This window comes from Amblyomma maculatum, chromosome 6 (assembly GCF_055883805.1).
Source record: "Amblyomma maculatum isolate TAMU_Amacu chromosome 6, ASM5588380v1, whole genome shotgun sequence".
In the NCBI taxonomy this organism is placed as follows: Eukaryota; Metazoa; Arthropoda; class Arachnida; order Ixodida; family Ixodidae; genus Amblyomma; species Amblyomma maculatum.
In genome coordinates, this window is record NC_139349.1 from 36396402 (window position 1) to 36468490 (window position 72089).

Below are 72089 nucleotides of genomic sequence, written 5' to 3' on the forward strand. Positions count from 1 at the left end.
TCGCCGATATACCCTGCGCATACAAGTGAATTACAAACAAAATTGTTAATAGCAGCAGAAGAGTGTCAAAGAAGCGCCGAGTGAAAGAGCACTAAACAAACATGATAAGAGGGAGAGCCTCCGTTCGCAAGCCGAGCCAACTTTTCGATAAGTGGACTTGTATTCGTCTCGGCCGAGTCGTAGAAACACCGAGTCATTCTCAACCGAGTCGCGTTTACAGATGCTAATGAATTGATATCACTTTGCATACGCGCAAACACATCCTAGCCTTCAAACATTCGACAAAGTATTTTTTTTTTAAGTGGTAAATATCGCACATGCAGTCAAGAACACGTCCCGCGGACTGCGCAGCTCAAGTGCTCTTTAAGGGTATCCTGTCATCTGTACAGCAGTTTGCGATTTAAACTGCTTGAGGTTTTGTGCTTTACGAGCCTTTCCCATTCGCGCTGTCCCGTATGCTCCTCATGAGCTATATATAGGTACGATGTGAAAATTTCAGTGTGGAGCTGTGTGGCTGAAACGAACCGCGGCCAAATTAAAAAAAGCGAGAGTTCTATCTTACTGCGCGAGAGGAAATATTCTGCACCTTTATTTCTCAACCACGGTAAAAACACGTAGATCAATCACGAAATCAAATAAATACCTTTCGTGGGATATGTAGGGACAGCACTGCAACACACTGGCACATGTGGCGAACATACAGGATTTGATAAAAGTAACAAGAAGGGAAAACGGATGTTGGAGTGGGAACTGTTCACTCACCCAGCGGGCATGGACCACAGAAGCGGGAGCCTACGGTGTTGAAGCAGTCTACGCGGGGAGTCTGGGAGCAGCCCCCATTGTTTATGAGGCACTCGTCGATGTCGGCACAGGAGTAGCCGTCTCCCGTGTAACCTGAAAAATGGGAATAGTATAACTGTGCGAGGCGCTATATCTCCACCTTCAAGGATATGACGCGGCTGTCTAAATGGCTCCCGTTTGCCAGTTTTCCTTGGAAATCCTCGTTCACGTATGCGCACTAAACAACTTGCTTATTCGCTAACCCCTAAATTTGCGCCTCCATTATTTCAAGCCAACTCATGTGCACACAGTCGCAAGACATCGCATTAGATAAAGGATCACCCGACATAAAGCCTCTCTTTAAACAAGCCGTACGAACATGGCCGCGTGACCTAGGAGAAGACATTGCGACCGACTCGTAATCCAATGGTCTCCGACGGTTCTCAAGGAAGTAGGCCAGGTTGGTCGTGAGGTCTCATTGTGTCGCACAAAACCCCGACCAAATAGTGCTTAGTCATGCTACCTGCCACCTGTCACAGCTGTTCACCCTGGTTTTGGCCTTCAACGCCGACGCCACATTTTGTGGGGAAGGGGGCCTTTAATGTTCGTGTTAAAATCGCGTTAAAATCCAGGTGCGGCGTCTCGCGCCCATCTCTGAGCAAGATATGACAACATTTCACTGTGCTTTGTCATGAGAGGAATATTGGTGAAGTCACCGGCAATGACTGAGCAACTACCACTGCGGGGAGGTTTCTTAGAAGGGCCTTGATATATGTAATGCAAACAAAGATGTTGGCAGACATAAAATTTACAATTTTCTTCCTAAGGGATCAAGATAACGACAGTGATAAATTATACAATCTGCCTACTTCGTACTTCGTTAGGACTTAGTACTAGGCCAGATATTCTGAAAGCATTAATTCAGGATTCGCTATACTGGAGGGAAAAGGCGCGTGCATACTGTACTGAAACACTCGTTCTTTTAACAAGGTTGACGACTGGGCAAGTTGGTAAGGGTTCATACTTAACCAGCCAAAGTGTCTCGTCCTTTGGCTGGTTAAGTATGAACTCATTCTTTTTTTATTTATGCGCATTAACAACATTTGGGATACAGATGACTGACCACTGGGGCAAGGGCCGCAGCCGAATCCTCCCGGGTAATTGATGCAGGCCACGGGTGGATTCCTGGAGCAGAAGTGGCGACCCGAGGCACACTCGTTGACGTCTTCGGAGCACGAATGCTGGCCTGGGCCCTTGGTCCAGCCTTGGTCGCAGATACACATGTACGGAGGCTGTGCATAAACATGCGCGGAGGCAATCAAGACGAGCCCTGCGTTGTGTTAGCTTACACCGAGCACAATGAAGAGCAGAGTTTGCTTCGAAGTTTGCACGTTTACACAAAAGTTTACACAAAACATACGGGACCACAGGCATAAAAGAGGCTCAAATAAGGGCTGTTGTGTTTCTCCCTCCGTTCCATTTGTTTTTTTTTTTTTTGCTTCTTTATTTGGAACACGTGCCCCCAATCGCACAAGGCTTCAAATGTTTGTAGCGTACCCCTAAAACCTAGCAGGGCAAGGAAGAAGTAGCCGTATTTGTAACAACAGGATTCGTCCAATAACGTACAGCATTCTATTATCGAAAGAGCATCTAATCTTTTTTTATTTAATTTTTTTAGTCTGAACCAAAGTTTGCGGCTGGTGTTGTGCCGGAAAAAATAAAATGCAATCTTTAGATTCTCTTCCGCATGAGAAGAACGTAGCTTCATGACCGGCTTTGAGGAGGAGGAGGGGGAGGATAACTTCATTTGGCTACGATGATGGCTGCTCGTGGACATACAGAGGCCGACATTAGATTAAGAAGCACTCTGCATGGCGTCCGCTTCTTGTCGATCAGCATCAGCTGGTCGGAGGAGTTGGAGGCTAGCATAGTATTCTCCTACCAAAAGCGGGATGTTAAAGAGATGGGGCTTACTGCGCGAGGTTACGGGCAGACCTGCAGGTAACACTACGGTTTAGCAGCTTAAGGGGGGAGGGGGGGGGGGGAGCTGCTTGGCAATTAGGGCAGTAGGATGGGTGTATGGGAGTTTACATTGTGCCACTACAAGCGATTTGCACGAATTTGCCTAGCGCTGCCTCCCGATTTCGCTGTCCCCCTTGTTTACGAAGTGGTAGTGGCGTCTATGTTCCATATAGTGACGTCGCGGTGGTCATGAAATCTATTACCGCTCCTTGTGTTTGGAGGGGACTCCAGAGGCACCAGGTGAGAAATTTCTGGGTTCGTACGCATGAACGTGTCCATCACAGGGGAAACCTCGTGCCCGAACCACAGCGTGATGATTTGTCGGTTGTACGGGTGTGCACGAGTGGCTTGGTGACGAAGCAAAGGAATCACCACTACGTTGGTGGGCGACTGCCAAAGTGTTCCTGGAGTTGACTGCCCTCCAGCGGATGTTTATTTTTTTTTCGGCAAATACCAGCACGCGAGTAACTCTTACAAGATGCCGAAATGCGGCAGTGACAGAGTGGCGCGAAAATGCCTTTCAGAATCCCTAGGAGGACGCTCTTACCTGGTTGGTGTTAGGCAAGCTTACACAGACTCCATGGTCACAGAGGGCCGTAGAACTGGCTGTTGTGCAGCTGTCCTGACGTTCCGTACAGCGAGCGCCGTAGAATCCTTGTGTGCACTCACAGCTGCGGATGAGTGAAAGATGCAAGAAGAAAATTTTTACTTGCGGCGCGCTTAGCCCCCAGGAAACAAGAGGGGAAATGCAGTTCACACACTCGGAAAAGGCGTTATTTGCAGTTATCGTGAAATTTGTTGTCCAAATTTAACTTTCACTGTAAAATGTGCATGTTACTCAATCACCCATAAAATAGCTGAGTGTCTTGATATTGCACCAAGAAACCACAATAAAAAAATGAACTGCGGGAAAGCTTTTTCCATTTCGGCACATGGCTGTTGTAAAGGTTTCCGTTATTTTTTGAGGAAGTCGCGTATTTCTATTTGATTGGAATACATTGGCGAGAATGGAGTTCCTTCCAAATACACGCGATCAAATTACTAATAATTACATTATTTGTCCGAAACTTCTTTGACCTATTACTTAAAAGACGGATTCACCCTTTGTTCCTTCACTGATATGGTATTCAATGGCTCTGTTGCTACAGACACATCATTACTATTTTCAGGGAATTGCCGTGTCCTGATGCCGATCGAAGAATATCTTGTAACTTCATTGCACCACGTTACGCTTTTCTGCCTCTTGGAAATCTGTTTTGTTCTAGCCAGTTGTTATCTCCTCGTTGACACTTTGACAACAATCTGAACTTTCTGAGCAAAATCAGCGCCTGCTCTGTGGTATTGAAATGACAGATGACTACGCCTCAGCTACTAACGTCGACTCTGAGGGTAACGCGAAAGGGCGTAGTTTTTTCGCTTCCAATTGACGTGCCATGCTCTAGAAGAGTTGTGTTTACGAGAATTCAAGGTCATAAACGCATGCTAGGCTTTCACAGGTGAGCATTAGTTCAACTGGTAAGCTTACCGGTAGCTTCCGGGAGTGTTGATGCAGCGGGCGTTGTTCTGACATCCAAGGTCACTTCCTGCCCAGTGAGAGCACTCATCCACATCTTCTTCACAACGTGTTCCCTTTGAACAATACACGCATGGAAGAGTGACAGGTGCAGTTTAATGAGGAAGCACAGCTATCATGTTAGTAATGCACAAAGAAGCTTTATCCGCCTGAGGCGCATATACACACAGGAAAATATAGAACTAATAAAAACAATGAACTCGCGGGTTTTTTAGATATGCATCACTCAAATAAAGTACTTCAGGTTCATGCAGTACACGAGTAAAGTTTGTGGAAATACTTCATATCTTGCTGTTATCCCTCGTCTCACAATCTTCCTTTCTCAGTTTTAGCACGTTCATTTGAAAATATATATCGAAAAGTATGACAAAATCTTAGTCTGTGGGCTGCTATGCTGGTACCAAGTGGCCTTCACAAATAAAGAGACGAGATAAAGAGACTCCATTTCTCTTTCTTGCGATCATTAGGAATTTTTGGCACAAACTACGACTACCTACCATTACTACCGCAAAAGCTACCTTGAAAAACGGTCTTGACTGGCTGATTTTGATATCCTTTTTCCAAATGGAATGAGAGGACCGGGTTGGCAGCTCCTGCCTAACGTACCGTCAGGCAACCTTAGTCAATGCGCGGCCATAAAGATATGCAAAAACTTCGTTATACCTCCCACGGAGCCGGACAGATGCAGGTGTACGCGTTGAAGCGAGGAATGCAGGTTCCACCATGACTACACGGATTTGACACGCACGGGTTCCGGTTAAGGTTCTGCGAAAAAGAGGAGGGTTATCAACTGAGCACACATAAGCCCAAAACTTAGATGTAAAGAGCTCGAGTCGAAGACACGCGACACTATGAACGCATCACCAGCACCCCACGGAATCCTTCTCACCGAAAGGTAGTTGTGCGGCTTTCAAAATGGGCCAAGCGCTCCCTATGTGTATAAAATCGTAGTACAGCTCACACCGTCAACTGCACAGGTGTGAATATCAAAATATACGATGCACTGAAAAGAAGTAACAAGGCCTTGCAGCCGAAATGAGCGTGTATTGTTGCAGTCCACAGTTATTAAGCACGTACTACTGTTCTCGTAGTGCCGTGTAGTACCATGTAGTGCTCAAGCCCGAATTTTGGAGAATGAGACGTCACTATTGCGGAAGCACCGCCTAAGCATGGCCGCGATGCGTATTGCATGAGCTTCTAAGCACTGGTAACAAACTTGTATCATGTGGGACGAAATAACTGCGACTCCTTCCGGGACGGCTCTGCACTACGCACGACCACTCACGGTGCAGCAGTGGCCTGCTGCCATGGTAGCCGCGTCGGCGACTACCGAAGTCAACGCAGGCGGCGAGGAAGTGCGTAGCTTGTGATGCACACACTAAAATTGCATCATTCTAATCTACTACGCCGTGCATGTTTTTTAGCACTGGTGTGTGTTCGCTGAAAAGCGTGAAAAAAAAAATGGCCGTGGTTTAGCTTTGGTTAAACTTATCGTGTAAAAGAAAACTTCATTCGCCTGGCTGCGACCTTTGAACTAACCTTGATCTGACCTTGGCCTTGTATACCACCTTGGTGTTGCACCATAGTAACACACCATGGCTTTACTGTTGTTTGACCTCTAGCTCACTTGAAGGTGAAAAACTTCAAGCTCAAACTTCAAAAAAGCTTATCGGGAATGCTTAAGCTTCGACCTTAAGTGTATGGTGTGATAGCATAGGCTACCAGCCCACCGGTAAAAATGGGTACAAGCGTCCCCCGGCTTGGCGCCCGGCTCTCACAGGGGTGTGCGCTTGGAAGGGGCTCCGCAAACCCCGCTGCGCTCCTTCGAGGGCAAAATAGTTTAGAACACTTCAGCCTACAAAGGTGGTTTGAGTTACCGTGTTTCATGGGGTTCAAAAATGAAAAAAGGGCCACATAATGTGCCCCGCTTCATATGTGGTATAAACGTGCCTGCGTGGCCTAGGGGTAATGAGAATTCAGTGGTCCTGGTAGGCTGATTTTGATATCACCCTCCCATATGGAAGGGGAGGACCAAATTCCCACTTCCTACTAAACGTAACATCAGAGAACCCTACGCCCAGTCAGTGGGCGGCCATATCAGCTACCAGCAACCGTCTGTCAGCTCACAACGCCAATGCCGGATTTTCGGCGAACGGGGCCTTTAACGCTATCGCGTGGAAGTGTTCCGCAAGAAACCAAGGACTACGCTTATGATGAGTCGCTGCCTATCTTGCACATCAGACGCTATCAGCAACATAGCAACATAACTATGTCTGGTAGGCGTTTAGAGCCTACGTACGATCGCTGTAACCACCACCCAATCGCCTTCATCTTTACTAGTGGTCCAATACACAGCATGCACGCAAAGTTCAGCCATCGCTTGGCACGTTCAACAAAGCGTGTAAAAAATTACAGAAGGAATCTCAGAAGAAAGAGCTTACTGCACGAAGTCTTCGCAACGCCGACACAACACGGTTGAGCTAGAACAAAAGAAAAACACAGGACAAGAATGAATAATGAGGCAGTCGTTGTTCTAACGGAAGATAGCTTGCATACAGGGGTAGTCTACTTACAGGACCTCGCAAGTTTCGGGTCACATTGGCCTCTATTCGTCGAACCTGCACGGTAGGGATAAAGAGAATGTCATGCGTTCGCAGTTCTCAAAACCAGTAAAACATGCAAGAAATGTTAGCGTATGATTTCTCCTTGGCTACCTGTTTAATGCCGTGAGTCAAGGTACACGTAATCATTGTTTATGGTTTGGCTTTCTACTCCGCTCCATCCCCTCCTCCGACCCCTCTTCCGATAAAGAATAAAACAAAATGTTTTATTTCCTACAAAATCCGGTGATTGCTTCAGTTCTGGACAGGAAAAAAATTTACAAGGAGAAAATTCAGGCATGTTTGGGAGACTGCTAGAAAATTAAGAAACTTACTAGAAAAGCTATCAAGTGCTAAACACTCACACTGTTCAAATGATTTCGAAGGAGTTCAGAACTTCAGGCTCACGCGCAACATCTTCGTTGTCACGTGGGCTGAAATATTGTTGTCGTAAATTATTACACCAACGCAGGAACGAAGCCGACAGAGAGCGAATCCGATGTAAGTCGATAGGGAATGAATCCAATGAAAGAACAGGTCAAGTTCTTATTGATTTTATTGGTAGGGCTGATTGCAAATTATGCTTAGTATTTTGTTATAAGGTAAGTATTTAGAAAGTAGTAGAAAAAAAACTGATTGCATACCACTTGTGGGAAAGGAACTGGCGACCTCCGAATTTCACGTATACGGTGTTCTGACCATTGAACTACAATGACAGACGACGAATCTTATATTTTGATTTTTATTTATGCTACGTGTAGTCTATGGCTGGGAGCGTTCACCAGTGCCACCCTGCCCCACAGGGGTGGACGTAGTGCATCCTGCATTACTCTGAGTGTCATATGGAATGTGAGGTAACAGGGACGGTAGAAGCTGTGTCTTTACCCTCTCATGCAACCTATGCCACCATGAATGCCAGAATTGAGAACAACCCTAACCAGTGGAGCCTAATTAGAGGCTTTTTATGGCATTATATGCATGAAGTGAACAGCGTTCGAAGCAAGGAAAGAACAGGAATTTTTCATATTGCACTAATTAAAAAACATTCAAATTAATTAAGCAAAATTCACCTATTATAAATGAGTCTCGTACCTTACTCTGCAGCGAGCGGCATTTGTCGTTAAGTTCGTTCATTTCAGTGCGAAGCGTCGATACAGCCTCGACTGTTTCTCCAAGTGCTTGAAGCTGTGAAATGAAAGTGAAAAAAAAAAAAAAAATTCTTATTGATGCTTGGTCAGGGAGCAAGGATACGCCACTAAAAACTCATCAACACAACTAGGAGGAGGAAAGAACGCATCAGCACCTGATTGTTATTTGTAATAGGTTCCAGCGTCCGCGCTGCCTCTGAAACCTGAAATTCGAGAAGAAAAAGGGAAGACCTTTAGGCGCAAGACTGGCAGTCACACATATTGAGGCTCGTGTACGAATCATAGATTGTATATCGGATACCGTCAGGCCGTAGTACAAAAATTTAACATAATATGCTATGTGACTTCTGGTCCTGTAGCACTTACTTTTGCGAGGACCTCAGCAACATCGCGTCCATTGAGAAAAATGCCTCCGCGTCCTGTTGCAGTGCGGAAGCTTATATTCTTACTCCTGGGAACTTGGAATACCATGTTGCCATCGTCCAGCACAACCCTCGGTCTAGAATGCAAAGAAACTAGGCAGATTAGAGATTAGGTAACAAACTTCATAAGTGTTGTGGATTACATGCAGGCGGGCTGTATAGTTAATCGAAAGCTCTGTACTACTGCCAAAGAAAGTATTCCCCCAAAATGGACCATTTTGATAACGTATCCGTCAAGTACTGTTGCTTCAGGAAAAAGTCTTGGAGCCAGAATTCCCTGAATGTCTTAGTATCGTCGAATCTCATTAGTATTTAGTTGCCGCGAAGTGAATAAGGCACTAAAAGACCATAAACGCCTCGTGCAAAAAAGAAAAAAGAAAAAAACGAATTCGAAGACACCATCTATATGCTTTAGCCTTTGTAAACCTCTGGCGTTGCCTGCACCAATTAACTTGCGGAAACCCTCATCTCGCTTTTACAAATGTTTGTTGTATATTTGTTGCAATGATACATCATAACTACTAAAAAAGAACGATGCTGCAATTCTCGCTTAAAAAAAGATCCGTCAACTCTAGCTAGCCACCGTATAATTTCATGAAGTGGCAATAAACCACCCTGAACCTGCCAACCTGCAGCTCTCCATGTCAATTCAGCAGTAGGTGCAAGAATGATGACCGCGGCCCCATGCAGTGTATGACTCCATTGGTTGAATATCGGCCGTAGAGGGGTGTTTATCGCTTCCTGTCCATATCTGAGTCCTGTTCATCGGTATCAGTCACATTATCAAGTAAAAACAAAATAATACACCAGAGCTGCACTTAATTCTGCTTGCGTGAAGTAATGCGAAAGCATTCCGTGTTCTGTCGTGCCGCCTGGTGGATTCACCCGAAACTGTATTAGAGCATCTCGGCCGCACTCGGTCATATTTCTTATGTGCATGGAGTGGTGCATTTACTTATAGTTAAATAAGGGAGCGCGCAAATGGAGCTTCATGAAGACGACGATTGAGGTTTACTGTACAGCGTGAGAGTGTGCTCCAGTTTTACGTGAGGCGTGATCGGCTACGGCGATCCCAGCCGACACCGAGGCGGACTTTCTCTTCCCGAGACTGTCTCTGCTGTGGGCCTTCAAACTCCTGGCTTACTTCCTGAAGAACATTAGCCTGGCCTATCGTCTGCAGCCCCCTATGGGGCTCCTCCCTCTGTGCTCGGATAGTCGTTCGATACCGGGGGTGGCATGATTTATTTATTTAGTGTCAGTTCGTGCGGCACTCTCTTCTGACAGGCTCTGACGACAGACTCTGTCCACGCTACCCATCAGCAAAGAAATGATTTCGAATTAAAGCGCACATATCGGTGATCATTCAGATAGCTCAAGCAGTGACGAAAGTCACTCCACAACGCACGCCACGCTTTTACTTGTAAGCACGGACGCGGCGTGCGCAGCTCTGCGTACACTGAGGAAGAAGATGAAAATTCTGGGTTATCATGGGCATAATACGGTGGTGAGATAACGATGGAATAATTGCGTAATATTTTCTACGTTATGGCGCTTATGACCGCAAACTGATGGAAACCAAACGCATAACGCTGTTGATACCTGCAATGACAAATAGCCAAGTAGTAATAGCCGTGCCGTATTAGAGGAGAAGAAGATGAGAGTGCAAAAGAAAAAACATGTGCCGTAGTGAAGGGGTACAGAAGTGGCTCTCGTGATCTCAAGTGCGATTCATGCCTGAGAAGTGTGTGTGTGGGGGGGGGGGGGGGGGGGGGGAGGGGGCTGTACGAAGTTTTATAATAATCTGCAAATTGGCTCTGAAAGGTACCAAATATGGACAGCAAACCAGAAACTAGAGCTTCTCTCAAGAAGAAAAAAAATGAGGAGAAAACATGAATGCTCGTGGTGACTTGCTAGAGTAGTGGCAATTTTTCGACCATTTTGTTACCAGAAAAATGACTGGATCTGCCCCCTTATTGGATTTTTATAACTAAGAACAGCATTATTATAAGAAAAGAAGCATATTTTTGGGCAGTTGCACTTTTCTATTAGTACGATGCTTGAATAAAACGCCTCATTGCAAATTAAAAAAAAAAAAGGCACAGCAAAAGGGACGGCGTCATGTAGGCACAGTGATGGCATGCGTCCATATTTTTTCATGCCTTGCACCAGGCTGCAAGGGTACGGGAAAAAGTATATTTTATTTTTTATATTAACCGTGAGTTTACAGGCTCAAAGGGGCCTTTTCAACAGTGGAATCCCGGAAATGATTGGAGGGGACCTGACCCTTACCCTGACTCAGGCAAAAGGAATATTCGTCCTCTGAGTTCATAGTCGGTAAAGTCTCGTTCTCGGCGTGACTGTTTATAGAGGCTGAAACGCTGTCTCTTTCATTCTTTAACTCAGCCATTACTTTACACGTCTTCACACTGCTCATTACACTTATTTAATGCCCCCTAAAATACTTGAAAACTATTGCAGTCTTGAGCTAGCATTTGCCTTTCTTTTTGTTTCCCTAAAAGCAAAAAACGCAAAAAGGAAGATCTACGCATTTCACTATCAAGGGGCAGAAGCATGCGGAGAAACAAACATGGCGTATGTTAGCTTAAAATTTGTCTGGGCCAGTCACTCACCGATCTCTAGATGAGTATTCGGCTGCCGTGAGAGTGGAGAGGAGCACGGCCGCCACGACGGCGATGGTCGCGGCCCGCGGCCCAGTGTCCATAGTCGCTGTCCTCGCTGCGAGACTCCCGGAGGCACAGCACACCTATGAACCGAGTCGCACGTTCACTGCTCCTCTGCTCAATGGACGTGGTACGCCCGCTGCGCTCTCCGTACTCGCTCCCGCTCGGCCGCAGCTGGGCCTCGTCTTCGGAGCCGACGGCGGGGAGAGCTCGAGCCAGGCGCTGCTCGGCGAGCATATATCCTAGGCCGCCCCTCCCACCTCTGTCACAACGGTGTCCATTGCGGTGTCCGGTTTCCATTCTCTCGTCTAGAGGTCCGATTTGTACCTCCCTCCGCGTCTCGCACGTTTTGTCATTGCCAAATTCCGTACAATGTGCCATTGAGTCAAAATGTAACAAAAGGATGGAGGCGGTGTTCAGAGACCGGAAAAGAGCGGAGTCGAAGTGAACATATGAGAATTAATGATATTATATCTAGTATTAGGAAGGATAAATTGGCATGTAAAGGGCACGTAATGTAAAGCAATGTAACAGACAGTATCTTGGAGCAACGCATCATATTTCAGGAGAACATAAACATCGCCACGACAGCCGCAGAGCTTTTTTCATTGATTTCAATCAGACATGATGGAAGAGGTAAGACAAAAAGCTGTGGATACCGCTTGACTGGGGCCTCACCCTCTCAATGGCAAACAGCAGTAACAGAGCATACCGATTCGGAGTAAGTAATAAAGAATAACTAGGAATAAAAAATACAAATAATAGTTTGCAAATGTACGTAACTCAAGCACGTGAAGAAAAAATAAAAAGACAGCTTGATTCTAGTAATAAAGAAGGATAAAAGGAGCAAAACTACACTGGGGCGACTTTTTAGAGAAGTAATATACAATAAGGACCATGAAAAAGTATAGCATAACAAAGTGCGCAGCAATAAAATATGCATCAAAATGACAAACACATAATTTATCAAATCAAAATTGTTCAAAATCTTATTCCTTGAGAATCTAAAGTAAACACAAGGACCGGCAAAATAGGCACCGGTATGCCATAATTTTAACTTGCACTTATATTTTTATTGCAAAAATACTTCGTTGTGTATCACTGAGGGAAAAAGATTTAATTGTTTCAGGTGTCTAACGGGATGATTTAGTATGTCAATATTTCGATCAAGAAAACTGTTGAGGAGAGTTGGTATGCGGTATTTCAAGGATTGTGTTACGTAATTGGTGGTGCGATAATAGTGTACTTTCCAGTACAAGGGGTGTAGTGTATTATAACCTGTAGTAGGCTCCTTGATTTGTTGATCGCCAAGGTTAGTAAGAAAATGATTCTATTGCTGCTTTCCCACGAATCAAATTTGTACATAGGTGGTAACTGTATTTACATTTGACAATTTTAGGCTGTGTAGCAAGGGTACTAAACGATGATCATAAGCAGACCGCGTTATAATGTGGACAGCTTTATTTTGGAGCCGAAACAGTTTTAACTTGTTGCTTAGTATGGTAATGCCCCACACAAAAATGCAGTAATTTACATGTGACAAAAAGAAAGAATTTTAGAGGAGCAGTATGATCTTTGAAGAAAGGCAATCTCTATGACGATAAAAATACCTATCATGGTTTCTAATTTAGACTCGCTGTGATCCCAAGACAAGGTTGCGGTAAACAATACGCGTAGTGTTTTAAAATTGGATACTGTTTCAACTTCACAGTTGTTGAAGGTAAATGTTATGTCTTGTGAGACACACACACACACACACACACACACACACACACACACACACACACACACACACACACACACACACACACACACACACACACACACACACACACACACACACACACACACACACACACACACACACACACACACACACACACACACTTATATACTGGGAACAATTACCAGGGTAGGATTTCAACAACTATAAATGGCCATGCATACCATATAGTATTGTAATTTATCTATAAGGAGATTTCGGTTGATAAAGTCAAATGCCATAGTAAGGCCTATAAATTTACCCAGTGTAAATTTTTTAGCTTCCAGGTTTTTAACGAAATATTCTTTCTGCTCAAGAAGAGCCAACTTGGCTGATCGGTATACTTGCGGAAACCGTAGAGAGCACCGCTTAGTATGTTCATTTTTCTCAGTATAACGTCAGCAGTTTTTGGATAAGTTTTTCTATACCTTTCAATTAGACTGGTTGGGTGGAAATGGGACGATAATTATTAAGATTATTTTTATCATGCCTTTTATGAATCACTGCTACTTTCACTAGTTGCATAGATGCAGGAAAGGTACAATCTCTGAAGCACATATTAAATACCTCGGTCAGAACGGGAGCTAAAATGTCTAGTGCAAATTTTATTGGATTAATTTGCATAATATACGCATCATAGGTACAACTATTCTTTACTGCCTAAACGCCGTGAATCCTTCATTCTCAGTTACCAGATGGAGGTACATACGATTTGACAGATTAACAGTAATAAAATAATTTATTTCACCAGTTAATACCGGTGCGCTAAATTAGTAAATTATTCCTTGGATACATTCGCCAAATCAGTTTCGGAAGTTGTTTTACCATTTATGACAAAGTCATCAACGAAAGTTAATAATGCCGACCGATTTAAGTGGTTGTTTAATTTGTTCCATGTAGTTTTAATGTCACTGACAGTATTCCGAAATGAATTTGAAAGATGATTTACTTTAGCAGCTCTCAGTACTTTATCAAGACTGTTACGGTATTTCTTCAAATCGGGCAAATCGTTGGCATCGCGAGTCACTAAGAGCTTGCGGAACAGTTGATTCATCAGGCTAATTTTAGCTAACAATTGTTTAATTATCCAACGTTTCCTAATTAGTCTAGGGGTGCGATATTCGGTTAGAGTAAAATGATGAAAGTAAAGTTGACTTAACTATTCACGGAACAAATCAAAGGCAGCATTTGCGTTTGTAGCATGTATTACACAGGACCAGCTGACGTTATTTAGGTCTTGGTGAAACCTTGCCGAATTCGAAGGCAACGTTTTATGATAAAAGACAGAGCGATCATTATTTGCAGGTTTTGCTCCTAACTTAATACATAAAAAGTTGGAAAGTGATCACTAAAGCCATAAACCCTAACACCTGATACTGCTTGATTGGACTCATAATTAGTTAGAAAGAAGTCAATAAGCATTGTGGAACTAGACGTAATCCTTGTAGGTAGTTTAATGGTATCTTTTATGTAATGGCTATCGAGTAGTAGGCTGAACGCTTTGAGAGTTGGCGAATTGAAAAGAATGTTAGGTTAAAATCACCCCCACAAATGACACTTTATTTTCATTGACGTATGCAAAAAGACTTTTGAAGAACCAAAAGAAAGACGCAAAGTTTCCATCTGGTTGTCGATATGTAGTTACCAGTACGGTTTTGTCGCATGCTACTGACAGCACTGCTTTGCACAAGTGATATATCACTCAGTGCAAAGTGTGAAAGATGATGAGATCTCGTACTTTACACTGCCATATAATAATCGGGATACACCCTCTCCTCGGCTATGTGTTCTGTTCAAATTGCAGGTATCGTAACCAGGAAGTCTGTAAGCGTCCATGCCACTCATATACCAAGTTTCAGAGAACATAGTTGCTTCATATTGAATTCTTGACTCCGACTAAAACGTATCTAGGAAGGTGCCTTTATATCTTGTGGAGTGCGCGTTCACGTAAGGTACCTTAAATGAGGACCGGAAACCTGAACCGACAGAGTTATAAACATTATCTGGATCTATGTAACAATTAGCTAACATATAAAAAGTTTCAATCAGAACCACGCTAGAAACTATAGTTCTGTTTTTGCCGTATCACTCACTTCTTTGTCTAGAAAGGCATTCTCGCCGTCTTTGCGTCTGACAACGATCTTTAAATTCCTGTGCCATGCATACTTAAAGTTCTGGTTTTTGCCCACTGATTCGCGTCCCAAAGAAGAGTGCTACAATACTTAGTCAAGTTTTCCTGAATGAAAACAGAAGTTCCAGGGGACATAGCGCACACCTTTTCTGAAACCAGTCGTCCCGCGGGTGTTGTTGAGCAAAACGTACGATAAGGTGGGCGGATGAGAACAGGAAGTTTGAGAGGACGAAGGAACCACATATATATGCACTTTTGCTAGGACAGGGTTGATTGAAGCAATAATGGAGTTGTATTTGTTCTAGAACCTGATGATGATAACGATGATTTGGGATACTCTTAGCATGCACTTCCAATGTTTCCTCATCTCCACTCTGTTTGTTACGGTTTAACCAGGTGCGGTTCACTAAATTATTAGAGATCGGGGCGGATGATACTTTTTGCGGACCGCCTGCCTCCAGCCATTAGTGTCATGCTGTGTGGCTCATTAGAAGTGCAAAAGCACCAAGTCACTAGGTAAAAAAACTGAGATGCATGGACATCGTTTTGCGCATCCTCGTTCGCGTACATGCACCTTGATACCGGCTAAAGCAAGAATTCGTTTTTAACGCGAAAACATTTAACGCGAAAACATATTTTGCCTTCATGAGTTACGCCATCAGAGAGTGTCACAAGAATGTGGGTTTTTTAACCATTATTAAGAAAAAGAAGTCTGTCAAAGCCAGGAATTAAACCATCAATCTTCCCTGTTTCAGTCAAGCGCACTAACCACTACGTTACGCCGACCTCTGGCGAATGCGGCAATACACAGGGGCAAATGCAATGTTCTGAATTACCATAATGTTCTAGACAATTGTGACATGTCAGGGAGGGTTGTATATGGCACAGAAAGAGTGCGCAGGAAGAGCAGTAAAATTAGGTGTACGTGTTGAAGCACGCGTAGTTTCGCGTTGGTAAGTTGTCCAGTACAGGATGCGCACGAAGAGTTTCTCTAGTGTTGTTATAGTGAAGTTTGATTGCCTTTTTGTAGTGGAGAGTAGAGCCCCGCGTAAGTGGATATGGGCAGGGAACTCCAGGTGCGCTATGCTGAAATTCGCGGGCGAGGTGATGTGCTACCTCATTGCCTGGGATTCCAGCGTGATCAAGAATGCACCTTACTTCTATGGTATTGGGAAGAAGTTTGAGGATGGCTTCGTGCAGATCGTCATTTGCTGTTCAGGAAACCGAGCCGTGCGCATTACACATAAACTTTTATTGAAGCGATGCATGTATAGTATCGCCTGACTACTTAGGTGTATCGTGGAACAGCTTTTGGATACTACCAGTGATCAGGGTCTCCGTGGGAGGGACCACCTTTCACCTTTGTAAAGATCACGCATGTGTGTCACAACCTTGGGACATTCAGTGAAATACGCAGCTGCTCCGCCAATCCTGCCCTCTGTCCTGTCCCCCTACCTTCTGCGAGCGGCTTCCTTGAGCGCTATCCACTATGTCCGAATCCAGCGGCTCCGACCTGAGTTCGAAGTGCGTCTGTGTGCACAATGATCAAATCAATAAGATTAATATTATTGGTGACGTGTGAAAAACGCCTTCATGAGTTGGTACCGGCTGCAAAGTTTTTTTGTTTTTTAGTGGGGTGAGTCGAACGTTTTCTAAGACCTGGGAAGGGGTCGACAGGTCAGACAGCAGCTTAATTATCCAGTGCCAATGCTTTGTGCTTGAAAGACGGGTCATTTCCAAGTCTCGGTGGTTTTGGGAGACATCTACCAGTGGTAAGAGCAGCCGTGTTGAGTATAAGCACTCAGTGGATGTATGTATGTATTGCAATGTTAGGGTAGTAGTCTACAATGTATCACGCGCAACTAACCTAAACCTCAAGTCTTCGGTGACAGGCTAAAGTAAGGTATAGAACTGTATACAGAATTTCCCTGTAGCAAAAGCATCGATTAGCTACCTGACTTGACCCTCGCAAAGCCCAGCGTGCTTATTGACTATGCAGCAGACGGGAGTGGGTGACAGAATAGCGCCCTATGGAGTACCACGCGTGATGGGGAAATAATCAGAAAATTAATCGAGAAGTCAGAAGGTGGCCGGACTGTGACGCAGAAATGCGGTGGGGTAGCGGAACATCTTTGGTCTGCAGCCGCTAGAGTCAAGCAAATTAAAGAGACGAACATGGGCAAATTTATCAAGGACTTTCCGCACATTGTGCACAACTATGGTGTCGATATGAAGAGAGAGAGAGAGAGAGAGAGAGAGAGAGAGAGAGAGAGAGAGAGATACGCGTTTATTGAGGGCAGGCTTAATATGTTGGTAAATTTGAAACCGCGGAAACGACAAGACGGAGCCAAGAAGACAAACAGGGCGGTTGTTGTCCTCCGTTCTGACGTTCCCGCGGTTTTAATTTTACTATGTCCCACCAACTGGCCCACAGCCAGGCTCTCAGTGAAATGTTCGCCCGAAGTGGTGTTGTGCCGTAGGGTATTGGCTCATGACCCGTTCCGGGATAGAGAGTTGCCTACCTTCCTTCGAGGTAACGATGTATCCGAGCCACTGTCGTTTAGATGAACAAAGGCGTCTTTTTTAAAGGTCATTATTTACAGGTCGGCACAGGAGCATAAGGCTACTAGCCATACGCAACTGTACTCGTACATCGAAGGCAGGGGAGGCTACGACGCGTCCTCTCCTTACGAGCAGCAGTGCACTCGGCGAACGCTCGTGAAGGCCTCGGTCTCCAGATAAAAAATTCTGGTTGGTTGGGACTTGTGATGGGGAGAGAGGTAGAAAGGGGGCGGGAGTGTGTGACCCGGTAACTGCCTCCTGTTCTGGACGTAGGGGTCACCTTAACTGGGCCACACGGGAAAAATGGTAAAAGGATGGAGAGGGGAGGCGGGTCAGGACGGGAAAAGGAGGAAGGTCACTTCCTGTGTAGCGGTGGGCGAGTACACCAGTTGTAAGTCCGATATGAGAAAGCCGCCTATTCAACCAGGCGGCTAATCTACAAGTTTGAAAACTTGCCATGTCGTGGTTGTCATATAGTTGCCCAATTGGTTCCCTCTCATGTGGGCATCTTCGGCAACTAGGAGGCTGATCGCCTGGCCAAGGAAGCTCTCAAAACTGATATCCTTAACTGCAGTGACATCTCCATTTACAATGTGGCACGCCACATAATCCGTCGCAATGTCGTCCGGGAACATCCTGATCCCCGAGTAGCCGCCGGAAGGCCGCCCAGGCTCATCCACCATAATGACTTCGGCATCCTGGCTCGGAAGCTTCTGCTCCGTATTCGAATAGAATATGCTTAGACCGCGGAGCGTCGCCTTCGTATAAGGAAAACTGTGCCCACTGTGGAGAGCCTGAAACAGTTGAGCATCTTCTCTGTTTCTGCCAAGTCCATAACGGCCCCCGGTCCTCACTTCTGATAGCCTACCATCATCTAGGCCTCCCTCAAACCACACTAGGAGTTATGTTTCGAAGCCGCTCTCCAAGCTGTCACCCGCCGTGCTCGTCCAGAGGGCGACGGTCTGTTGAGCTGCTGGCCTTCGAAAGGGTTTTCCTCTCACCCGCCGTGCTCGGTTGAGCCGACCGGCGGTCTGTTGAGTTGTACCTGCTAGGCACCTTGCAGTACTACCAGGAGTCGAACCAGGTTTACAGCATGTTGATTGCAACTGGTCTCTTCTTTTTTAAATCACTCCTGACAGCTCGTTAAATAGACTCCATAAACAGAGACCATATCATTACGCTAATAGGGACGCAGTAAACGCTCTGGGCGGGGCCAATAGGCTCCGGCACAGTTCCTCCTCACACCAGTCATCCTGTACGCACAACATCACGCGTGCACATTCCAGAGTTCAAATCCGCCGCCGTGGTCACGTACGTCCCTGCTGGACAGCCCGAGTCCCGTGGGAATCAGCTTCCTGGCCTCTGCGGCTTCTTTACACAAGAGCCCAGCGCTCGCACACACACAACCACACACCTCCACACACTGTGGATGATCTGTGGTTCGGAATAGTGCTGCTCGCCTTGCCGACGCGGAACATCCGGAGTCGTCTTGCGGGCGGGGTTGCGTCGGCGACTTAAAATCCGCGCCAGCCAGGCAATCCGCGATCCAGGGTCACGGCAAATGAACGAAAAGTCACGTACCGCGCTCCGGCTCTCAAGTGCACGCCCCGCAGCTGCGCTCTCGACGAGCAGGCGCCAGTCCAGAAGCCGGCAGTGTGGTATGTCGCGTTGATGAGCGCAACACTAGGGAACCTAGTCTTCCCGCAGGCCCCATTGTATAAGTCCCGCCAGGCCCGGAAGGCACTGGTCTGCTTCCTCGATGAAGCGGATTTGATCAACCGTTTTTAATGGATTGGGGCTCCCGCTTTGTGCAGTGCCTTTTTGTGTTGTGATCATGCGTCACGTCCCGTAATGTGCCGTATATCCACTGGCACTAACTAAACATTGAGTGAGCCATGTACACTTTGTCATTATGTGGCTTCTGTGTGAACACTATGTGCCCTACGCATTGCTATATCTTCTGGCATATGCTACGTTATCTGTTTCGCATTCTACTGTGTTGTGCGGCCTTTACTACCAGATTGAGTCTGTGTTTCACACTGTGCTGCGACATGTTCTGTCAGTCATTTACCGTGTGACTGTGCTGTGCGGTCTTTGTGTCTGCTTAGTGCTCCACCCCTGTACAGTGGCATTCACGGGCAGGTCCGTTCGAGTGAAACTCTGGCTGGCTTGCCCAGGAACAACAGCATCCCCGCCAGCAGACAATGCGCCGCGAAGCAGATCGCTTCCCACGTGGCTCGAATGCCAGGCGCACTTGTTCATCAGGATCTCCCAATCGACGTCCAGTGTCTCGAGGCTCCAGGTAGCTTCAGGCGCCAGGTAGCTCCAGGCGCCTCGGGTTCCACTTGGCAGGCCAGGATCACTGCTCACAGCCGTTTTGCCGAGGTAGCACCTCGACCAGCTTCGCCCAGGTCGCTCCGATGCCTTTGCGCCTCGCCACTGGTCACGATTGGTCGTTCTGCAGCGTGCAAAACCGACCGACAGCAGTCAATACCCAACACGAGCGAGTACCCTTTCTGTCACCCGTCAAACACCAGACAAAGCATAACTCAAAGTAGATTAACTAAATTTATGTCCCCTTTTCGCTCCCGCTGCAACTAGAGACAAGTGTAGGATGCAATACACGAGGTTCAAACACGCTTTACCACTTTAAGGATAGTAGGAACAATTAATAATTAGCAGCAATAATAAAAAGACCCCTTAAAGTTACTAGGCCGTGAAAATACAATTGAGGAAGCAAGGAGGTGATTCAATTTTACCCTGATCTGCCTACAGCATTACCGTTAGCGGCTAAACGCTCGTCGAAGGCGGCTATATCTCAAATGCACGACACAAAGCTTCCGAGTTTGCTTTTAGCTCCCTTCGATCAGACGGCAGAACAGCTGTACTGGGGCGTTTTTTCCCTCTTTTCCTTTCATTGCAACTGGGACTGTACGTTTTTCTGAACAACCTTTTCTCCCACTTTGTGTGTGAAGGAACCTATGAGCAAGAGTTACTTGTTTTGCTGAACGATCTGTCCATTTCCTTATGTTTTGCGCACCAGTTGTGTTTTTTTTTTTTTTTTCTGAGCACGGGCGTATTTCTGCGTTGGGATCGTGGCTTCTTTTCCTTTCGTGATAGTTTTAGTTTTCTCTCCTTTCGATGCCAGCACTCTTTCTCGCGTTCTTTGCGGTAGCGGGTGTCGCTACTCTGCATTAGTCCAAGACCTCAATTCTCTGACTAAATGTACCATTAAGCATGTCTGTGATGCGTTTCCTAGATTGCTCCCTTCTCCCTCAACCTTTCTAAGCGCACTTTCGCGCTGACCTTTCTGAGCCGAAGTTACACCAAAATCGTTACCGCCCCAGACTGACATCAGCATTGTCATGCAGCTCTGTTCGTTTTCTTTTTCTACTGCAGACAGCTCTTGGCCTTGCCAGCCAGCGGTAATGGCGCTGCGCCTCACCAAAATCAGGTCCAGACAAGGCTACCTCACGCCAGTCCCCGAGCTAGGCATTTCCCGTGCCGGCCCGCCACTCAAGTTACCTTTATCCGCCCGTGCGCCGCATCGCTCTGCGCTAGCCGACACAGGATCAAGTTCCTTCGGCAGCTGGGGTGCTTTGGATCACGTGAGAGCCGTGCAAGCCACGACATCGTTTGTACTAGGGCTGTTGCTTTCACGAATGCAACACAGCGCATCAGTGCACGAAAGATCCTGCCTCCTTTCTAGTCGCTCGCTTCTAACTTCACAAATGTGGCTTTCTACAGCATTTGCGGATTAATCATGGGTCTGCCTTCGCTGATAAAAACTCGTGAGCTATGCAATTTCCATTAATTTTTCTGCGTTTCACGATCTATGACGACGCTGATTTCGGAAATTACACTTTTGTCACCTTCTAGCCCAACTCAATCTCCGCCACGCTGTACAACGTCTGCTTCCGAGTCGACAAGTGGTTCAGTAACTGGCAGTTCCCTACCTTCATTGACGAACCGGTTTGTTTTCAGCTACGTTGGTCGGCATGCAATTAACCTCGCCTGACGACGTCACTGCTCTTTCGTCGCCGATGGAGCCAACCATTTCAGCTGCATGTGGATCGAACAAGGTAACTTGAGATGTTTCTATTCGAAGCTAGTTAGGCTCTTTTCTGGGATCGCATTGCTCGGCCGTTTCCCCAAGCTGTGCTTCCCTCTCTTGTGCAACTTCAATTTTCTCCGACACTCCTCGCTGTCTAGCCAATTTGTTACGGCGGCTTTCACCTGATACGCCAAATCTAAATAAGACCTGGATACCGTTTTTTTCCCAATGCTACCTGTTTCGAATATCCTACGGTGACAGCCGATGTCTACTTAGTAATGACTCTTTCAGTTCATTATAGTTTTTCGCAATCGCTCAAGAAGCGCTTGATTCCTTAATGCTTTAGCGGAGAGAAGGGCTACCAATCTCGCTGCCCAGCTGTATACCTCTCTCGTAGCGCTTCTTCCTGCCGACAAGCTCGAAATCCGCTGATACTTTGTAATATCATCAGTGATGACAAATGGTTGCAGACTGTCTAGTGGTTTCGTACCGTGACCTTTAATGGCAGTTAAAGCTTCATGCTTTTCAACGCTCATTTGATGTGATGAAAGCTCCAGCTGCATCAGCTTCTTTAAGCGGGCAAACCGCTTTTCTCTCTCCTCGCGCTCTTGAAGTTCAAGCCTTTCACGGTCCTCGCGCTACAACCTTAACGCTTTTATCGTTCTATCCTTTCGGTTTCCTCCTTCATTTCTCTCTCTAATATATCATCCTAGTCCTAAGTTGCTTCCTTAGGTGACACTTTCTCAGTACGCATGATCTCAAGAATCTGCTTTTTTCGTTCTCTTGAGCCCAAATCAATTTCCAACGCTTCACAAATTTAGAGAAGTTCTCTGACCTTGAAACTCTCCATCTTTCACATCGGCCTCTTGCTGTTTGCCTTTATTAGAATATACTTGACGTTCGCTAACTCACTCCCAGCAAAAAACGCGCAAATATTTCACACCCTGCCTTGTTTAGTCTCCCAGCATTCCTTGGTTTTCAAAACACGCTTCATTAGGCTTGAAACACGCCAGGTTGATACAGTGCTATACCAACCCTTTCTCTAAGACAGTAATTAAAATGTTGCCTCTGTGACAAAAATTTCGAATGAGATTTTAATATTGACTGTCACCTTTTTTGTAGCAGAGCTCTAAGATCGCATCGCTTGTGACACTTCTCACAAGGCCTGTGGTTTAGATCTTTGGTTGCTTGAGAACTCCGAGGCCAGATAACTGTTGCGCCCCTGGCGACACAAACATAAACTGATAAGTGCTACCCAAGTCTTGCTTGAAGTACAACGCACAAAGAAAAGCTTCCCGGCACCAGCAATAACTGGTTTCTCTGCTGGTACATCGCAGCTTCAAATCGTTATCACTTTTCGGGCTTTACTTACCCCAAACGTGAACTGGTTGTGGCTCAATTAAAATACTTATTCTTATTTGAGCTCTGCTTGTGATTCCTCCATCTGCGAAATCGGTTTGAAACCAGCATCATCTTTGCTACCTCAGTCGGCAATCGAGCACCCTTGCACTCTGCTCCATCAACTGCAGATAGACTTCGGAAGCTTTGAGTGGTCGCAACGATTTCATCTAGCGACAGCCCGTGGTAACGCAATTTGCTGAACTTATGAAAATCGATCATTTCACCTTCCGGGTTCCAAAATCAGGGTCTAATTGAGCTTCCCGGTAGGCGGCCATGTTCTTCATGCACTCGTGCCTTTCACACATACACACACATATGCTCAGCCGGCATGTGTCCTTGAAAGGTCACATTATTTATACAGTTTGCCCTTGCGTAAATAATTTCACTGTCTCGTGTGGAGGGACCGAAACTTGGAACTAAAACACACTCACTCTGAAACTCGCTGAGAGCTGCTTTAATGCATATATCTTACCTTCGTTTTGAATCTTGAAGCGTGCAGAAGCCAACGCCTGTGTTCTTTTCGTTGGTAACCATCTTTACCATAAGTTGACTGCCTGTCGACTGGAGCCTGGCACGTCCTGGCACGTCCTGGGTGTCAAAGATGATATATGCAAATAGAAGATCGTACGCAATGTATCCGAGTTGATCATATTCAAACGTTGCCTTGTGGGAAGGCACGATGATCTGCCCTGTTTTCTCCCCAATTTTCGTACCTTCCATTAAGAAAGGGGAGCAATGAAAGAAAGAACTCTTGCACCTTGGTATGCCATTGTGAGATATTTTTTTTTTTCTTGACAAATGGCAGAAGCTGCATCAAATCAAGCGAATCTCGCGTCACATTTCTTGCCGATGTGAAAACAGCCTCTTGATGTACCGAAAAGCGGTTCATGGAAAGCAAGCAAAAACAGGAAACAAAAAGTTTTCACTTGTCGCCTTTAAAGAAGATGGCAGCGCAAAAAGGATATGGACTTAGACGATCACGACAAGGACGGTGCTGAACTTCCAACAACTCTTATTGCATATGAATCACGATTTGCTAGCAATATTGACCACCTCTTGAGCTTTCCAGTGACTGCGAAAGCACGCTGTTGATATAGGCATTCATGAACAGCCGGTTTCTACAAAGTCATTGGAGCAAACTACATCAACTGTGAGAATTGTTAACGAGGCTACCGATGCTATCATACGGACCAGAACTGTGTGTGTTTTGCGAATAGTGAGGTTCCCAGAGAGCGAGCATTGCACGAGCGCTTACATAAGTCGGGAAAGAAGGCCTTATGAAGAATGCAAACTAATTGAATAAGGCCGCTAATGTTCCCGAGGTAATCAGCATCCGTCCAGAGAGAGATGCGGCAGTGAGTTCTTCTAACGCATGCCCAAATGGTGTCTCAAGCTAGCACTGATGCCGCTCGAATTGGTTGGGAACATTCTTCCTGCTTTTGCGGGTGCGCCAGATAAAGCGGCTCTTTTGTGTAATTGGCCAAATCCCTCTCAGTAGAAAAGCGAAGTCTAAAGCAAACGTACCGCGAGTGTGCTCGAAGGATAGAGGACTCACAAACGCTAACGCACACGCAAATAAAGAAAAGGAAAATGCGCCAAATTGATTCGAAAATGAGGCCTTAGTGCCAAGTCATGAAAACACTGAAATCTCAAACTGTGACCGTCATTACTTCGCAGCCTCGCAAAACTTATATGTTGCCGTGTTACTGCTGCATCACGAGGCTACAAGTTGCGGCACTTAACGTACGAACACAGCACTAAATTGTGTGCTGGAACCAGCGCTTCATTAATGGGGGACCGAGGGATTGAACAAGACTCATTTAGCTTTGCCATTGTTTCGGCTCCTCTTCAAGAAAACAATCGCAACATTTTCGCTTCAATTATCATGTATGGTAATTTTCTGGCTGGGAAATTTCGTTAAAATAGTTCTTACTCGCACCACGCCGGGGTGGCGCATAGTTATGGTGCTCTACTAGTGTTCCGAAGGATGCGGGATCGAATCCCCGCCTCTGCGGCCTCTGTTCGGTGGAGGCGAAAAGCGACGCGCTCTTGTGCTGTGCGATGTCAGGGCACGTTAAAGAACCCCCAAGTCGAAATTTCCGGAGTCTATTACAGCATCTCTCACAGTCTGAGTCGCTTTGGGAAGTTAAACACCACCGAATAAGTGAATGTTTTGATCAAGATTCAGTGACTCTATAGATCTAAACTCGAATGCCCCCAAAGGACTGGGAGTATTCTATTTACACTATTGACATGCTGCCACCGTATTAACCAGTCATAAATGATTTCGTTTAGTGCGGCTTCCGCCAGAAAATACAGGCGACGACGTGTGCTACTTGACCGGGCATATACTGTAATACCCCTGAATTGTTTTCAGCTCTGAAATCTAGATAATTATATCCCTATCGACCTCGGTCTCATTGTAGTTGATTATAAGAGCTGGCGATGCCAATGAAGCCAAACTACACGACCCAAAAGCAGCTCATCGGGTGGCCCGTGGGTTTTTGGGAATAGCTCTAGCTGTCATTGCTGTTTCCAATCTTTAAAGAGCTCTACCTTGAATAGGAATATGAAATGCTTGCGGAATCTAATATGACCAGAATACTGCACAAAACAATGGCTAGTTTAGTTATTCGCTGCACGCGAAAAGAGGAATAAGAGTTGAATAAAATGATCTTTTCTCGCACCATCCTCGATTCGTTATCACATCGCGCCATACGAGTAGTCAGTTATTATATCGCAATAAGCAGTTGTGGATGTGGCGTATAATTGCGTCTGTAAATGGGCAGTGGACGAAATATGAATGGTGGAAACGCATACGAAATTCTCTGCATATTTCCTCTTTTTTCTGCCATATTTTCTCTGAGTGCATTTCGATATATATTACACACGACAAAAACCGCTAAAGAGCTGGTTATTCTTCAGGGAAACAACTCCGACGGGTTCTTAAGCTGCACTACATAAATGAATTCCCCAGCAATGAAAGTGAAGTGACTGAAACCCGCAGAGAACGTTACACAGAACGAACCCTTCGAACAGCGCAAATTCATAAAATGGCCGTCTACTCCACTGCACAAAAAGAGAATGGAATACAGTGTACAAAGGGCGAGATTCGGCGTGGAAAAAAAAAGAAGTAAAAAGAAATCAACCAACAAACAAGTCATCCCGTGTAACCATGACCAGTAATGCGGCGCAGGCTGCTCGGCCGGCGGCGCACTTGTCGCCCGCGAACACTCTCACGCGTCGAAGGAACCTCATCTCCCTCCACGCCTTCCCGAAAGCTCCTCTCCATCCCCTTCAGTTCTCCTCCTTCCTCTTCTCCCTTCGTGGCACTCCCAGAAAAGAGCCGGGCGCAGCGGCGCGAGCCTCAGACGGGACGCGAAGGCGCTGGTGGCTGAGAGAGACGACGGGAGCGCGCTTGGACGCGTGTCTCGTCTCGGCAGTCGGGGTCAGCAGTGGCACGCAGCATGTCACCTCATCGCGACAGACACATGTCCTGCGGTCTGAGGAGTGTTTCTCTCGCGAGCAGCGACCCAACGTCGCTCGTCGCCTGGAGAGCGTCGATCGCCGTGCGGCTCGCATTGGGAGCCCTGCTGATAGCATGCGCGGACGTTGAAGCCCTTGGTGAGATTGATATTCGTTATTTCAAATATCATTAAAAAAAAAAAGATGTGCAGAGTTTCCCTTTAAATGGGTCCCGGTTGTAAATAGAGCTGCCGTGATGGACAAAGCTCCATGGCTTCTCAGGAACGTGTTAATTGCTATGAAAGGAAGTGGAAAACACCGGCCGCGATCCGGAAGTGCTCGAAGAAATGTAAGGAAAGTGTTTTCCACATTAACTCGCCTCTAAAAATGCAACTGTGGTTTATCACTGTAATTTGTTCAGTTGTTTTTTAGTGCATAACCATCACGATCTCTTCACCATACTAATATTCGCTGTTTGCAAAAGCGTTTGGTAACCCCGTGATGGTGGAAATTTATTAACCGTCTTCTAGATATCAAACATTGCTGATTGATTAAGCTTATATTAACGAGAATATAGTATTTCAGGACTGTTTTTAAAGTAGAGTGCGTGCGTTAAAAAATAAGAAGCTTCAGCATGCCCGAAAGTTATCGAATTCAAGTCACTTTTCTGCTACATGATGCTGTTTTAAAGTAATATATGGCCGACCGTGCTCTTTACCTATAGCCTCTCATAACGCCGTCAAAGCACAACTTTTCAGTAGCTGTTATAAATTTCTTGACGCTCTAAAAGCTGTAGATTCAGACACGGTAGTATTTCAGCTGTTTGATAAAAAAACGTGGATCCACTAGCTCATCGTTCCGCGAGCTCATGACGTAGTTCGCGCTTAGTATGCTCATTCTGAGTTTTGTTAACTCGTAAGGCTTAACACAACGAGAGGCCACAACTGCACCTGGGTGAACTGCTTGTTTTGTGCGAAAAATGAAGGTCAGACTAAGAGGCGCCGTATAGTAGAGCACCGGACAATTTTGAACATCCTGGGTTCATTTACGTGCGTTGACTTTGCAGAGCATACAAACACTTCGCGTTCCGGCGCGGCCGGGATCGAACCTGGGGTACCCTGGGTCCCCTGGCTCAGTTAACAAGCGTCATAACCATTAAAGTACTGCTTTGAGGCAAAGGTATCAGTGACCTCAACAAATTAAGCAGCTCCACCACAAAGCAAATGGAAAACAACTGTGCAAGGAAATACACTTCATGTAAGGGGAGACTTCGAATGGTTTCGCCTGCGAAATCGAACGGAAACTGTGAATTAGATGAAACTTGCGCTGCAACTGAGTTCAACTCCTTTGAAATGAATATGCACAGGTACATTCGCTTCTAACTATAACACGGTCACTTCTTTTAATGCAACATTGCGTCTGACGCATGCGCATATCGAATCGAAGTGGCACCAGCACAGAGGTACCCGGAGGTGGGGTTTCACATGGCCTGCCACTTAGCTTTATTGCGCGGACGGGTCGGACGTGATGGTGCTTTGAAAGAGGGAACCATATTATAGCTACAAGTGGATGACCCTGTACGCAGTAGGATTATTTCTCAGATTTAGTTTGGCCGTATCGGTCTTATGCGTGCAGTCAAGACATTCCTGCGGAGCCTTTCCGGGAAACTCGGAATGGCTCGACAAATTTCGCCGTCTCGGTGATCTCAACTGCGAACGAGATAGCGCGGTCGGCGCAACGGCTCCGAATACCTTCGCCGTACACTCGATCAAACAAATGTCCCTTCAGATATGGTAGCGACGCGAACCAAACCGCGAGCGGCCAGCTCCGTGTTGTGCGACGGTGAAATCGCACCGACGCGCGGCAGTTTGTGACAGATCATTTTTTACCAAAACTGAGATTTCGCGAAAGTCATTTAAAGGCCCATTACCGCAAGTAGGTATTTTATTTGAAGAGCTAAGAGCGTTACGTGCAATAGGTTTGCACGTAACGTGATAGCTTACGGCTTTACTGAAAGCAGAGGCATAGATTAAGTAAGTGACCAGTGAGCCATTTAGACGGAGTTTAAGAACTCTCAAAATGTTTTAAAATAAAAAAAAAAAAACGAACTCTTCATCATGGCCTAATTAACTGAGTCCAAACTCTACTGCCGTGAGAGACAGAAAGTTCGTCTCAATTTTTTCAGTTTTGAAGCAACGACACCGCGCTGACCGCCATGGTCATTCATCCACCACCTGATAAAAAATTGATAAAAGTGCCTCGCAGATGCTAACTTCCACAGATATTACGATAATAAAGCATAATTGGGGGATGTACGAGTATAATGAAGCTTAAAACTTATGCATATAGTGGTAATACTAAAAACAGTAGCCTCGCTGCAAGCTTGGCTTAACATTGATGAGAACGGATTTCTGGTTTACATACCATTCTTATTAACCGTCCATAAAAAACAGCTGTTCATATGCATGCACATAAATCAAATGACACCGAGTAGCTTCTCTCCCCGCATTTGCAGGAAATTGAAGTGGTGCTTTCACAGTATCGCACTGGGCTTCTACACACACACACACACACACACACACACACACACACACACACACACACACACACACACACACACACACACACACACACACACACACACACACACACACACACACACACACACACACACACACACACACACACACACACACACACACACACACACACACACACACACACACACACACACACACACACACACACACACACACACACACACACACACACACACACACACACACACACACACACACACACACACACACACACACACACACACACACACACACACACACACACACACACACACACACACACACACACACACACACACACACACACACACACACACACACACACACACACACACACACACACACACACACACACACACACACACACACACACACACACACACACACACACACACACACACACACACACACACACACACACACACACACACACACACACACACACACACACACACACACACACACACACACACACACACACACACACACACACACACACACACACACACACACACACACACACACACACACACACACACACACACACACACACACACACACACACACACACACACACACACACACACACACACACACACACACACACACACACACACACACACACACACACGCACGCACGCACGCACGCACGCACGCACGCACGCACGCACGCGCACGCGCACGCGCACGCGCACGCGCACGCACGCACGCACGCACGCACGCACACACACACACACACACACACACACACGCGCACACGCGCACGCACGCACACACGCACACACGCACACACGCACACGCGCACGCACGCACACACGCACACACACACAAAGCTGTCAAATTCCATTAGGTGTCTAATTTTGAGCTGCAGACCAATGGAATAAACTTTAACACCATAGATTTCGAAAATTCAAAATTAGTTAATAAAAATCCTGTCTGCGCAAGTACTCCTACAATTACCGCATATGTCTCCGTCCATCATAACGTGCGAGCCTGGTCTGTGTTTATTTGCACGAGACTGCACCGGAGTTAGAACTGCGAGCTGCAATCGCTTTGTGGAATCAGCATCAATAACTCCTTCTGCCGTTAAAATAAGTAGAAGAAAATTTTTGCGAGCTTTTGCACAACTCAATGTTCAGGATGCCGGCGCATGCAACAAATTCGAGGAGAGAATGGGATTTGTAATATTACTGCATTTATTAAAAAAACAAAATTTATTTTTATTTTTCGAGAGCCAACAGCTAATTGTGTGTCCATATATAGTTCATGCGCGGTTCCTTTAATATGTGCTGAGAGATACACCGGCTGTCATTGTGCTTTGTTCGGAAGCACATTTTCCCTCACTTATAGATACGTAGGAAGCCCACCCATGCGGGTAAATCATGTCGCCCCGCAATGATCGCACTAAAAAACATAAATAAATAAAATAGAGGCACAGTGACCGGTCAGCACGGGCTAGCATCTCTTCCCTGGAACTTCGTTATGAGGTAATGGAGTGTTTAAAAGACAGTTTTGTTTTTACTTCTTCGAAGAAAACAATAACTGAAAATATCACTAATTTATCGCGTCGCCAGCCCATATACAAGTTCAGTGAAGGGATATTCTCTCATTTTGACCGGTCATCCTGCTTTCAATTTAGACTTTTTTAATGTAGCCATTTCGTGGGAAGTGAATAATCTTGTACAAATACCCTTGTAATGTATATATACGAGGAATAATTACGCAAGAGCCTAATAAACACTGTGACTAAGCGTCGGACATGGTGATGCGGAAATCCAGGGAACATGTTTATGCGTTTCAAGTGCCACAACGCCAGAAATATACAAGGGCGCCGAGCTAGTGGTGTTTATCTTGCGAGTGGTATTTACATTCATGTCAGTTACCCTTCCAGTATATTTGTTATTCTTATTTTTTAGCAAGTCACTCCGCCCTATATTGAGCACACAAAAATTAAGCCAAGGAGCATGAATAAAAATTAAACCAAGGCGCATGTTACCTCGCAAAAAAATTTGATTAGCAAAATTTGCTAACACGCGCAACACCTGACAGGAGTCTCAGTCTGAAGTGCAAAAGTAAGTAGAATAGCCTTACCTCGTATGGCTAATGTCCGTGACTACGTGCCAAAATAGGGTTAAATATACGCGGTCCTGGGGGGCAGCGTCAAGAAGTATGCATAAGTAGAGCTCTGAGAACTGAGAAATAATCGGAATGTCAACATAGTAATTTTATTATCACTCATTTTAAAATGCTTTGTTAATATTACTATACTTGTATTCCATTCCTTACTAAGGTTTGATCAACCCAAATAACAGTATCTTGCAAGATTATTTTATCCAGGCCTATAAAAAGCACGCCGCCTATACTATTAATCCATTGAGCCTTGCTTATCGATATGTGTTGGTCCAAACATCCGCAATATCGTTGTGAGAATTCGTGAAAGGATTATACTAGTTTTATCGCAGTCTATTTCTACGAACGTCTTCACCATTCAGTGGAACAAAGTTTCAAGTTTTTCTGTTTGGCCACACGCTCTCAATGAAGATCTCATCCCTTCTGACATGTATGCGGAGTGGGTCGTCCACGCTACAATTTACAGCTTCAAGCAAGAGCTGAAAGCCACGTTTGTCGCCGGCGCACAAGTAAGCTGGTTTCTATCCCTCACCGGAAGGAAGGAAGGAAGCATTCTTCTCTGCGGCCATCGAAAGGGCGGTCTCTTAAATGCCGCCACAAAAGCAAAACACGAACGGCGCTTAGCTCCTCCGAGCTGTTCCAGCGAAACGGCAAGATCGATGGGTTTCCTTTTTAACCTTAGTTTTTTTTTCCTCTCGAAATAGGGAGGTTCTTGCAGACGTTGCAGTTGACGCCGTCTCTTTATTTCCCTTCTGTTTGCGTGGCGTATAGAGTGCGGAGACGGACCATCGCCTTCTTCTGCTCCGTTACTTCGCGTCATTTCCCTCTTCGATGTGTGGTTCTTGTTTCCTCGGAACAGTCTGTATCTGAAAGCAAACGCCGACGGCATTGATGTGTTGCAACACATGCCATTGAAGATTTGTCAGCCGAATAACCGCAACAAGAGGGCAAGCCACTTGTTTACGTTCGAGGAGAGTCATTTTAAGCTTTCGGAGAGACTTTTATTTCCGATTTTATTTTATTGTCATTAAGCATATACCCAGTCTTTTACCACGATTTATGCCACTTCTAAGTAGGTTGCCGTAATTATAAACTGATCCTTTCAAGGCATGTTTCCAAGATAAATGGTTCGCAAAGCATTTTGCACTCTGCTGATACGTGTAGTGACTCTTTGTATAATAGGCAGATAAATTATCTTATGAGTGGCTTCTTTTCTGCCGTGCATTATGGCTCTGCATCGAAAGCCGATATACGCGGATGATCACAGAAAGTAATTAACAGATGGCTGACTTTCAATTATCATTCTTCACTTTTCAATTTCAATTATCACGAAAAATCCCGGCATGCCACTGGCAGGCAGTACTTGGCAGGTGACACGACTAGGCAATAATTGTTTGCGGGGTTGTGGGACGTCGCCAGACGACATGGCTTGGCCGAGCTGACATGAACTGCTAACTCGGCAGCGCGCTTCAGGCTATAGAGGGCGAGATCCTGAATGCTACCCCTAGGTCACTTAGACACGTTCGTATGGCATTGTGAAAGCACAACTTTATGTATGCGTCGGATGGTCTATCACGTGATGTGGTAGCTTATGACTGTGTGCTAAGGAGTACGTGTTAGATTATAGAGGCACACATTAAGCGATTATCGATTAAGGGAGGAGCAAAGTGCATCCGCATGAACGAGGGCCTGCAAGGGGAGCCGGTGAACGGGGACCATTAACATTGTCCCGCCATAGCCTTAAAAGCGGAGTTCAGGTGTCCTCCCATGTTTTATTTTTATACACGCAGGAGCCGTCGTCAAAGAACTGAGGCAGTTTAGTCTAAAGCGCGTACGTTTTAACTTTAGTATACAATAGTTTCGAGTTTGTTCTCAAGAGCCACGCGGCATTGCTTTTTCCTACTCGTCAGCGACCGGAAACTGGTTCAGTCCGCGACCGCAGTCCCAGGACTTGATCGTCGTGGGTCGCCTGGGCGGTCGCGTGGATCTCGCCTGCGGGGCGGCCGAGCCACGTCAGGAGAGCGGAGACGATGACGAGCCTTCTCTGGTCCTCTGGTTCCACGAGTCGCGTCCTGCCACGCCGCTGTACAGCGTGGATGGCAGGCACGCTGTTCATGGCGGCGGTACTGGTATGGCCGACGCGCAGCACAGCATGGCCGATGTGTGGGCGGCTCGTGCCTACTACAGCAGTGTGTCGCGCACGCTCCGCCTGGACGACTTGACGGCTGAGGATCAGGGGCGGTACCGGTGCCGCGTCGACTTCCGCCGAGGCCGGACCAGGACCTCGACGCTCACCCTAATTGTGAAAGGTACGCAGGCATTGCCGGCTGGTGTGTAGCTAACGCCACTGAGGTGATGATTATAAATATTGTTTTGAAAAAGAAAACTGGCTCCCGTTATGGAGCTTTGAGGAATTATGCAGAAAAAATATTCTCTACTGGTGATATTCTACCGATGCATGAGGAGCAACAAAATGTTTGCAAGGGGGAATCCTTCTCGTGATTGTTCCTACTTTGATTGTATTTGTTGAGCTGTGTTCGAGTGCCGATCCTATACTTGAATTTTGGTTTCTGCTTTCAGAAAAAGGTACTTTGATCCTTCCCAGTCGAAAAAAACCACAGAACTGCGTAAAAAATGCGACAAAATGTCCTGTAGTTCTGTCGTAACCATCAAATTTTTCTGTAGTTCTGTAATTTTTCTGTAGTATATTTCTGTTGTCTGTAGTTCTGTAGCATGCACTTTTTTGTTGTAACTACAGAAAGTTTTGTTGTATACTACAGAAATTTCTGTTGTCACAACAGGTTTCCCGTCAAAAACCGCACAGAAATTTTGTCGTAACATCAGAAAATTTTCTGTAGTTTTTTCCGACTGGGTTACCCCTGAAAATGATGCAAAATACTGATGGTGGGTGAATAAAACAGTGAGAACCAGGAAACACTGGATCGCAAGCATAAAAGTCCAGCAATGAATATTTAGGAAGGAAAAATTTGCATCGCGTGCTTCTGCTAACTGCAGTAGACACGAACCTATTTACCGATGTCTTCGGTGAATCTCAAGTGTGCATCCTTTTCCTATTCGCTCAACGCCATTCTGGCTGCGTCCTAAAGAATGTGACTATTCTTCCGATCTGTTGACCAACCTAAATTTTGACGCTTCCTTAGTTTTTACGGTAACTGACAGCGCCCAATTGTGGACTTGCATTGGTATTAGCCCAATGGCCAAGTATGCTGTTGCTTGTGAACCTCATTAGATACGGTATGAAATGAATTGCACTGGTTTATTATTATATTGCGGTATTCCGCGAGAGGAGATGGTGCTGTGTGTATAAATACGACATGAAAAGCATATTATTGCCGTTGTACAAAGCTGAAAGCTGAGGCTATTTAGGCCTACAGCCAATTCCCATTACTAACTTAAGGGGGAGGCATACTGCGCTTATTTTAGTGTAGGACTGATTGTCTGTTCTTTCTGATTCAAAATCAGTACTGATGACCCGCACATACCCTGCATAATTTATCACTGTCATGTTCAAATCGAACAACAACGTGTCCAAGTCGTTACTAACGCGTTTCACAAGATCTCTCACAGTAGATGTCTTATAATAAGGTTGTAATATTTGATAAAGAGTCACCTAAAAAAATGGTATACGCTGAGTAATAGTCATTTGATATGAAAGAAAAAAATGCTGTATGATATCTACAATGAGAGTTAAGAATTTTCTGTTGTGCTAAGCTGAGGCAAGGTAAAGAAACCCGTATTCCTTTTTATTAATTCGTGAAATGTAACTAAATATAGTACAGCTAGGTAAGATTGTATGCTTATTTCAGAACTGCGTTTTATTCACAGCAAACTTGAATGGAATTTTTTAGCAATTAGAATTTGTTCATTCGGGATATGATTCCTGCTGCGCTAAACAATAAATGAGAAAGCGCTCACATTTAAGATGTCAGCTTTTGGGAAAGATCTGCTAAGTGGAATAAAGCCAGTCTTCGACTCGGCAGAGGACAAAGCTTGATCAGCCGTTACTGGATGAATGTTAAGCGAAAATAATGCAAAGTCTTGTCGCGTAGTAATTTTTGGAGATCAAAAGTAAACATTTGACGTCTATGTTTACATGATTGTTTTTCTTTAAATTAGTGTAAAAAACTACTACTTATACCAGCGGTGATTTAACAAAATAATCAGGCCATTTGCTTTTAATTCGTATTGCATTTTCTGCTGTAATATTTTGTCACAGCACAGATGAACATCCAAGAGTTTCGAAGAACACTAAAATAAGGTATAAGAAATTTTGGTCAAATTGGTAACTTTATTTCTGGCGTCCTCTTTTATACTTCTATTTAGCGTTTACCTAGTACGCTAATGGCGCGGTGTTTAACCGCCAGTGCACCTTGTTAACCAACAATTTTTCAATGGGCGGATGCTTTCGCCTGCTCTGGTGGCTGCCTACACATTTATATCGTTGAAACCACTTCGAGTAGACCAAATACGTTATTCACAGCGCGCGTCGACAAAAGTACCATTTCGGCAGAGAAATCAAATTGTCTTTAACACATCCCGTGTAGCCAGATGTACATACACCTCTAATATTTGTTAGAGGCACTTGATGCTCTCTTACATGCGGTAAGGCGGAAGCCTTTCCTTCTACTGTTTGCACTCATTTTTCTCTCTTTCCCTCATGTGCTGTTTTTTTTTTTTTGCTGTATTTTTTACTTTGTTGCTCTTTTTCTTTTTTACTCTTCCGACTTTTTTGACTGTTTTTTTTTCTTTTTATACTGTTTTTACTCTATTTTCGCTTTTACTCTTGACTGAATGTTTTCGATATAAGACAATGACGAAGCCTAACATGAAAACTTGGCGTTTTTGCACGTTTTTAGTGCTATTACGACGTCCATGGCAGTTTTGACATCTCTACTTTATATCGACGTCCATGGCTACTTCGAAGTTGAATTTACTTGTTTTGGTTAATTTGTCTCTTTTATTACTTTTTTCTTCTTTACACTTGACTGTTTTCGATGTTGTAACGTGACGGCGAGCACTTACATTGAAGCTCTGAAATGTTTTTCCATGATATTTGCATAATTTCGACGTCCATAGCTATGACGTCTGCGCATTATATCGACGCCTGTGGCTATTTCGTCAGATTGAGTTCTGAGTTTTTTCACCTGTATCTCATCAAGCATTCCTTTATTCCTAAATAACACCATTCTTCGACAGGGGTGGCGCGATACATTGCGGACGGACACTTTCTGCGCACACCCATGAGCCTATAAAGACTTTCGCCTTAATATTTATCAAATTTCTTCGTACGTGCCCTTTATAGTTTTTCTAATCACACTGTGGTCTTCAATTTAATTTAACCGAACGCGGTGCACGGGTAGAGTGAAGACGGGCAAGGAACTGGAGATTTTCGCAAAGGGATAGGCGCACTGCCAAAGCAATTTCGGATTTCATGCTGACGTGTGTAGAGGCAGGAAAGCATTCTAGAGCGCTGCAGCTTCGGGCTCTGCATATTCACGGGCTGGAAATCCCTCACTCGCATGCAATCAGCGTCACAAATCCGACAGGCTGGTCGAAGTGTTGAAATTTTCATCTCGTTGTGCTTTTCTGGAGTGCGCGCACAAAACCGAGCAAGTGGTGGAATATCCTCAGAACGCAGCACTCGCCATCCTACTTGGCAAAAAAAAAAAAAAAAAAAAAAAAAAAAAAAAAAATGAAAAAAAAATTAAAAAATATATATGTATATAATCTGCGTTCTACGAAAACCATTATTCATACGTGAACGTTCGAAATTGCAAGAATAGTGAGAGAAAATAAACATACCGGAGGGAAAGTTCGAAGCTACGTCACATTCGCGCCTTCTTTCAGAGCAAGGAAAGCGCGGCATGGTACAGGTGCGAAAGGAAAGAGGCGCCCGGTGTCAGATTGCCGACTGAGTCAAGGGAGAAAGAAACACAAGGAGACGACGGCAATGATAAAGACAATGCGCTCAACGACAGCGCGACATTCCCACTTTGACGCGATGGCGGAAATAATGTGGCCCCTCCTCAATCCGCCGCGCCCTGCACCATCCTCTCCCCGCTCCACGGTCGTAGTTTTTCTCCTTCTGGGCGCAAGTTTTCCCGCTTGTGCCTTGTACGGCAGAGCAACGTCGGGCAGCCTGACGCCTGCGACGCCTCCTGCCCGACGTCCTGTCCCGAGAGGCGGCTTGCATCGATCGACAAGTGGAACCCTTGTTCTCTAGTTCTGAAGCGAGCTTCCCTTCGCGGCTGTGTTTGCTTTTTCACTGCTGGTATGCTTACTGCATGCTTCATGTTTCCGTCGAAGCGCCATGCAGGATTGTCTCAAGCCTGTCAAGCAGGTCGTTCGAGAGGGGGATGGCGGTCAGGCAGGAGTGGGCGCTGACAGAACGGACCGCCGTCGAGTGAAGAGGTGCGCGAAGCGGGTGGAGAGGGAATAGCGAGGAGTATATACGTAAAGCGGAGATAGAATGTATGTATACACGCCCAGGAAATCGGGCAGCGCGACAACCTCTTCTCGTCGCAGAATCGATGCTCTTTTTATTGTTTTCACTGATCGAACGTGGAACCCAGGAAGAGCTCTTCTAAATTCCTCAATTCCTCCGTGACGTCCCTTTCACGCAGCTAGCTTGTTTGTTTTCTTTTCTTTTTTTTTATTATTATCCTGCCTGAGGACTCGCTCGAATTCAATTCTCAGAAGCGAAGCTTCGATGCCAGTGGAGATTGATGTTCCCTTGGAAAGAGGGATAAAAATGTATACACATAAAGAAAAGGCAACCTCCTTTGCAGTAGTAGCGTACGTGGACATGAATACGCTTGTATCACCGCCAAGGCAAAGACGAAAGCCTCGAACGTTAAATAACAAGGGCTAAAAATCTCTTCTTTCGCCGGCGACCATAATGAAATAAGTGTTCAGCCGACCCAAAATGCGGCGAGCTCTGTGCACGGGCCTAAACAGAAAGAGCTTCTGATTGGGCAGAGCTCGTTTTTCTTGGTCGAGTGAAAAAGAAAAAAGAAACGCAAGAAAATGCCGCGCGAGGCAAAAGTGAGTGCGGGTTACTTTCAGGAAACCGAGGCAAAGTTGACTGAGCCAGGCGGCCCGCTCTCTCTCTCTCTTCTCGGCTTGTTTGCAGTGGCGCCCCACAATGTGAGCATCGCGGACGACCTCGGCGTGGAGGTGCGGGGAACGGCCGGGCCCTTCAACGACGGTGACTCGTTGGCGCTGGTCTGCACTGCCCACGGTATCGGAGGCGAAGCGGAGGGGTGTGTAGCGTAGAGAGCGCCCCAAGACATCTGTTCGAGTGTTTCGACGCTCGGGAGACATCGGGTTACTGTATATAGTGCATGCCTTTTGTCGTGGGCGCAAGAGTGGGGCAGCATAGGGTTGCACAAAATGCAGCAATGTAGGACTTCATGTAGTTATTTTTCCAGCGGGTCTGGCTAAAGACGGTAAGTGGGAGAAAGCAAGTAAACAAAGATTGATAACCAGGGGCTGACATATACACTGTCGCAATAGGGTGCACTCTTGAGCAAGACAAGAATCAAGAGAAGGTGAGAATCCTTACCGCTGCAAGGTTAATGATCGCTTGAGGTCATGGAGCCCGTTCGATAACATAAAGAAACCTTACACAAAGGAAGCAACGGAGCCTCGAAACGCAACCTCACACCATCAATACAGCGTACAGCAATGCATCGTCAGAACGGCAGAGCTTTACACCTACAATGATGACATCAGAGTTTGGGACCACTCGCCCCAGAATTTCACCATTTCAACCAAACACCTCCCTATATAGCGGATGGATGAACGCAAGGTTCGAATTTGTGGCAAAGGATTTGAGGTCGGGCAAGAATCAGGTCTGAGATTTAGGTCCAATAAAATTGCTAGTTTTTCTAAGTGATTGCCATAAAAATTTTAGAAAAGTTGCAATTTAGTTCGATCCATACGTTTCAGTGGCTCGAAAGCGTCATTCGCCCCTGACCTGTGTGGTTTTGCGTATTTGTACCCGATGCTTCCAAAAGGACGTCCTCCCCCAGAGCTGTCGTGGTGGCAAGACTCGAGGCTTGTCAAGGACAACACCTCGTCCGGGGCTGCGGATGGCGACGTCTCCAGTAGCGTCCTGCACATCGACCCGCTACAGCGTAGCCATCTAATGGCACGCATACGATGCAAAGCTCGGAGCGGCGACGAAGAAGAAGAAGCGAGCATCACCCTCGACATGAACCGTGAGTGAAAAACGGCCAGGCCATCTGACATAACCTACCACAGTACGCAGCCGATGGCTCGCACTCATATGTACTCAACGGACGACGCGAAAGTGGCCAAAACGATACGCGGGTGTTATGCTGCCTCGTATAGTGTTCCCAAACTTAGCTCAACATCTGTAAAATTCTCAATTCATTGGTTGGAAGGAGGAAAAGGCAGTCATGATCAAAAGTATGTAATTAAGGTAATGAAGTTTAAGACAACCCTGAGTGAGTAAAGCTGTCGCAGAGACGGATGGAAATATTACTCTTCGAGCCTGTTTTAGTTACTATGCTTGACATGACCCAGCATTGTAGGATGTATAGAATCGTTGTATTAGACGACGCAACGCAAAAGCAGCCAGCTGAACAGGACACACGTGAGACGATCCAGAACCAAATGCCGTTATCTATACTTACCCTGACTACTCTAAAAGAGGGGTCGAAAAAAAAAAAAAGACTGAGGCTGGACTGTATTGATATATTATAGTTTTAAGAAGAGAAATATTCAGCTTTCCGAGATCTGCAGATGTGCAGTCGAGTTGAAAAAAACATTATCACTATGTGTTTCCGGAGCGGCCGACAAAAACGTTCGGCGTCGCGGTTACGACCGCGCCGATAGCAAAATTGCAATCCTGCTCGCAAAGCACGGTGCAGTGCCAGCCGCGCCAGCCGCGCGGTGCAATTTTCGCCGCTCTGGGGGCGTCATTTTGTTGATCTTTTTTTCAACACATCTGTACCATAGGTTGAGTTGCTGGATAGTGTTAAGTGTCGCAAATTTCCTAGTTGTGCTGGCAGCAACGACCCGAGACGCCCCATTTGGCGTGTCTGCTAGGCCGAAATCGGTTGAAATTAACAATTCAGTGGGTATGCTTGACAAGGAGGATAAGAAATAACTTTATTTGGAGGAATAACTTAGATTATGAAAAACTTTTATTGCCGAGATCCATGCTCTCTTTAGCATAGCTTCTGCTTTCAAAACAGTAGCAACTGCCGGTTGTGCCAGGGAAGCTTGTGCAGAACGTTGAACCTCTGGACGCAGACTATGTCAATTACGGTAGTCTAATATTGCCAACTCTTCAGAACTCGTAAGAGCAGCATTGTTAAAAACCGATTCTAGTTTCTTAGTCGACATTTTAGCCTGTGTTCTTCTGGGGCGGTTCAAAATTACGAGATTCCTCAAAAATAAGTAATCAATATTCAGAATGCAGTTCGAGTAATGTTTTCGCTGGATGAGGCTGGCGGCGCCCTTACGCATGCTACTTCGACTCTGGCGAAGTAAGAAAAACAGATATGTTCATAGGAAAATTTGGTACGATACCAGTAGTGGTGCGTGAGAGGCTATTTTTTTTTTCTTTCTATTTCTTCTTGGAGCATCAGAGCACTCTAAAGGCATTACGTCCATCGATACATCGGCGGTGCGGGAGAGAGAGAGAGAATAAACTTTATTTTGGCGGTGCGGGAGAGACCCCTCTTTCTGATTATACTTTGTCTATGCACAAGAAACGACATGAGAGGCATATGCACGTTAAAAGTCACACCGCGGTCGTCTTCCCCGGGCTTGATTACTTGCGCAATCGAGACTGCCAACTTTGTTACAGCTCGCAACAAACTGCTTTCTTTGTTTTTTTTATTTCTATCGTATATAGTTACGTTTACCGCCGATTTACCAAATTCTAAAAAGTAGCTATTAGTGCTCTGGAAAATAAACAATTGTCAGTTGCTTTTTGTTCTGTAAATTCGCAATATGAATTCACATCATTGCAATAGTACGTGGAATTTGCACGTTATATGGCCTCATAGAACACAGTCACATGATGAGGCACGTTTTTTCGGAGGGAACCAAAGCATCCCTATTGCTTCGCATGGCGTGTCCTATCAGCACCAAGTGCAACCTGAATGGGAGTGTGTCGCGGTCCGCAAAATAAAATATCAAAGGGAAGAGACAGGAGCGGCAGGAGACGAGTGCATTTGAGGGAGTAGAAACGGGCGGATAAGAAAACGAATGAATTGGACCGAGCCACGTCAGGTTAACTCGCCGGTAAGGGGCATGCAAGCTTACATTATAGACCTGTTTCAATCCTGGGAGTTGGATTACCGACAAGTGAAAGCTTCAACAGAAACCAGCGTCTACAACTCGCGTCATCGCGACTCGCGACAACTGTTGAACTGTTCATCCATGGTGGAGATGAAGCCGTAACAAGTGTGCGGAACTACACTGCTTCAAATTTATATTGACATTTTGTGATTTATGAATAAAAAAATCAAGCACCGAATTTGTTGGTTAGGTTTAACGGGTTACTTTTAAGTATGAATTTATTGCCGGCACTTTCAATGCGAAATTAAATTATTTATTTAATTCGCCTAAACTTGATCATAAATTACACGAAATGAGTACTGCTGATAGTAGGCTATAGCAAATGTTTTGGCAATATCGAAGGCCAAAAACAGCATAATTATTGACAGCAGTATCGATAGCGTGCAATCGATAGTACTATCAATAGTACTATCGACTGCACTATCGATAGTACTATCAATTGCACTATTGATAGTTTATTGATAGTAGTACTATCGATAGTTTTGTTTTGTGCACTATCGATAGTTTACCGATAGTTCTGCATCACAAGTGCCTTGTCGATATCGCTTCCATCGCGACGCAGCTGCCGCGGCCGGGATCGAACCCGAGAAAAATTAAAACCGCTAACGTTTAAAGTTCAGCCTCCTAGATATCGCCCTGTAAAAAGAGAATAAGTGGGTAATTTTATATTCTGTAATATGTAGGCTGGCAGTTGGCTTCAAAATTTGTCTAATGTTCGGGGATACGAAATATTTGCATTTTTTGCAAGTTGCATATTGCTTTCGAATAACCTGAAGAAATGTCCATAATTCGGGGAATAAAATTCCTCTGAGACTGCCACGCTTCTTCTCTTTACGACTGACAAATGGAAAGTAAGGTGGTCTCTTCCGTGGCGAGGGTGTTTTTTAAAAGATTTTAAGTTCAATAAAATCTGCTATGTTCATTTGGAAACGCTATCAGCACATCAAAAACTCTCCAGCGTGGTATATGCTTCGCGCCGAGACTGTTGCCACAGGCTAGCTGCTTTCGAAACACTATACAATTAGTGACAGTTGCGACTGGGGCCCTATCGGGAAGGCCGTAAGGTGAAGCGTGCTCTCTCTCGAGACCGACCGTGGCTCAATCTGCCAGTAATGCCATCTCAAATTTGCAATAAACTGCTTCAAGGAAGTGCGACAGGACATCCTTCCCGGCCGTAGTTCAAGCCTAATGTGGTGAACAAAATCTGTAACAATTGCAAGGAATATTCCAAAATGAACACAGATGTTTAGTGCTGGAGTGCAGCGCTCACTTTATTAGGCTTAGAACCTGTTGTTAATTTTTTTTTGTCATGGTAGATCATGTTAAGAAGCAGTCCGGCTCACTTGCGCGGATGTACATTCTCTCAATCCAACCTTTATACATGCAGCGCTGTATAAACACTTGTAGAAATTTTTTCAGTGTTATATCTAGCAACGAAGTGAGCAATTATTTACGATCATTCTAGAAAACCAAAGAGCGTCAACTAATCTCGCGGACGAGGCGACATTTACGTGAAGCATGGTGACCCTCAATTAAGTGGACATCTTTCACTCAGTGGTCTAGCTGCACAGGTTTTTTTCCGGAACAGGTATTTGAGAGAGACCCCAAGCCTTGCTCGGCAAGCGATCAAGTTACACTTCTTAGCCTCAGTTTTCTACTCCTCTGCATCAGTGACTTCTGTCACCTAACAATTCGAAGTATATAAAAAAAAATATGGAGCTTAGATTAGAAAATGTATTTAAGCACCAACATAGTCTTGTGGCCGAACAAGGGAAGAGCATTATACAGCCTGGCGTGTAGAAATCTTCCTTCGCCATGCGTTGCAGTGCGTCCCCTGGGTGTGGCCATCACTGCACCGCCGACAGCTCTCGTGGCCGAGCAGCCGGCGCATATCCGCTGCGACTCCTGGGGCTCCCGACCTCCGGCCAACCTTACCTGGTGGAAGGGCAGCCGCCGGATGACACGGAGCTTGCCCAGCGTAGACGAGCCCAGTGGCCGCACCAGCAGCCTACTAGCCTTCACGCCCGGCGGCGACGACCACGGACGGAGACTCCGTTGCCAGGCTGCTAACGACCGCGTACCGGGCAGCGCGATCGAGGACACGCTTCTCCTCGAGGTAAACGCCACCGACCGCGCCTGTTTATACCCGGCAACGAATGTGGTGTCGGAAAGATTCGTCTTAAAACGTTACCAGTGAAAGTAAGAGGCCTCCATAACGCCTAGTAGACAATGACCTATGCTGGGAAATGACGGATGCCAAAGGACCTTCATTGCGCACAGAGCAGAACGCAAGACAAATTTAGTGCCGCTGCTTGCTGCCCAGATAGATAGGTGGTCGTCTATAGAGTGATATCTACAAATGAACGGCGTATTGAAGAACAATGCATTAATTGTTTACTTTTTTTTTTCATGCTGCGTACTTTTATAAGATGTTAACGTCTTCAGACGATCGATCCCAGACCACTTCACTCGTTACGTTTGCCCCGGTGTTCTCGTGATACTTTTTGTGTGTCATCACACACGGACGGCTTTTCGGTGGAGGCGAAAAGCAAGGCGCCCGTGTGCTGTGCGATGTCAATGCACGTTAAAGAACCCCAGGTGGTCGAAATTTCCGGAGTCCTCCACTAGGGCGTCTCTCATATCCTGAGTCGCTTTGGGACGTTAAACCCCACAAACCAAACCAAACCGAAACCAGAAGTCGCGATGCTAACGGCGATATCTTAAGATAGCACGTTATTTTCAATTCCTGCCCACATATTAATTCAACCCATTAGACTTCTTTAATCTAAATTTGAAACTAACGTCGTGTCGAGGCCATTTGTGCATTTTCCGCCGGGAGCATTTAGTCTCGCAGACACGTCTCAGGCACATATAACGTCGGCATTATTTTACAGCCAGCAGTTAGTGTCATTAGAGTTCATAACTCCGTCATGGCCTGATCATGTTGCCGCGACACATTATATATTTATGTTGTCATAAAATCAGATCTCGTAAATGATCACAACTGGGCGACAAGTGCAGCTTTAATTTTACAGAGAGGTAAGGAAAGTCATTGAAATTGGCACTTATGTACTTCTAAACACCTGATAATTTAGGAGAACCTAAATGGAAGTGCAGATTGGATGCATGGCGAAATGATTTGTAGTCAGAGACACATTTGAATTCGTCTTTTCAGGTTTAGAAGACCTCAGAAGAGGGACCGAATACTGGCGTTATCGTAAGAGTAGACAGTACGACCATAAGTGCCAAACGAAATACGAACTGCCCATGACCATTTTTGTTTTCAATGAATATTTAGTGTGGCGGGCAAATGTGCCGACACAAAGGAATGAACCTTGGTTTTGCAAGATATGCAGTAGTTTTCTGGCGGAAAAACATGTGCGTCACTAGATGTGGGTGTCACTCGTTAATAGTAGTACGTGTTATTAACGGTGCGCCACTACTCGTGCGCACACTCCGAGACGGGGTAGTTGTCCCGGTTTCAAAGGAGAGGCCCTCGCATTGCATGGCAAGCTCAGCCGGAAGTCAACTATATACCTGTAGTGAGAGAAGGGGGTGACAACTTGGTGCCCAGCTTTCGCCGCTTCAAGCCAGAGTAAGGGTCAGAGTCTGAGGTAATGAGCAAAACAAACTTTCTACACAGTAAGAGACGATACAGAGGAATTCACACTAACATTTAAATTACACAGACAAGAGGTTCACAAAAAGACAGTGCAAATCATGCAACTAAAGAAGCTTCAATAAGCACGGAGGCTTAACATCAATGAAGAATGCTCGAGAGAGTCAGAACAAATAAACACCACATTGTTCACCGGGCACTGTCGCATACCGATGTCTGGAGAGTCACGATCTGGCCGCCATTTAGACGAGCGCCGCCCCCTTGCAGATCAATAGGCTGTTGTAGCGGCGTCTGGCCGCTATGAGCTTGAGCGTTCCAAGAGAGCGGAGACGCATCAACAAGCAGCAAGGTCCGTGTGCAAGCCCAGAGCGCAAGATCCCCGTCTGTTTATTCCAGTCAAATATATACAGGCACAATGAAGTCATGGATGTCACGTGACTCAAATACAGACGCATGTCAGCACACCTACGTCTGGAGAGTCACGATGTGGCCACCACTTAGACGAGCGCCGCTCCCTCGCAGATCAGTGGGCTTGCCGAGCACATGGTTAACCACGGGAGCCGAGCAGTAGCACTTGCTAATTCGCAGCAACACTACAGCTCGAACACTGGCTGTTTGGCTCAAGCGACGTACGCGACTTCAATAAATAGGGCACTCGGCGTCTGTGTTACAACGCACCAAGTCCGGCGCATATATACACGTAACTTTCGCTCTTTAACCGTCCTGTCTTCCTCCCGTCGAGCCGCGCGTCGTTATTGGTTAGGCGCGGCGAAACTTTCCCGAGAAGACCAGCACATTTGCGACCGGTTGAGGCCCCGTCGCCATTGGTTGATGAGGTGGAGGTGACGCCATTGCGCGCAAGGCTACGGTCTGTCCTCGCGCGGAGAAGCAGAGGTTTCTCCAACATTCTCGCGGGCTTCTTTCACGCCATTCTGACTCAATTGAAAGTGCGCCGATTTCGTGAAAGTGGAAAAGGCCCTTTTTGCCATTTCAAAAAGTTGCAAGTTAGGAGCCCTGCTGCTTGCGCACTAAATTTGTGTTGTTCAAAATATTTGCTCAATATTCTACTTTTCTAAAAATTGTTTTTTTTTTTGTTACTGCAGCTTTTTTTAGTAAAAAAATCACAAACATTGCTTCAGGAGTGGTGCGCTGGAAAAACTCAGCATTCAGCTCATATTCTGGCATGATGCATAACGCGTTGTCAGTAAAGGTTTCTAGCTGTATTATGCCTGTTATTTTATCTATTTCAGGCTCCACAATCCAGCTCCAGACCGCTGGATTGTTTCCTGACACCGCAACGAAATCGGCCGAAACTCGAAAACTTAAAATAGAATACAATTGTGATCCCAATTTAAAAGAAAAGCATTATACGTATTATTGATTAAAATCTGCGTCAACCATCCTCATTACTTCAGGGATATTGACTAAGTAAGTGATGCATTATATTGTTTAAAATTATAAACATGAATATAAAACTGAGGACTCGTCCTGAAAAAAAGTTAATTCTTAGCTCTAAATTCTGACATGATGCCATGAGGTGCTGCCGCTGAAACTTTTTCTCCGTGTTACACAGGCTTTATTCTTTAATTAGGCTAACATTTGTTGATCTAGAGATGTCTGCACTTCCTACATATATCTTCAAAATCGCCCAAAGGTTCGAAAATTGACAACTTTGACCCGAATTTGTATAAAATGGCTTATATATATATATATATATATATATATATATATATATATATATTGAAATGATAACGACGTATTTAGTTTGGTCTGTGGAGTTTAACGAAACTAACAATGGGCGAGGCCAAGGAATACGTAGGGGATATCTTGGTCTTTTTTCTATTTGTTTTAATTTGTACTGCATGCAATCATTTTTGGAAGAAGATAACTAATTACAAGGAAGGAGGAAAAACAACGCGACGGTGATGGACACCGAACTACGACCTCTGAATATCGCGTCCGGTGCTCTTACCAACTGAGCTGCATCGATGGCTGTGCAACCTTCTACTTTCGTTTGGTATAATTGTTGTATGTTGCCGAACATTGAGAATTACCGGGTCTTCCTTTCATCGGGCAGTGCTCTCCGCCATCCCCTTTAGCGGAAGTGGTTTGACCGCATTTTCATCTTTAAAGTCGAAATAGAGGGCCCGCAGAATCCTCAGAATCATCCTCCAAAATTTTGGGGAAAAAAAGAGACTAGCTATAATTTCAGAGAAACAACTCACCTCCAGCTGAAATAAAATTAATAAAGGAGGAGTTCCTCTAAAATAACTCTTGTCTTTATTCTATAGGGGGCAAAAATAATTATTATTACGTTGCAAACAAAGCGACCACTTTTCAATGAATCAGCAAAACCAAATTATGACAACTAAAGGGAGCAGCAAACATAACGAACGAATCTGGAGATGAAAGGAAGATGAAGATGTCCAGGAATATGTCTGGACTAGCATGTCAAAGAAAATTGTTGGCCACTGAGCACACGCTCTGCAAAAAAAAAAAAAAAAAGAAAAAAAATTGCCGATACAGCACGTTAAAAAGAAATATACTATTAGTGTTTATTATCGTAAATATAATTAACCGCATGCACACGATGTAAACACTGAATAAAATGAATAGGGCTCCCTTTGTAGTGGGCCCTACGTCGCTTTCAAAATAACGCCTTTTGTTTTACTCCTTTCGACTGTGTCATCAACTGTGGCGTGCAGGTCGAATTCGCACCCTCCGTACGTTTGCGCCTGGTGGGTGGATCCGCTGTGGACGAGCGCAGCACCGCTAGATTCGAGTGCAGCGTCCGGGCACACCCAGAGCTGCTCGAACCTCCGCGCTGGCTCTGGGATGGGCGGCCATTCGCCCTGCCGACGACTCCAGGAGAACACCGCACACAAAGCAACGGCTCCTTACATGTGCTCACCTTGCTGGGAGTCGCGAGGTCCCAGAGAGGTCGGTACGCCTGCCTGGCGAGGAACGCCAGGGGGAAGGCGCTCAGTGCACCCGTCGTACTCCACGTGCGCTGTGAGTGTGCACATACTGCGCTAAGGGAGTAGGAATAGACATTAAAGCTGACGGGAAGCTCGTATTCGAGCCTCCAATATCGGAAAATGAAGCTGCTTACCCTGGAATGCGAGTGAAAATGCAAAGAACCAGCGTAAAATAGGAGGGGACAGAAGCCAAGCTCGAAAACGCTTAGGTCAGCTTGATTATTCGTTATTGAAGCGGAATCTTCACTACGGACACTGACAGAGCGCCATCTCCTGCCTCCCCTTTCAGGTGGGAGAGTGGCATTAGAATCAGCGTGCCATGTCGTTTGAATTCACATTACCCTTATGCCACGGGCAGGACCTGCCAACTCGGGTCGCTTCTTTCATATGGGAGAATGATATCAGCCTGCCAGAACCCTTTGCATTAACATTACTCCTATAGGACACGTATATAGGCACGTCCATACGGCTTGGTTGAAGCGGGACTTTATATGTGGGCTGGTAGCTTACGCATTCGCGTCATACCCTTAAAGGATGAGCTTAAGTGTCCCCAATAATGTAGCACCTTACACTGATAGGGTGTGATAGGAAAATAATGTAGCAGGCAAAAGAAGCTTCCCCTTCCATCCATGTTTAATCAGAGCTAAATCACAGCTAACTTTTTTGGTTTGCTTATACCCTCTCATTTCGCTTTCCCTGCTTCGATGGTCTTAACAGTACACTTAGCAGAAGGATACTCTTAATTGTGCGAATGAAGCTTCGAGCGCATTGAAATGTAAAGTTTGAGGCAATTTCACACCTTGGGTTTTAGATAAGGGTTGAAATAGCTGACCAGTACTGTCGAGATTTTATTGTCGGACTTCCTTGGGTCATATTTTGAATACACAGCAGTTTTGTAAGATCAACTGACCAGCTAAAACGTGAATTTTAAGCAAATAATATGACATTGAAGCATAACACACCTGCAGTGGTGTCACTAATCACAAAAGTGGTGGGGATACGATGCACTGTAATGACACCAAAAACTTTGTAGGCTACATGGCATTTTTGTTCATAAACTAGGCCATTTTTAACTACATAGCTGTGAAATTCCAAACCCACACGTCATGGCGTTCCCGGCATATCGCGACTAGAAAGAATAGTGTAGTGCAGGTGTCGCTGCTGAAGGGAGCATGCGTAGTATTTGTTCTAGACGACAACCTTAACTTAATTTCACCTTTGCTACTCGGTGAAGATAAAAGAAAGAAGACGTAAAGAAAACTATTAGCGAAATTCAGAAAATATATGTACCTTTATACGGTCACGTTATACATACATCTTGCAGAATCTACACAGTAGATCCTTAAAGAGCGGCACTGATTTCCCGATACATTCTCTTGTTTTTTAAAGGCACGTACCTCCACAATTCTTTGCGATTTCGGTCTATCATGACTACCGTTTCTCCTCAACCCGCGCTCCCCCACCCTAGAAACTTGAAGGCCTTCCCCAAATTCAAAAACCTGAGAAACCCCTGGAGGGCATAATAAAAAGCAGACGGAATTGTTTCCGTTTATTGTATGCATTATCAAATAGCATTCTATGCTCGTATTGCTTCCCGCAGAAAGGAATGCATTGTACTTAGCTAGGAGAAAACTTAAGCGATCACACCACGGAATATTCTTCAGGTGAATAACGAATAATAAAGTCTCTGTGTATGCTAGGTACGAAGGCTTAGTAAATGCAGCGGCCCTCTTGTCGTAATGACTGTGGTGCATCTCGCCATTGTGGCTAACGGAAACAAAAGGCTAGCCCCCGTTTTTATAGCGGAAGCCACTGACAAACGCTTTCCCTCGTTACACGCCTTATCGATTTCACCACAGTAAAAGCACACTCGATGTGGCATTCGCTCGAGATGCAGATGCACCGCGCTGCGTGCTCAACCAGCGTCGCGAATACCATGCGGCACTGCACCAAGCGGTGCTGGTGCGCTGCCGCGTGGAGGCGGAGCCTGCGGCGTCTACACTGTTCGGGTGGACCTTCAGCAGCGGATCACACGAGCAGTCGCTCACGCTGGTGGACCACAGCCGATCGGCCGGTGGACTCGAGAGCTACATCAGGTATGCTAACTGCAGCGCATGTTATCGTCAAGACTGTGCTTCTACAGATAAGCATCGTATTCGTAAACTTAGATTCGTTAGATGAATCACAAGAGGCCCTCATTAACACCGGAACCAGTCGGCGGTAAAATTCGGGGTTGGGGGTTAAGGCCAGTATAAATAAAGTCATCAGTTTTTATGTTTTACTGTGTACCCATGTTTTCTTCCGAAATGCGAAAGTATAAAACATGAGCGCTTAGACAATGTATTTTCAAAACTTCGGGCTATGGGCACGTTGGCGTAGTCACAAAACGTGGGGCTAGTCTTGAGGTACTGTTCACGAGGCGATGCAAGCTGGGCAGTCCGTCATGTTGACTCCTTTAGCAGCCGACGACGCGGCGAACGACACAGCGCAGCCAGGTTGCAGTGAATTGACCGATTGATTGATTGATTGATTGAAAACTTTATTGAGTAGCGCCTGGTCGTTTTCGACGGTCTGCCAAATAAATACAAGGTTGCTCATGCGCTGTCCCTGTAAGATGCCGACAGATTCCTCAGGAACGTATGCGTCGATGCTGTGTCCGAAAAATTGGGCGCACTATGAAGAAAATGGTGCACACGCGGCCACCGCATCTTCTGACGAAGATAACATGGCAGACTACCTAGCACTCATCGCTTCGTGCAAGCTCCTTATAAAGCGCGGTGCATTTATCGTCACATACGAGCATCGGAGACTGTGGCACGTCAGCAGAACAGCTGAACAAACGAGGCAGCGATTGACAAGCGTTCTGCGCACGTTAAGATTGGCAGTGAGCTTTATTTAACAGGCATACTGGTGGGATACCGGTGCTAAAATCTGAAACCAAACAGCTTAACGAGGCCCAGGCAACCCCTTACAAGGCAGTACAGTCGAGACCTCTGAACAACGCAATTATGCTGTGGTTCAGCGAAATAACACCCGATGAAAAATGTCTACATATTCTTTACAAATATCCTTTTTTAATGAGAGATGCACATTACATGGCATAATGAAGAGGCATCGCATGTGGTTACTCTCCTTCGTTTCTTAACAATCGTCCCGGTGATGCTGCTGTGATAGCATTCAATAATATCAAATTTTTACCTGAAGTACTCACGGGGTGTTCAGCGGCAGCTGTCAGCTGAACCCAATGTCTGACTGCCAGTGCTGTACTGCGCAGCTACGTGCCCCGTAGCGAACTGGACTACGGCACCCTTGCCTGCCTGGCGAGCAACCCCGTGGGCCCAGCCGAGGCCCCGTGCCTGTTCACGGTTCGGGCGCCAGCTCCGCGCTGCCGACTCGCCCATCCGGGGCCCCGCCTTACCTGCGTGCCGGCCACGCCACTTTCCATGGGTGCCTCCGTTGTGGTCCAGCTCAGGGACGCGCGCGGAATGCTCAGGGCTTCACTAAGGTCCGCTCAGCCAGTGTTCCTAGTAAGGAATATTTTACATTTGTTGGGGCAGTGTGCATGGCATAGCTATTTTAGGCAGAGAGAAATACTTTAGATTTTTACGTTCCCTACGCCTGAGCTGGGAGACACCGTTAGCTCCTGAGTTCCTTTCAACAGACTGTGGATATAATCAGAGTTTTAAAAAAACTAGCCTGCCCCTTCCTTTCCAAGACCAGTATGCAGAAGAGAATAAACACTTTTTCTCCTCACCCTGACAAAAGGCACCGCCGAGACTCGAAGTGGACGGCAAAGAAGGACAGAACATTTGTTTTTTTTTTTTTTTTTCACCACGAAGCCAATGGCTGGATACGAGGCACCCGGCGGATGAGTACCGATCATTATTTGACCGAATTGTTTTTTTTTTTTTTAAATTGCACACGTATTCTGTGGGACCATCACTCAATCTTCGACCACCAGACTGGAATTGAACCCATGTCCGAGTGCTCAGTAACATGAAGCTGTGAGAAAGTAGTAAGGAGACAAGGCACACAAAAAAAGTAGCAAAAGCCATTCATTCCGACGTTTGGGGTGTGCTGACACGTTTCAGCGAATAAAATATCGCTTTTACCTGCCACTGTCAAATCCTAGAATAAGAAACGAAACCCTGATGAGCTAGAATTGCAGGGAGTAATTCAAAACATAGCAAACAAGGGGTACTTTTGGAAGCTGTCTCTTTAACCCTAAAATATTTGGGCAAACGGTTATTGTTTGCGCGGTTGCCATCTCAAGATGCACGGCGGTAAACGCTCTAATTCAAAACCGGAATTTCGAATGCTCTCGATACGTTCCACTGATTTTCTTCCGTCTTCGGAAGTAGTTGACGTGAGCCACGGTGACTTGAGTGCCTGAAGCATTCTGCAGGTAAGACATTGGTAGTTATCAGAAGCAACCTGCCATGATAATCACCGTGCTCGCTCAAAATCTCTCGGGACAACCGAGTTTTTTTTTTTTTTTTTTTAACTCAAGTTTAAAAACATCCCTACTAATTTACTAATGTTTCGAAAAGCGCTTAATAACTAACATAATAGCTAGAGACTAAGCTGCACAATCAGTAATTTTTCCCCCTTACAGCTGTGTCTCTTCACATTGTCTGCAAGGCGTATGAAACTCACAGGGAAAAGGTGTAAGATGTTACAAGTGGTGCCTATAACAAATGGGTTTGGTTGTGCTGCAGAGATTAACGTAGCAAAGCGACTCAGTCTATGAGGGATGCCATATTGGAGGTCGTCAAAATTTTCCATCGCCTGGGGTTTTTTAACGTGCACTGACATCGCACAGCACACGGGCACCTTGCTTTTTATCTTCATCACCGTACTATAATAGCTCCCTTTATTAGTGCACACGTAGGGTAATTTGTAGCAGGTCACATTCATGCGATCACCGAGGAGTCATAATCAGCCAGGAAGCTAAAGGTATTACTTGTTATTAGCGAACATCCCGTGTGATGTGAACTGCGCAGGTGAAGGATAGAAGCAGAACCGGAAAGCACCAGAAAGCAATCATTACATGAGCTTGTAATTCAGTAGAGCTTTGAAATCCTGGTGACGTAAATCCTGAATGAACCAGAATGAGCGCCTAAGAGCTGAAATTCCCTTGAAGTGTTTGAAGGACGCTGGCCACATGAGACAGTGCGAGGCGTCTTCGTACGATTGTGGGATAAAAGTGCAGTAACAATTAACAGACCACTTCAAGAGTACCAATACCGCTTATATATAATAAACACCACCACCATCGCCATCTAAGAGACAAGTCATACCGTGTATTAGCTTCATTTCCGTAACGCCCATTAGGTGGTCCTGCACACTATCATCCCATCGTCAGAAAAGAATCTTGCTTCTTGAGGTGGGAGCCTAGCCGTATATAAACAATTTACTGGGTCCGTCTGTATTTATTTTTTTGTGGCTGATGGTATATATTATGTTCAGCTTGCTGACTTACTGAAGCTATCTGCTATATTAAAATTTCCATCAAGCTGTGGACTGCAGCCTAAAATTCGTGTTTATTGTGTAATTCAAATCGCTATCTATACCGAAGCGAATGAGCAAACATTTATCACTTAGTTTTTAATGGCAAGAGAAAAAGAAAGTGGTCACTCCTACTTCAATGGTTCGATGTGTTTTGGCGTACGCCTATTCCATGTAATATATTTGCCCACTTTATTATTATTTTTTTTTACTTCAGAGCAAGGTTCTTTGAGGCTCTTGTCTGGTGCACCCAAACAATATATCTTGCTTTAAATGGTTTCTGCAGCTCAAAGGTCCGGCTTTTCATCGACAACTGGTTGCTACTGCGTTTGTGGTGAGCGCGTCGGGGCAACGCAGCGCCACATCGAATCCAGTTCTGCTGACCCCAACAAGCCTTGTGGGACAAAGCGTGACCGAGCACATCAGTAAAGCTATAAGCACAAGACATAGTTTTATAGTGCTCCCATTGCTCGCATTGCTCTCGTACCTGGTATAACCATGGGTGGGCTGTTAGGGTGCCCGTTCAACCCAGCGACCTCCGAAATAGGGTTGACAAACCTATCCGCTGCTTAGATGAGAGCACTGTAAGAGACCTTTGAGTATAAGCGGTGTTACGTGTACAACGATTCAAGAGTATTGACAATAATGGCAACGAAAAAGATTGTCGCCATCAAGTGTTTTCATATTTTTGATACATGCTATTCCGTGGTTGCATTGTTATATGTATTACATTTTTCGTTAATAAAGGTTCTAAAATCCGATATGTTTGTTACTACATAAACGCGAAAAGAAAAGAGCAAGCGGTCAAGTTCTTCCTCCATATTTGGTAAATTGGGCAGTTATATAGACCAGAAGAGAGAAGGTTAATAAAAATAAGTTAAATTGGTTCACAGGAAGGGAAAGGCGCAGTAACTGTCACACTTGCTCTGTGGACACCAGAACCACGCCGTAAGGGAAGGGAGGGAGGTGGGAATGAAAGTGGAAAGAGAGAAAGAGGAGCCGTAGTGGAGGGCTACGGAGTAATTTCGACCACCTGGGGATCTTTAACGTGCGCTGACATCGCACAGCACACGGACGCCACTTCGTTTCGCCTCCATCGAAACGCAGCCGCCGCGGTCGGGTTCGAACCCGGGAACTCCGGCACAGTAGTCGGGCGTCTTACCACTGCACCACCCCGGCGGGGCAGAAGGTTAATCTAACGTAGCCATTTCGAGAGCGCGCTCGCTGCAGCGTCATCTGTAGACATCGTAGCGAAACGACGGCATTGGACTACCAAACAAGACGACTACGGATGAACAGTCTTGGTCAAAAGTCCTGAAGACAAAGAATGCTTGTCTCAGCCTCCAAATGAAGTCGTGATGGCGCCACTAAAGACTAAAGGGCCGTGAATTGCTTTGAGATAATTTCATGCATTGAAAATAAATCATTTCCTAGCATTGTAAATGCTATTTGGCCTTTTATTATGTCGTGAAGGCTCCATTTTGCGACTGAGACGAAAATCCTTTGGCTTCAGGACTTTGGCCAAGACTGTACATACGTAGCGGTTGCGCGTTTCACGGTACCATGCGCGACCCCTAAAACGACGGTCTCTCGTGTGAATCGGCCTATACGAGCACACTATAAGTTAAGACACATTTAGAAATAGATTGCAGTTTGGGGAAATCAGTACTTCATTAGCCAGAAGCTGAAAACTGTCTAAGAGATTTCGTCGACTGTTAGCAAGTTTTTTTGTGTGTGTGGGAGGGGGGGGGGGGGGAGGGGAGAGTATTTACAACGCAGGATTGAAAAACACTTACGGTTCGACGCTTTCAGATTTAAGTTTTTCCTCATTCAGAATGGAGACGGGAGCTTTTACGCTATCATAAAATACCCTTACAGGCGGAGTTTGTACTGTCCCATTATTAAAGCGAAAGTTTCAATACACCCTTCCGTAGCTCGGTCGACGTGTTTTATATGGCCTTGAACATGCGCAGCCCACTTCTTCTTCCCACAAGTGGCGCACAGATGCGACGGCGTTTGCTTCTTCTGCTGCTGCTTCGCTTCTTTTTTTCGTTTTCGACGTCGCATACCTGGTTGCTCTTATCCTTCTTTTTCTTTTTGTTCACGCACCAGGAAAGGTTGATTCGTACCGGTACATATCACCACAAATGTACAACATTGCCTGACACAATGCCACACAGCCTTAGTACCATGCCTACATTCTCTCTCCAGCGCCACTGCTGCCCATCTAGCTCGCCTCCTGGTACCTCCCCAGTCAAAATGGCCTCGAAATCTTCGTGTCGTCTAGAGCCGGCTGTGGCACCATTGCGGTTTCCAGACATCCATGGTGGAGTCGCGCGCTTTCGCTTGTCGACTTAGCTTCATCTGTGTGAAATCTTTGCTTAATTCTTTTTATTGCGAAAGCAATACTACTCTAGGTTCCGAGCCTACAGCGTAGCGCGGCGCCTCTTACCCACGTGACGTTGTGACGTCCCACCCCACGTGACACAAAAGCGAGAGATGAGCTCCCAACTCAAGCGGTCGGCGGGGCGCGGTCGGAGCCGCGGCTCAGTTGGCAGGAGCTGCCAACTTGGGTCTCTCGTTTCACATGGGACGGTTATGTCAGAATCAGCCTGCCAGGACCCTGGTATTCACGTTACCAATATAGGCCACTAAGGCACTTTCATACAGCTTGGTTAAAGCGGGGCTTTATATGTGGGAAGAGGAAGAAGAAAAAGAGAAGAACGCTCGGTCACCCGCAGCTAATGCTTTCGCTCAATATTTGGTTCAGCAGCGCTGAACTCTTGTAATTTTATTATTTATTTAGCCCCTACCTCCATTCCTTTCCTCACGGCGGAGCTCGGACGTCTGCCGAAAGAGAGACAGTTAAAGTGACTTCCCTTTCGTCGTAACCAATTAACAAAAGTTGGTGGGCCCACCGCAAATGGATCTGTGAATGTGCTGGTAAAGAGTTTGAATCCTGAACTGATTTCTTTCCTGTCAATAGAATTATCAGTGTTCAAGTTACGTACTAGCTTCCGTTTTTATGCGCGCAGGATCAGTGAAGATGTTGGCTGCCCGCCATGACAGAATTAAATAATAGAGAGTTTTAGCACTGCGTACGTAAGCATACGCAGAACCCTTGCGTGCGTAGGCGGCCTGCGTGCTGCTTACTGCGCATGCGTCATACGCATCACGATTCTTGCGTACTGCGTATACGTTGCTCGCGTACGCAGAAATCCCTACCTCTGCGTGCGTTCGCTGAACCGTCTGCGAGTTGCTCTCGCGTATGAGAAAGCTCGACAAACACGTTTGGCTATATGGCCGCGCATGATAAGCAGCAAACACGCAGCGCGTGTTCGTTTCTTTTCTTTTCATTGCAGGCGATTTGACGTTTCGCAAGTAAAATCTAATTCATTTGTTGCTCCGCAGTAGAGGGCGCGGATTGCCCTATGCGACGCACAAATTGTTTTCTATGAATGCGCTGCGCGAACGCTCGATCTTCTAGCTGGTGTATTTCGTCGCCAGGATCTCTGAAACTTGAAGCAGTAAGTACCAAGTTTCCCATGAGCTTTGCACCTATAGACAAACGCAGTATTCAAGAATATGTGGAAGCGAAAGATTTCAAAGCCATTTTATGTCTTCACGGGGGCACCTATGATTTTGTTTTTGGTATAGAGCAACTACAAACATCCTAGAATAGACTGTGAAAATATGAAATGCCATTTCAAAGGCGGAGTAGTTATATAACGCTGCGTGACTTATAGGGGTATGAGCTTGTAGGGATCTTAGAAAACATGTAAACACAACTTACCGCAGTATCTTTCTTGTTTAGTACAGTACCAATGGAGGCTGCTTATCATTAAATGTTGGCGAGTGCTTTGAATAAATGTGTGACAAAGTATGCTGAGTCCTTCCGCGGGTAATCTATTTATAAACGGCGCTAAAATATGTTGTGAAGCCGCACATACCGCACACACGCTCGCTATGCGCTGGGTGCTTCTCCCAATCGCGGAAGCTTCTCGTATACAGCTGCCGTATGTACTAAATTTTCTTAATACCTTTCATTCAAAGTAATCAGCCCATAGACAAAACTACATTCAAAAAGCATTTTGAAACTTCGGAGGGGAACGGTCCATTGTAGCAGACGGCGGCGCAGCCGACGCTCTATTCGATCGCAGACGACGCCGGCGACCGCGAATGACATTCGTGTGAGCAGACGGACTTTTGGTCGTATGCTGTTGTGCACGGTTCGTTTTTCACGCCGAGCGATGACTGCTTTTAGCTTAAAAGCTTGTATCATTTGAGCGGCCGCCTTTAAGAGGGAACGTTGAAACTCTCGGAAGAGCAGACAGCTAAATTTCAGGCGTATGCAGGTTTTTACAACGCAGATTCATTGAAGCGCGTTAAATATTGTTTGGCTCCAAAAAAGCTGTAGCATATTTTGTCATACTTTTTCTTCAAAACATTCGCTAACTTTTAACCATCTGCCGTGTTCATTGTGGCTGGCCTAAACCGGAAAATTATTTTGGTAAGTTTTCTTTGCCTATGGGCCATGGTGTCGACTTTTACGGCATGCGTTTCGTGGCATTTTAAATATAGGAGGTATTCACATGACGTCACAGCTGACGTCAGTATGCAGCCGACGCCATATTTGCGTCCTGTTTTTGACTAGTACTAGTACGGAGCGGCGGTTAGGTTAGCTTTTCGTGCGCGTCCGTTTGGTGTGTCACTCTGCCTCATGCCAGCACCGTTGTTATGAAAACTCAATCGGTATCATGAGTGACAGTTCGATTTATCAGCAAAGTGGGCGCGATGCGGACAGAGACCTGTACGAAACAAAACATTGGTACCAACCCGTGTGCAGTCGATATGCGCAACTGCACGGTAAGCGTCGGCCTGTGCCAGCATAAATGTGTGCGACATTCATGAATTCCTTGTTCTACAGACGAGCTTCATCGCAAGAAACCAATCGCAAGCCTACTGACCACTCGAAGAACGCAACTACGTTGCAATCGGCTGGGTTAAGAGCCGCGGTTGAAGCAGACGAACTCGCTCTTTGTGCAATTACGTGCGTGCCGTCCAACGTTTATACCAACTAAACCGATGAGTTTTTGAAGCTGATATTCTGCATAGAAATGGCGTTAGTAGTCAGTATCTTTTATACAAAACTTGTTTGGTGTACTTGCCTCAATCGATCAGAAGAAGTCGGATCTTTGCATCGTCTGTGGCGGTAAGGAAGCAAAAGAAACCGCTGCCACACGCCACAGTGATGACACCGGTAGCGCCACCGATCGTTGCCTTGCGGGCTTGAAATAACCTTTTGCAACAAAACTCTTGAAATATAGCGCAGTTTTGGCCAAGCTAAACTTGATTTGTTATTAGAGATAAATTTGTTTATGAAGTTCTTCAAACCTTCTGCAAAACAACTCTGCCCGCCTACGATCCTTCGCCGAATCTGCATGCGGTCTGCTTTGATAGCCAACACAGACGATGCAAACATCCAACTTCTTCTGATCGAATGAGGCAAGTACGGCAACACAAAGTTTAGCGAGTCCTCTTTGAATGATTTTATTTCAACAAAACACGACGAGGAGGTGTTGGCAGCGCGCTGAATGCATGCACATGACTGCAAGCGATACATTGCCGCGCTGCTCTTTTACCGGGAATGTGTCTTCCGAGTGCGTGAAGAACAGTCGTGCACAGATAGTGACAAGAGCTGGCTGCTAGGGCACATTCAGAAGATTCCAGTCCAGCCCATTTTGACATACATTTCTCATATTCCATGATAATTGTGCGGTTGTGCCGTGCCAGCCATACGTGGCGTCGCATCTCGGGGAAGTGTCTCGTTCGGGTGGAGTTGTTCGTGTGTACTTCCGGAACCTTAAAATGCCGAGGTCTTTCGCGCAGCTCTTCAGCTTCCGTTGTTTACACTGTGCACGCGTCTATTGTCTACGATAGCTCAATAAACTATCATATAGCTGCGGGTGTCACTGCTTGTAGAACCGCACGACAGCACTTGATACATACGTTCGCCCTGTTCGTTCCGAGGACACAAAAATGGCCGACTGTGCCTCAATTACCCACAATGCACCGCGCACAGCGCGTCAGTGAATACCCCCTATACTCCGCCTCTCTAATGAGACTTCGTACAGTTTCGCAGTGTATTCTCCGAGGTTCATAGTTACTTTGCACTGAATGATGACATCATAGGCGCACTGTTAACTCGGAAAACTGCTTTGGCATATGACATTGTTTCTTTCGGAAAAACGGTTTGCTTCTTTGGATTTAAAATTTGTACGGGGTTGTATTGCTAATTTTCGTTTTCTACTACGTTTGCTGGGGGTAGTGCTCCGATTCGGTTAAAGTTATTAATTATATCCTCATCCTCTGCAACAACGACGAACCAAATCGGCACCTTTGCAGCATGGGTTCCATCTCTCGCCTGTCGGAAAAACAAAGAAGCAGGAGTTCCTGCGCTGGAAAATTCAGTTCTTGAATGGCTGCGAGATGGCACTGCACAGGCCACTGCACTTGCCGCGTTAGCTTTCAGACCCCTGCGTACGTATACGCTTCCGCCCTACTAAAAGTCTTTCTGTGGCATGTACGCGACCGTGGCGTAGCGTTCCGCAAAGTACGTGGGCTGTGCGTACGTAGCGCTCACTACGCAGTACTAAAACTCTCTAATATATTGATTGATACTGGCAGAAAACTCGCAAAATTACGTCTGTTTTCGAGGATGGCATGACCACGCGCGCTACCGGTCTGCTTCTGAATGCTCATTGTGTTTATCGATTTGGTACACACCAACACTGACTGTTCCATTTTGATTTTGAGATGTCCTTTTAATTGCAAGGAAAAAATATAGAGAAGTATCTGCACATGGAATGTTTTAATTGTCGTCCGATGCTTTATACTGATACTGTGTCTGCTTCAATTCACACTTCTTTATAACAAGAAGGTCGCCTCGTGGAATCGCGGCTTTCTACCCAAGGAAGCACAGAGTTCAGAAGGCGTATCGCACCAATGTTGCGGCCTGTAACATCTATTTATTACAGGTTGAGCTGGCATAGAAACCACACCTCTTGCCGCCACGTGACTAAAGTTCCACAAAGTTACCAGGCAGAGACCGAGAGAGAGAAAGAGAAAAATACAAATGAAAAATTGCAGAGGATGCTCAGAGCTTCCTAATAATGTGAAGATGAAAGCCAAGTTTACCTTCTTTTAATCTGCGGCTGAAATATCTTATTTTTTGTAGTTTCTGCTGATATGCGGGATTAAGTATGTGGCCTTATAGCAAGCGAAGCCTCACACGTACGACACACAGAGTACGCATTCAGATCATTATCCGGAAATTTCGCACATAGAAGAAAGCGACGCTTAGGTTTCACTTTCTTAAATCGCCCTCTAACCGAATGTGGTCATATACATGGCACACTGTATCAAATGGATTATCCACAAAGGTTTGCTTGTACTGGGCCGTCGTCTGCTATGTCGCGATTGTATTATCTACATTGCTCTGTACCCGTCACCACTTTACCAGCCCCATCGAAGCATGCTCAGAAGCTCTTTCCGCTCTCTCGCCATCGACAGAAGCATTCAATTCGCTCCCGTCGGTACATTCTCCTCTCAAACCGGCTGGTCTTCCATGCGTGGTAGCGGCGCCTATCGGTGGCATTTCTGCATTCCCGGTACTCCTGCGTCGCATTTGGGCAGCGGGCTGCCATCGTCGGTCTGTTGCTACAGAGCGGCATTTCTAGCTGAACTAGCCTGTTCTTCTATAGCGTACTTCCTGGGCCTTCCCCGCCTGCGATGGGCTCGTCCTCACTTATAGCGATACGGAATGAAGCTCCGAGCCCACGCGGCGACATATAGCCGAAAAATATCTCATTTCACAGTGTATGTGAGCAACCATGACTAATTAATCCTGACTTTGAGTAACTATGAAAATGGATAACTATGATTCACTAACCATGACTATGACTAACTATAACTAATTAAGTCTCAGTATTATGATTAATCATGACTGGTTGACTTTATTATTATCTGCCTCTGGGTGATTGACCGGTACGAAGGACATTTTCTGGTCGCACTTTGTCATGACACGAAGAATGACGAAACCTGTCCAAAGCATGTTGCCCATTTTGAGATTCGTAAATTCTGTTAAGTTAAATATGGCTTCGTTGACATGATAAAGTATAAATGTGTACAAAATAAACTGGAAGGAAAAGGAACTGAGAACTCAACACGAGCAGATTTGAACAATTTAGAAGCAAGCCAACAACATAAAAAAAAAAAAACGTCGCCAGCACTCCTTACCACGTTACTGATTCAATGAAAAAATGCTATGAGCTTTTAACTGTCTAAGAAATTACAGGAAGATGAACACAACTGACTGTTCACATGCATTGACTAGAACAAACATAGATGAAGAAGCCACGCAAATCCGGCTCAATATTTTTTTTGGTTTGTCACACAGCCTACTATAGGCGAAAATGGTAAATTTTGAAATATCTAGATTTCAACAACAAAAAAGGACCAGTTGGGATCAAGGGACTGAAATAACGCTGTAACTCTTTCATTACAAGGGGGAAAATGGCTGTTTTTATCGGTTTCTCACAAGCTTTTATGCTGCAAATTATAGATATTAATAGGTATTAATGATGAAAATAGAACGCATATTACAAAAAGTATTTCTTTTAACACTATACTCAGAGCGAATATGAAAAAAAAAAGGCGGGAAGCACGAATTTAGTTGGAAGGTATAAAACATTTCCCCTTCATGGATCACTGCCTTGTCGTGGCGGAGGGGCTTGCGAAACTCGATGAAGTCGTGAGCTCTGCTGTGTAGGGCCACCCAAGATAGACAGGTCACGGCAGAGAGTTCTGACAAAATGTGATTCACTGGAGAAGGTAATGGCAACCCACTCCAGTAATTCCTGCCAAGAAAACCCAATGGCCAGTCACAATACCATTATCGATATGGCGCCGGAAGATGAGCCCCCCAGGTTGGAAGGCGTCCCACATGTTACTGGGGATGAACAAAGGGCGATTCCTAGTAGCTCCAGGACGAATGAAGCGGCTGGGCTAAAGCCAAAAGGACGCTCAGTTGTGGATGTGTCGGGAAGCGACCGGAAAGTCCGATGTTGCAAGGAGATATATCACATAGCAACATGGAATGTAAGATCTATGACGCAAGGTAAACTGGATATCGTCAAGCGAGAAATGGACAGATTGAACATTGATATCTTGGGTATCAGCGAGCTCAAGTGGACCGGAATGGGAGAATTTAACTCCGGCGACCATTATGTCTTTTATTGTGGGCACGAATCCAAGAGAAGGAATGGGGTCGCTCTCATAGTAAACAGAAGAATGGGCAAAGCAGTGCTAGGGTACAACCCCAAAAACCACCGAATGATTTCACTTCGGATCCAAGGTCACCCTTTCAACATAACAGTTATCCAAGTCTATGCACCGACCACTGCTGCTGAAGAAGCTGACGTTGAGAGATTTTATGCGGACCTACAATGCCTTTTAGACCGCACCCCATCATCAGACGTCGTTTTTCTCATAGGAGACTGGAATGCTAAGGTCGGGAGTGAAGAAATATCCGGAATTACAGGCAAGTTCGGTCTTGGTGAGCCAAATGAAGCTGGGCAGAGGCTAGTAGAGTTCTGTCAAGAAAACAACCTGACCATAGCGAATACTCATTTTCAACAGCACAAGAGGCGCCTGTACACATGGATTTCACCGGACGGTCTGTACAGGAATCAGATCGATTATATTATTTGCCGACAGAGATGGAGAAGCGCTATACAAGCAGTAAAAACAAGGCCTGCGGCCGATTGTGGCACCGATCATCAGCTTCTTGTTGCCAAAATTAAGCTTCGATTGAGGAAAACGCAGAAAACTAGAAGGCCTTTCAGGTATGATCTGGATCAGATTGCATTAGAATATGCTGTGGAAGTGAGGAATCGATTTCAAGAATTAGATCTAGAAGACAAAGAGCCCGAAGAGATGTGGACTGATGTTCGTGATATAATACAAGAAGTTGCTACTAAGGTAGTTCCAAAGCAAAAGAAATGCAAAAAAGCAAACTGGTTATCTGAAGATGCTTTGCAAATAGCTGAGGAAAGGAGGATGGCAAAAGGTATGGGGGAAAGAGAAAGATACAAGGTTCTCAATGCGGATTTTCAGAAAATAGCAAGGAGGGATAAGAATGCCTTCCTGAACATACAGTGTCAAGCAGTTGAGGACAACAGCCAATTAAGGAACACAAGAGCTCTGTATAAGACAATCAAAGATATCAAAGGAAGCTTCTGTGCTAAGCTGGGCGTGATAAAGGACAAACAAGGCAAGGACCTCACTGAAGCCTCAGAGATAAAGAAGAGGTGGCAGGAATACACAGAAGAACTGTACAAGAAGGACCCGGATGTGCAAACCCAACATAGGACGGTTGTGATTACTGATCTCGAGCCGGGCATCCTGAAGAGTGAAGTTGAATGGGCCTTAGCCAGCCTTGCTAAGAACAAAGCTAGCGGAATTGACGGTATTCCAGCTGAGTTGCTTCAAAACCTCAACCATGACGCTGTTAACACACTGCATACATTATGTCAAAAGATTTGGACAACCCTGCAGTGGCCACAGGATTGGAGGAGGTCAGTTTACATCCCCATTCCAAAGAAAGGCAGTGCCAAAGATTGTTCCAACTACCGCACGATCGCGCTTATTTCGCATGCTAGCAAGGTGATGTTAAAAATCCTGCAAGGTAGGCTGCAGCAGTATGTGGATCGGGAGCTTCCGGACGTGCAAGCTGGGTTTCGCAAGGGCAGAGGAACTAGAGACCAAATTGCCAACCTTCGCTGGATCATGGAAAAAGCAAGAGAGTTCCAGAAACCCATTTACTTCTGCTTTATTGATTATGCAAAAGCGTTTGACTGCGTAGATCACAGCAGATTGTGGCAAGCTCTCCAAGAGATGGGAGTTCCAATTCACCTCATCTGTCTCCTCAGGAACCTTTATGAAGGGCAAGAGGCCACAGTCAGAACTGGGCATGGTCTTACTGATTGGTTTCCGATTGAGAAAGGGGTGAGGCAAGGCTGCATACTGTCGCCCTGCCTATTTAACCTATATGCAGAGTGCATCATGAGGAAGGCTGGTCTGGACGAGTCATCAGCTGGAGTGAAGATTGCTGGAAAACTTATCAACAACCTTAGATATGCGGATGATACCACTTTAATGGCAGAAAGTGAAGTGGAACTCAAGAGACTTCTGATGCGCGTACAAGAAGAGAGTGAGAAGTTTGGGCTTAAACTGAACATTAAAAAGACGAAGATCATGGCGTCTTGCCCTATCAAGTCCTGGAGCATCAATGGACAAGAAGTGGAAGCTGTGACAGATTTTCTGTTCTTGGGAGCCAAGATTACCTCGGAAGGAGACTGCAGCCATGAAATTAGGAGACGCCTGCTTCTGGGAAAGAGAGCAATGGTTAGCCTTGACCGCCTAGTAAAGAGCAGAGACATTAGTCTGCCAACCAAGATCCGTATAACCCGTGCTATGGTCTTTCCAGTTGTGATGTATGGATGCGAGAGTTGGACTGTGAAAAAGGCTGACCGCCGAAGAATTGACGCGTTTGAATTGTGGTGCTGGCGAAGACTCTTAAGAGTTCCTTGGACTGCCAGAAGATCAAATCAGTCGATATTGTCGACCATAAACCCTGACTGCTCATTGGAGGGTCAAATTCTAAAGTTAAAGCTCAGCTACTTTGGTCATCTGATGAGAAGAGAGGAGTCGCTGGAGAAAGATTTGATGTTGGGAAAGGTTGAGGGTCGCCGGAGAAGGGGTAGGCAGCGAACGCGATGGTTAGATGGCATTCTCGAGGCATTGCAGATGAAGCTATGTGATGTTAAGAAGATAGTGAGAGACCGGAAAGCGTGGCGTGACATGGTCCATAGGGTCACGAAGAGTCGGACACGACTGAACGCCTGAACTGAACTGAACTGATAAAACATTTGAATTTACCTTTGAATAAAATGACTAAAATAAGTTATAGAACATACAAAACGTTTTAAACCTTTCTTGAAGCTTCCCAGCAAAATCTTAAAGTTATAACACAAATGCGTTTTGAGCCAGTAATTTCTCACTCATTGTAATTAATTTCGGTCTTCGATTTGAAATAAATTTTATTCACCAAGAAAAAGAAATTAAAAGCACAATTTGTTTCCTTAGGTAGAGTTTGATAATAGTAATTTAAACCACTTTCCTTTTCAACTAAGAGGAGAATGTCGGAAAAAATTACAGAAACAAAAAGTACAGCCCCCTGTGACGAACTCTTGATATACGATTAAAAACAAAACGCGGTGAAATCAAATGAAACACGCAGACCTTTTCATTTACCAAAAGCCTATTCATAAAGCGTACAATGGCTGTAGTGCCGTTGATACGAACGCCCGAGCTTCCACGATGTACAGACGCGAAAGCGAACCGTACACAGCAAGTTCGCTGAACCGCCGTGTTTTGTGGCTGGTTCACCAAATTCAAATAGGCCTCACTCTTCCTGCGGGGCAGCATTCTCAAATCGCCGCGGGGCGACTAAAGTCTGATAAATCGGGCACTTAGTTACAATGCATCTGAAATTTCAAGGCCCCATATACTTTAGTTCTATGGAGCATATCACGGTGCCGCGAAAGAGATCTATTACTAATCGACCATATCCGAAAAACGAGGAATCGAAATTTTCGGTCAATGACATATAAGTGCGGTCCTGTTGGTTTCCAAGCACATGACATTTAGACCTACCGCGGGGAGCATCAGTTTGAAGAATTCCGCTGCATTGGGAAACTTATACTGACGATCTGTAACAGCCAGAAGGCCTGTTACAGAGCGTCAATACAAGGTCGATGCCCGGAGTTATACTCGGCCAAAACAAAATATTTCTTTACGATCGCGCAGTCTCCCTATTTGTTGCCGCGCCACTACAGATGACAGAAATATGAATCATGACGTATGTTCATCGACTGAATGAGCTCCAAGGAAGAGCAAATATATGATAGGCAGAAATCGGAACATACGCGCGCGCAGCCGTGAGTTCCAGAATGTTGTTCCTGAGTTTCAATATTGCAATCAAAATCTGAGGGTGCAACATCGTCTTCTGAGCTGCTGCTGCTGCTGATAGCAGCAATCAACTCCGCGCCCAAGGCAACAATTCGCCTGAAACAGTAGTGCACGATAAATATTCCCATGCGATTTGAAATCGTTCAGAGCCCTCCACTACGGCGTCCTGAATTGCAGATATAGTGATATAGTTTGAGGCGTTAATCCCATACAAAAAATGAGCATGGCTTATCTCGGCTAAGCCCCGCTATGCAAGTGAAATATTTGTTAGGCTTGATTACTCTCTTCTGCTTAGCCGGATAGGACTCACAGACCTGGACCTAGTTTAGAGAGTGGAAGCGCGATTAATCATTGCTAAACACGGTTTTCTATGATTTATTACTAAAAAACTAGCGCAAATAACACAGACACAGACATAGGAGAAGACAGAGCGAGCGCTCGTCCTGTCTTCTCCTAGGTCTGTGTCTGTGTTATTTGCGCTATAGTCTTTTTAGTAATGATGACACACCAACTATAGCCCAGCTTTCTGCTTTGACTGCTATGATTTAACTCCTTCATGGCTCTCTGCAAACGTCAAGGAAGCGGAGCTGAAACAGTGATTTAAGCGCGGGACTCTTCCATGGCTGTTTGTGAACCTCAAGGTCACCCAGATTGGCCTATAGACGAAACGAAGGTGTAGAGGGACCTTGATGGGGGAGATCCTATAGGAGGCGAGCTGGATGGGCATGCAGCTTTGGCGGTGGAAGGAAAGGGCAGGCAGAGGACTGGAAAGCTGTGCACGTGGCATTGTGTGAGGCAGTGCTGTACATTTGTAGAGCTGTGTACCGGTACGAATGAAGTTTTCTAGGTGCGTGAAGAGGAAAAACCAGCAGGACTGCGAAGTAGAAAAAGCGAGCACCGCCGTCTCCACGCACTACACCATGCGGTCGAACTGCCAGCGCCGATTTCCTTGACTCGGCGAGGCTAGTAAAGCTTTTGCTTGAAAACCCGAAAAATAGGCAATGGAAATTGCTCTCTACTCTTTGGTCGAGGCACGCTACAGTGGTTTTCAAATTTCAAATTTCAAAGCAAAACAAACAAAAAAAAAAAAGCCTAACTGAAGCCGAGCCCTCATGAATCCTTGAAATCGCATAAGAAAATTTTCGAAAATATTATTTAGCCCTTTTATTTCGACTGAAAAAAAAAAGAAAACAAAGGACACGTTTTTTGTTTTTCGAAATTTTCGGATTTTTTTATACATGGGTGACGTGGTAGCTGCCCGAAGATGGGCTATGGCTGATGCGGATTAGAATTACTTGGTTAACTATATAGCTCTGCTTGTTTCATGTATTCGTGGAGAGATGCTGCTGTGGCTGGTAAGTCGTTGAGTGATCGAGACACTATTATCACACAGAGCTAAATGTATTAAACGGAAACAACCAGCAATGACAGCTCACGTGAACTGCTTAAGTAGGTTGCTGGCTAACTCAGCTATATTTTGAATTTATCACTATTGTGAGCGTTGTTCCTGGCGCGTGATAGCCTGAGCTGCTTATGCTAAAAAAAAACAATACCATACAATACTATTGCAAGCATCTCCCAGGGTCAAATAAGTGATGACTCACAAAAATACATAGGTAATTTTAGAGAACGTGCATATTGTCACGTAGTGGTAACAAGCCCAGTAGCCACAAATGAAGACTCTGGCGTTGCACTTGAATGAAAATCTTTATTGGGCTGACTTGCGCTCGCAAAAGAACTAAGAGAATAGGCGGCAGCTACAAAAAATGTGCGTCGAACTATCAATTCCCATTTCGAGCATCAGCGATCGATTTAAAGGCTGCGAAGAAAGATCGAGATAAAACAACAACCGGTGACTAGAATACCCTGGAACATTGTAGAAACACACGCGAATGGTTGGAATCTTCGAATCGGCGCATCTTGCGCGACAAAGAAAATAATAAGGCTACGTCTCCCGAAAAAAGAAATGAACAAACAAAGAATACAGAATCGATTCGTGAACTGGAATCGCAGTGATAAGGTCGCATGCCGGCGGCTGTAGAAAAACGAGAAATAAAGTTTTGAATCGTTCGCGGCAATATAAATATTTCCTCAGCATATACGCAACGGAGAAGTTACCACTTTGGTGAGTTTCAGTGAGATTTCTGGAACAGCCGGATCAGCGTTTTCTACTCCTTCTGTAAAGCTATATATAGTCCAGTGAGAAATCAGGATCGCGGGAAGCTGGCTCCAATGACACGCTTAAAGGAAATACTGAGCCAATTATGTCGCTCCGTGAAGCATTCGGTATTTCTTCATAGGAATTAGCTGATTCGAAGTGAAGTTTGCGACTATATGTTTTTGGAGTCGTTCTTTTTTCTTTTCATCGCATCTCATTGTCTTCCGGTCCTTAGCAGACACTTTTGGCAAAAGAGTGCAACGACGGCGGATACTTTCTCCGCCAGTGGAGCGCGAGTCCCCTAGGCTCGCCCCGGTTGGAGCCGGTATGTATACAAACGCAGATTATGATGCTAGAGGTTTCCCTTGGATTGAAAAGCTCTGTCCTGAAACCGGCAGGGCTTCCGATTACATTCTTAGATAAGTAGCAATGGTAGTGTCATCATAAGCGCTTATCCATAACGAACCATTTCTATAGGTTTTTGCCAGCATATATTGACCTCGAGAAGTGTTCAAATTTCACGTTTATTTCAAAATACACATAAATAGGTTTCACACCGCAGAAATAGGTCCCAGAGTATGGGTAGCTCAGGAGGACCTCAACCACCTTTAGAAAACAGTAGCAGTTGTGAATTGTACGCATGATGAACCTCATGGCCGACTTTGCTCTACCTTATCAACTTTGTTTAGTTCGGCTTTGGGCAATATTTTACGTAAAGATGTTGAAAGAATAGGGCCCGGCAGAAAATGAAGATATGCCTCCGCAGCTGCAATTCTGCTGTGCTATCAATTTAGATAGTAATAAAGCTAGAATTAAATATTGACAACAATTAAGGAGCGAAACGTGTGAGGTAGTAAGCATCTGATGTAGCCACTAATACAAGGTATCGGTGCAGTAAAATGAATTTAAGTGTGAGAGGGAAACAAGAAGCAATTACATTTTCCTGCCGAATAGCATAGCAAAAGTTACTTGCATAAATGTCTGCAAATAGTTTACCTATAAACTTTTCGACATAAATACTAAACTTGGATTCGCTCACTACACTCAAAATTTTGAGTAATTCGAGGAGTACAGCCATGAACGCTGACGGCAATTATTACCTTGAGGAGCGATATAGAGGCGGCGTGTGTGCGACTGTAGTTTTGTACTTTCATAGATTCAGAATAAACCGCATATGATAAAAAATAGTGACGAGCATTACTTGGATATTCGTCGTGCAAAACCCCGTAACAAAAGCCCGCTTCCATTAGACACGCTGGGACGCTGTACGACCAACTGGCGCCATCTCACCGCTGCCTGAGCAAGCTGCTCAGGAAACTGGCTTCATGGGAGTGGCGCGCGTTTCGCCGAGGGTTCAAAACGATGGTTCATGTTTTGCAATCGAAATACATCTTAAGCTTCTTGAATGCACTGCGAAATCCGTGATAGTTTAATAAGTACTCCAAGTTTGGTTTATGGACAGCCGGTGAAAATACCACCCGCTGCAAAATAAATATAGAGCACTCGCAATTTTTATAGCTCTGCAGTGAATATTGGTATTTTATTGTCTACAAATGACCGCGAGAGCTCCGTTTCTATGGAGGCAATACGCAAGATGCCCGTGCAGTGCGCAATGTCAGTGCGTGTTACAGGACTCTACGTGATCGTGATTCAAAGCCCTTCACTACGGCGTTCCTTACTTATTTTGTTTCTGCTAGTTTCCCCTAAACACCTCCCCTAGGAGTGTGTTAGCGAAGAAAGAGGGGGAGGGGACAAGGGGGGGGGGGGGGAGCATGGGCGATAAATTTATGTTAATAATCTCGATGGACCTCTAGAAGAACAGGGGCAATAATAAGCCATAATTATAACACTTATAAGGCCTAGCATAACAATGGGGAAATTTGGGACTGGTGTATTATGGACTCAACCTATGGTATCGATGTACTGCAATACTCAAGGGAGAAATAAAGAGGGTATGCCGTCGGGAAAATAAGTACGGAGTGTTGTTTGCATTGAGAATTACGTTTGACTTACTGAACGAAATTTCAAGGAAATTGAGGTAGGCTTGCAGTAGCTGGTATAGCGAATGAAAATTTTTCGCAGGTACGAAAGAAGCAATATCACCCGCGCGCACATGCACTTTTATATATTAATGAATAGGAATATCCTCTATTAGTATATTAAAAATAACCAAGATATGACAGATCCTTGAGGTACACCTCTAGTTTGGTGATAACTTTCGGAAATAAAAGAGCCTTTAGTACAGAGCATTCCTCTAACCACGCAAAAATATAGAAATATGGCTTACTTTCGTCTAGCTTGTTCAAGAGTAGAGAGTGTTTAATACTTTCATATGCTCTGATGAAATCCAGAATGGCCAATGCTGAGACCTTTCTTGTCCATTGCAACCCTGGTTCTACTCTCTGAGTCTATAAAGATTTCCAAATCGAGCACCCTCGATCAAGACCAATGCGTCACTGAAGACGTCTCTAGACTCATGAACTGGTATTTGAGATGCGCGTGAACCAATGCGGTCGTATATACAACCTCCTTGGTGTTAACTATGCGTTCAATAAGTGGACCATATTTGACTTGAGAGAAATTGGCAGAATATTACATAGATCGAAACCTTTCCTGCCACCTCTGAGGATCAAAGTAATTTTCGCGACATTCTGGTTTTCAGGCATGTCAAGCTGCTTCAGGGAAAAGTTTAAAATATTCAGCACCTACGAGATGTGGTCTTGCACTAAACATTTTAGCCTACCGATTGTGACACCTTGGCACCCAGGAGCTAGGTATCAGGCTGCGAACGCTATAGAATGCAATAGAGATGGATCAATCACGATTAATTAAGCACATGGCGTACGTAGAACTGAGAGAGCCACCGCTTGCAAGTGAAAGCGCAGAGCAAGGCCTTCCACTATCTGATCAGGTTTATCCTTTGCTTTATGTGGCGGTAACACCACTGATTCTGTTACACGAAAGGCGAGTGAACTGTGATTCGGTTCCATAAAATTATATAAAGCCTTTCGGTAATCTGGGTTGGAGAGATAAATGTTCATATTAGTATTAAACTCGTCCTTAGC

At 45.3% G+C, this 72089-nt stretch overlaps 2 protein-coding genes across 2 annotated transcripts in view; one reads left to right on the forward strand and one right to left on the reverse strand.

Moving 5' to 3' along the window:
• The window catches only part of LOC146185518 (cubilin-like), a 124027-nt gene extending 112611 nt beyond the window's left edge, over window positions 1-11416 (reverse strand). Inside the window, exons 1-12 of the mRNA XM_084606475.1 lie at window positions 11176-11416; window positions 8490-8622; window positions 8279-8326; window positions 8068-8160; window positions 6949-6993; window positions 6817-6855; window positions 5039-5140; window positions 4328-4431; window positions 3350-3473; window positions 1904-2072; window positions 763-894; window positions 1-13 (exon numbers count right to left, since the gene is read on the reverse strand). The exon at window positions 1-13 is cut by the window's left edge and continues 74 nt beyond it. Of these exons, the coding sequence (XP_084462601.1) occupies window positions 1-13; window positions 763-894; window positions 1904-2072; window positions 3350-3473; window positions 4328-4431; window positions 5039-5140; window positions 6817-6855; window positions 6949-6993; window positions 8068-8160; window positions 8279-8326; window positions 8490-8622; window positions 11176-11267 (1094 nt within the window). The 5' untranslated portion in view covers window positions 11268-11416. The remainder of the gene's footprint in view (window positions 14-762; window positions 895-1903; window positions 2073-3349; window positions 3474-4327; window positions 4432-5038; window positions 5141-6816; window positions 6856-6948; window positions 6994-8067; window positions 8161-8278; window positions 8327-8489; window positions 8623-11175) is intronic.
• A 15187-nt stretch (window positions 11417-26603) lies between these two features.
• Window positions 26604-54515, forward strand: LOC146185519 (protein turtle-like). Its single transcript, XM_084607847.1, has 9 exons — window positions 26604-26760; window positions 33221-33619; window positions 38464-38571; window positions 39350-39553; window positions 43496-43785; window positions 47994-48300; window positions 50164-50362; window positions 51541-51793; window positions 54061-54515. Exons 1-9 carry the CDS (start codon window positions 26604-26606, stop codon window positions 54268-54270), a joined length of 2127 nt encoding a protein of 708 aa, XP_084463973.1. The 3' UTR covers window positions 54271-54515.
• The last annotated feature ends 17574 nt before the right edge of the window (window positions 54516-72089 follow it).

Coding starts and splice junctions, on each gene's coding strand:
- LOC146185519 (XM_084607847.1), top strand. CDS start 26,604: ATGTCACCTCATCGCGACAGACACATGTCCTGCGGTCTGAGGAGTGTT. Junction 26,761..33,220: donor CGCGGACGTTGAAGCCCTTG/GTGAGATTGATA, acceptor CCTACTCGTCAG/CGACCGGAAACTGGTTCAGT. Junction 48,301..50,163: donor CGTCGTACTCCACGTGCGCT/GTGAGTGTGCAC, acceptor CTCGAGATGCAG/ATGCACCGCGCTGCGTGCTC.